Raw genomic sequence first — 72,089 nt, 5'->3', positions numbered from 1 at the left:
GGTCTAGTGTCTGGAATGAGACTGGGACATAATAAAAAGGAGTGTCCACACAGGAGCTCAAATGGGCTGGAACCTGTAGCATTCCGAGGACAGGCCTGAATTCTGAGAAGGGAAAGTGGTAAAGGTATTGTCTAGTCCTTTTTAAGTTGGTGACTGAGCTTGGTGAGGTGTGTTTTTAAAAGACCATCAGTCCATTCTGCCTTTCCTGAAGATTGAGGACAGTTAAGGATATAAAGGTTTCACTCAATACCAAGAGACTGAGAAACTGCTTGGGTGATTTGACTAGTAAAGGCTGGTCTGTTATCAGACTGTATAGAGGTGGGAAGGACAAACCGAGGAATTATGTCTGGCAGAAGGGAAGAAATGACCACGGTGGCCTTCTCAGAGCCTGTGGGAAAGGCCTCTACCCATCCAGTGAAAGTGTCTACCTAGACTAAGAGAAATTTTAGTTTTCTGACTCGGGGCATGTGAGTAAAGTCAATTTGCCAGTCCTGGGCGGGGGCAAATCCCTGAGCTTGATGTGTAGGAAAGGGAGGGGGCCTGAACAATCCCTGAGGGGTAGTAGAATAGCAGGTGGAACACTGAGAAGTGATCTCCTTGAGGACAGATTTCCATGATGGAAAGGAAATGAGAGGTTCTAAGAGATGGGCTAGCGGCTTGTAACCTACATGGAAGAGGTTATGAAATGATGACAGAATAGAATGGGCCTGTGAGGCTGGAAGGAGATATTTTCCTTGGTCTAAGAACCGTTTGCCTTGAGTGGGAAGAGATTGATAGGTGGAAGTTTCAGTGGGGGAGTAGGTGGGAGTGACCTACGTGAAGGAGGAAAACTGCCATGAGGGATAGAAGTTGGAATGCTGGCTGCTTTTTTTTGTTTTTTTGTTTTTGAGGCGGAGTCTTCACTCTGTCGCCCAGGCTGGAGTGCAGTGGCACCATCTCGGCTCACTGCAAGCTCCGCCTCCCGGGTTCGCGCCATTCTCCTGCCTCAGCCTCCCGAGTAGCTGGGACTACAGGTGCCCGCCACCGCGCCCGGCTAATTTTTTGTATTTTAGTAGAGACGGGGTTTCACCGTGTTAGCCAGGATGGTCTCGATCTCCTGACCTCGTGATCTGCCCGCCTCGGCCTCCCAAAGTGCAGGGATTACAGGCGTGAGCCACCGTGCCCGGCCAATAGCTGCTTTTTTAGCTAACTTATCAGCATAAGCATTGTCCTGAGCGATGGGATCTGATGCCTTTTGATGGTTGCTTTTTAGTTACTTTATCAGCATAAGCGTTGTCCTGAGCCATGGTTGGGGGAAGAAAATAGATTTTGCAAGTTATGAGAACTGTAGAGAGTTGAGCATAGTTTGTGATTTTTAGGGCCTCTACCAGTATTAAAGCAGTGGCAGCCGCTGCACGCAGACAGGAGGGCTAGGCTAAAACAGTAAGGTCAAGTTGTTTGGACAGAAAGGCTGCAGGACATGGTCCTGGCTCTTGTGTAAGAATTCTGACCGCACTAACCATGTCTAGGAAGGAAAGGAATTGTTGTTTTATAGAAGGGATTGGGGTTTGGGAGATTAGCCGGACAGGATCAGCAGGGAGAGTAAGTGTGTATTTATGAGAATTATGCGGAGATAGGTTACAGATGAGGAAGAAATTTGGGCTTGACTGAAGTAATGGGGACTGTCTGTGAAGCCTTGCAGCAGTACAGCATAGGTAATTTGCTGAGCCTGACGGGTGTCAGGGTCAGTCCAAGTGAAAGTGAAGAGAGGCTGGGATGAAGGGCATAAAGGAATAGTGAAGAAAGTATGTTTGAGATCCAAAACAGAATACTGGGTTGTGGAGGGAGGTATTGAGGATAGGAGAGTACATGGGTTGGGCACCACGGGGTGGATAGACAAGACAATTTGGTTGATAAGGTGCAGATCCTGAACTCACCTGTAAGCCTTGTCTGGTTTTAGGACAGGTAAAATGGGGGAATTGTAAGGGGCATTTACAGGCTTTAATCCTTTTAAAGCATGCTGCAGGATGGGATATTGGCGTTGAGTGGGGTAAGGGTGATTAGGTTTTAATGAGATGGTAAGGGGTGACTGATCAGTCACCAAGGAGAGGTATCCTATGCTTGTGGGTTAAGGTTGGGGGACAAAGGGAAGTATGTAAAGGAGGCTTTGAACTGGGGGAAGAGGCAGCAATGAGGTATGGCTGTAGCCTAGGAATAGCCAGGGAAGCAGATAATTTAGTTAAAATGTCTTGACCTAATAAGGGAGCTGGACAGGTGGGGATAATTAAAAAGGAGTGCATAAAAAAATGTTGTCCAAGTTGGCACCAGAGTGGGGAGTTTTAAGAGGTTTAGAAGCCTGGTTGTCAATACCCACAACAGTTATGGAGGCAAGGGAAACAGGCCCGTGAAAAGAAGGTAATGTGGAGTGGGTAGCCTCCATATTGATTAAGAAGGGGATGGACTTATCCTCCACTTAAGAGTTACCCAAAGTGTCTGTGACGTCCAGGAGGCTTCCAAGGCGATGGGGCAGCGTCAGTCTTCAGCTGCTAAGCTGAGAAGATCTGGGAAGGAGTCAGTCAGAGAGCCCTGGGACAGAGCTCCAGGGACTCTGGGAGTGGCTGCTGGGCGAGTTGGACAGTCCGATTTCCAGTGGGGTCCCACACAGATGGGACACGGCTTAGGAGGAATCCTGGGCTGTGGACATTCCTTGGCCCAGTGGCCAGATTTCCTGCACTTGTAGCAAGCTCCTGGGGGAGGAGGTTCTGGAGGAACCCCTGGCAGCTGCAGTTCAGGCATTTGGAGTTGTGTGCTGGAGATGTGGCTGGGGTTTGTCTCACAGCGGAGGCAAGGAATTGCAACTCAGAGATCAGTTGCTACTTGGCTGCCTCTACTTTATTATTGTACACCTTGAAGGTGACGTTCATTAAGTCCTGTTGTGTGGTTTGAGGGCCGGAATTTAATTTTTGGAGCTTTATTTAATGTCAGGAGCAGATTGGGTAATAAAATAAAATGCATATTGAGAATAAGTCGGCCTTCTGACCTTTCAGGGTCTAGGGCTGAAAAGTGCCTCAGGGTTGCTGCTAAATGGGCCATGAACTGGGTTAAGTTTTTTATATTTGATGACAAAGAGCCTAAATGCTAACTGATTTAGGAGGGGTCGGATAAAGAAAAAGGAGCATTAACCTTGACTATGCCTTTAGCTCTATCCACTTTTTTAAGAGGAAATTTCTGGGCAGGTTGGGGAGGGCTAGTCGAGGAATGAAACTCTAAGCCAGACAGGGTGTGAGGAGGTGAGGTAATAAAGGATTACAGGGTGGGAGACTGAGGAAAAATTGGGACCTAGCTTGGCCTGGCGAGGAGGGGAGAGGTCAGATGGATCTGTAGAAAAGGAAGATTAGAAAGACTCAGCGATGCTTGGGGTTGGGACTGAAGGGACAGGCGGGAGGGAAAAAAGGAAGATTTGGGACGAGTTGCATTGGGAACAGAGACTAGGGAAGGACTGATGTGTAAAAGAATGCCTGGACGTCAGGCACCTCAGATCAGTTGCCCATTTTACAACAAGAATTATTTAGATCTTGTAGCATGGAAAAATCGAAAGTGCCATTTTCTGGCTATTTGGAACTACTGTCGAGTTTGTATTGGGGTCAAGCGGCATTGTAGAAGAAAATAAGGCATTTAGGTTTTAGGTCAGGTGTGAGTTGAAGAGGTTTTAAGTTCTTGAGAACACAGGCTAAGGGAGAAGGAGGAGGAATGGAGGGTGGAAGGTTGCCCATAGTGAAGGAGGCAAGCCCAGAGAAAAGAGAGAGTAGAGACACAGAGAGAAGGAGTTCAGGGGTTCTTGCCCTCCGGAAAAGCGGGAAAGGGGTCGGGGTGCAGAAATAAGGGATTGGGGCACAAAAATAAGAGGTCGGGGTGCAAAAAGGTTGGGGCGCAAAAATAGGTCAGGGTTCTAGCCCCTCCCTCAGAAAAGCAGAGAAGGGGTAGAAACAGGGAGAGAAGGGGTCGGGGTGCTTGCCCCCCCCAGAAAAGCAGAGAAGGGGTAGAGACAGGGAGAGAAGGGGGTTGGGGTGCTTGCCCATCCCCCAGAAAAGCGGGGCTTGCCACTAAGGGTGAAGGACCAAGGCAGGCGTCCCTGCAATGATTAAACACCAAGGGAAGGCTGCCTTCTCCAGCTCGTGACCGGCACTGGCGTTTTGGGTCCACAGATAAAACATGTTTCCTTTGTCTCTACCAGAAAATGAAAGGAATTGAAATTAAGAGAAGGGAGAGATTGAAGGGTGACGCCAAGATTGAAAGAAGAAAGAGGTTGAAGGATAGTGAGAGAGGTTGGAGAAGAGAGTAAAAAAGGGGCTGCTTACCCGATTTAAAATTGGTGAGATGTTCCTTGGGCTGGTTGGTCTGAGGACCAGAGGTTGTGGGTGGATCTTTCTCATGGAGCAAAGAGCAGGAGGACAGGGGACTGATCTCCCAAGGGAAGTCCCCTGATCCAAGTCACGGCACCAAAATGTCATGCGCGTCTGTGTGAAGAGCCCATCAAACAGGCTTTGTGTGAGCAATAAAGCTTTTTAATCACCTGGGGGCAGGAAGGCTGAGTCCGAAAATAGCGAACAGAGATAAAGGTGGGGCCGTTTTATAGGATTTGGGTAGGTAAAGGAAAATTACAGTCAAAAGGGGGTTGTTCTCTGGTGGGCAGGAGTGGGGGGGTCACAAGGTGCTCAGTGGGGGAGCTTTTTGAGCCAGGAAAAGGAATTTCACAAGATAATGTCACCGCTTAAGGCAAGGACCGGCCATTTTCACTTCTTTTGTGGTGGAATGTCATCAGTTAAGGTGGGGCAGGGCATTTGCACTTCTTTTGTGATTCTTCAGTTACTTCAGGCTATCTGGGTGTATATCTGCAAGTTACAGGGGATATGGACGTGCAAGTCACAGGGGATGCGATGGCTTGGCTTGGGCTCAGAGGCCTGACACCCACCATGTGCCAAGTACTATATTAGGTTCTGAGAATGCACAAGATGGGACTCCTGCCATAGGCAGCCTCTGTTCTGATTTGGTGTGAGTTTGGGAGGAGGACATACAGACAAGCAATTCAATACATAACAAGCTGATTTTTGAGTGTGATATCTGCTTTGAGAGAACCAGGCAGCATGAGGCAATGAAATGGAGGATGATTCCCTCTTCACAGGATGAGGGAGGATTTCTTTGCAGAGATGATGTGTGAGCTGAGGTCCCAAACGTGAGAAAAATCTAGCTACAGCAGGAGGTATGGGAAGTCCATTTCCAGCAGGGAAGAGCGTGTGCAAAGGTCCTGAAGAAGGAAACCACTTGGCATTTACAGGAGCAGAAAAGAAGCCCAGATGCCTGCTGCACAATAAGTAAGAGGAAAAGAATAGAGGGTGGCAGGCAGGGTCAGATCATGCTAGGATCGGTTTGTTTAAGAGACATGGTCTCGCTCTGTCACCCAGGCTGGAGTGCAGTGGGACAATCATAGCCCACTGCAGCCTCAACCTCCTGGGTTCAATGGATCCTGTCATCTCAGCCTCCCAAGTAGCTGGGACTATAGGCATGAGCCCCACCATGCCTGGCTAATTTTTTTTATTGTCATTAGAGATGACAGTCTTGCTATGTTGCCTAGGTGGGTCTCAAACTCCTGGACTCAAGTGATCCTCCCATCCTGGCCTAAAAAAGCACTGGAATTACAGGTGTGGGCCACCACATCTGGCCAAGATTGTGGGTTTAAAAAATGCTTTAATTTTAATTTTTGTGGGTACATAGTAGGTGTATATATGCATGCGGTGCACGAGATGTTTTGACACAGGCACGTAATGTGTAATCATCACATCAGGGTGAATGGGATGCCCATCACCTCAAGCATTTGTCCTTTCTTTGTTTTACAAACAATCCAATTATGGTTTTTTTGTTTTTTTTTTTTTGAGACAAAGTTCAGCTCTGTCACCTGGGCTGGAGTGCAATCTTGGCTCACTGCAACCTCTGCCCGCTGGGTTCAAGTAATTCCCTTGCCTCAGCCTCCCGAGTAGCTGGGACTACAGGCGTGCGCCACCACGCCCCGCTAGTTTTTGTATTTTTAGTAGAGATGGGGTTTCTCCATGTTGGTCAGGCTGGTCTTGAACTCCTGACCTCAGGTGATCAGCCCCCCTCGGGCTCCCAAAGTGCTGGGATTACAGGCATAAGCCACCACGCCTGGCCTCTTTTAGCTATTTTTAAATATACAATAAATTATTGTTTACTATAGTCATGCTGTTGTACTGCCAACTACTACATCTTATTCATTCTAACCGTATTTTTGTACCCATTAATCATTGCTGTGCACCCCCTCCAGCCCACTACCCTTCCCAGCCTCTGGTAACCATCATTCTACTCTCTATCTTCATGAGTTCAATTGTTTTAATTCTTAGCACCCACAAATGACTGAGAATATGCAAAATTTGTCTTTCTGTGTCTGGTTTATTTTAGTTAACATAATGATCTCCAGTTATACCTATGTTGTTGCAAATAACAGGATTCTATTCTTTCTCATGGCTGAATAATATTCCACGGTGTATATATACCACATTTTTTCTATCCATTCACCTGTTGATGGACACTTAAATAGATTCCAAATCTTGGCTATTGTGAATAGTGTTGCAATAAATAAAGAAATGCAGATATTTCTTCAATATACTGATTTTCTTTCTTTTGGGTATATATCCAGCAGTAAGATTACTGGATCATAAAGTAGCTCTATTTTTAGTTTTTTGAGGACCCTCCAAACTGTTCTGCATAGTAGTTGTACTAATTTACATTCCCATCAAGAGGGTACCAGGGCTCCCTTTTCCCTTCATCCTCAATAGCATTTGGTATTGCCTGTCTTTTAGATATAAGCCATTTTAACTGGGGTAGGATGATAGCTCTTTGTAGTTTTGATTTGCGTTTCTCTGATGATCAACGATGTTGAGCACCTTTTTATATAGCCGTTTGCCATTTGTATGTCTTCTTTTGAGGAATATCTATTCTGATCTTTTCCCCATTTTAACATCAGATTATTATATTTTTTCCCATTTATTTTTTTTCCACCTGAGCTCCTTTTGTACTCTAGTTATTAATCCCCTGTCAGATGGATTCAGGATTGGGTTTTGACTTTTACACTCAATTCTAAATCATTAAATGCCGTCAAGTGGAGAAGTGACATAATACTCATATTGGAAGATCACTTTGTGTATCGGCTATCTATTGCTGTATAACGAACCACTCCAAGCTTAATGGTATAAAGTTGTAATGATGCTTATTTGTCTTCTCACAATATTGGAGGCTGACTAGACTCACCTGGCGGTTCTGCCTCTGTATGTCTTACGTGGTTGCCTTCAAACAGTATGCAGTTGGAATAGCCTCAAAGGTTTCCTTGCTCAAATATCTCCTGGTTAATTTGGGCTCTTAGCTAGGGCCTCAGCTGGGGCTATCCGGTGGAACACCCACACATCACCTCTGTACATGGCCTGGGCTTTCTCACAAAATGGTGAAAGGGTTCTAATTGTACCCATCCCAGGAAGCAGAGCCAAGTGGAAACAGTGTCATCTTTTATGACCTAACTTTGGCAGATCATGAGCACCACTTCCACTGTATTCTACTTATAGAAGCAGGGGACTAAATTCACATTCAAGGGAAGATAAACTAGATTTTTTTTTTTTTTTTTTTTTTTGAGACAGAGTCTTGCTCTGTCACCCAGGCTGGAGTGCAGTGGCCCAATCTCAGCTCACTGCAACTTCCACCACCCGGGTTCAAGTGATTCTGCTGCCTCAGTCTCCTGAGTAGCTGGGACTACAGGCACAAGCCACCACGGCCAGCTAACTTTTGTATGTTTAGTAGAGATGGGATTTCACCATGTTGGCCAGGATGGTCTCAATTTCCTGACCTCGTGATCCACCCACCTCAGCCTCCCAAAGTGCTGGGATTACAGGCATGAGCCACCGCACCCGGCCCGAAACCAGATTCTATCTCTTGACAACAAGTATAAAAACAATTTGCAGACAACTATTCATAACAGTGAAGAGATGGAATCAACGTATGTTTCCTTCCATCAATGAAAAAAAGAATAAAGAAAATGTGGCGGCTGGGCACAGCGGCTCACGCCTATAAGCTGTAATCCCAGCACCTTGGTAGACTGTGGTGGGCGAATCACTTGAAGTCAGGAGTTTGAGACCAGCCTGGCAAATGTGGTTAAACCCCAGTCTCTACTAAAAATACAAAAATTTGCCAGGCATGGTGGTATTCACCTGTAATCCCAGTTACTTCAGGAGGCTGAGGCAGGAGAATTGCTTGAACTTGGGAGGCAGAGGTTGCAGTGAGCTGAGATTACACCACTGCATTCCAGCCTGGGTGACAGAGTGAGACTCTGTCTCAAAAAAAAAAAAAAAAAAAAAGGTTCAACACATAGAAAATGCTTGATATAATCATCAAAGTGAATCAGAGGATAAAAGAACTACAATAAAGCAACTGAAGAAAATAATTATGGAAATTAGAGACAGTAGTCTAACACTGGGTTGTCAATGGGTGACCCTGAGTTAGACAACCTAAAAAAATGAAACAGGGCTGGGCACAGTGGCTCATGCCTATAATCCCAGTGCTTTCGGAGGCTGAGGTGGGAGGATAGCTTGAGGCCAGGAGTTTGAGACAATCCTAGGCAACATAGTAAGACCCCATCTCTACAAATGTAACAAAAATTAGCCAGGTGTGGTGGTGCACGCCTGTAGTCCCAGCTACTCGGGAGGCTGAGGCAGGAAGATCCTTTGACCCCAGGAGTTTGAGGCTGCAGTGAGGTATGATGATACCACTGTGTTCTAGAGCCTGGGTGATAGAGCAAGGCCCTGTCTTGAAAGAAAGAAGAAACACAGGAATGGAGGAAGGAGGAAGGGAGGGTGGGGGGAGTGAGGGAGGAAAGGAAGGAAGGAAGAAAGGAAGGAAGGAAGGAAAGAAGGAAGGAAGGGAGGGAGGGATGGAGAGGGGGAGGGGTTGCAGTGAGCTGAGATCGCACCACTGCACTCCAGCCTGGGCAACAGGGCAAGACTCTGTCAAAAAAAAAAAAGTCATCCAAGTATAAACATATTAAACAGAAACTATCAAACATGCACCAAATCAAAAAATACAGCAGTTGTGGGTGAAAACACAAACTGCAGATTGAAAAGACTCATAACACTTTTATTATTTTAAAAATAATTTTAATGAATGTTGAATAAAAATATATCACTTTCACATAGGCATTTACCTGAAGTTCAGAAATTCTCCCACCTTTAGTTTCTTCAGCTTCTGTTGTAGCAAGCAAAATAAAAGTTTTATATATCTAAAACACAATATAAAATGCGTAAATTTATTTTTTTTGAGAAGGAGTCTCACTCTGTTGCCAGGCTGGAGTTTTTGTATTTTTGTATTTTTAGTAGAGACAGCGTTTCACCATGTTGGCCAAAATTGTCTCGATCTCTGGACCTTGTGATCTGCCTGCCTCAGCCTCCCAAATGCTGAGGATTACAGGTGTGAGTTATTTTCAGTCCATTAATCTATCTACTTATCTAGCTACCTATTTGCACAAAAAGAGGTATGCGTTAATTATCACCTTTGCTTTTGTTTTTGTTTTGAGACAGAGTCTCTCTTTGTTGCCCAGGCTAGAGTGGAATGGTGCGATCTTGGGTCACTCACTGCAACCTCTGCCTCCCAGGCTCAAGCGATTCTCATGCCTCATCTCTTAGGTAGTTAAGATTACAGGCATCACCACACCCAGCTAATTTTTGTATTTTTAGTAGAGATGGGTTTCACCATGTTGGCCAGGTTGATCTTGAACTCCTGAATTCAAGTGCTCTCCCTTCCTCGGCTTCCCAAAGTGCTAAAATTATAGGCATGAGCTATTTTGCACCTGGCCATATCACCTAACGTTAAGAGTTATTTCTTGGTGGTTGAAAATTTCATGATTTGTTACTTGCTTCTTTGTACTTTTCTCTCTCTTCTCTCTCTCTGTCTCTCTCCCTCCCTCCCTCTTTCTGACAGGTTCTCACTCTGTTGCCCAGCCTGCAGTCTCAAACTCCTGGGTTCTAGCGATCTAGCTATCTCAGCCTCCCGAGTTGCTGGGACTACAGGTGCACATTACCATAACTGGTTTTTAATTTTTTATAGAGATGGGATCTTGCTATGTTGCTCATGCAGGTCTCATACTCCTGGCCTTGAGCAATCCTCCTGCCCTGCCTTCACAAAGTGCTGGGATTACAGGTGTGAGCTATAGCACCTGGCCTGTTTTGTACTTTCCTATAGGACTTAGATTTTACATAGTAATTACAAATAATCTTAACAAAAGCAGTAGTCATTCTAAACTTTTTAAAATTAAGCAATGATTAAGAGCTACAGAAAGTAGTACTAATTCAGTGCCTATTATACACTAGATATCTTGCATTTAGTGAATCACCTAACCCACATATCAAGGCAGGAATTATAACCTTTATTTTCCAGGAGAGAAAACTGAGGCTTACAAGCATTTGTTAATTCTAGAGTCACATTGCTGCAGTTACACTGCCCCACCCAGCAGCCCACTGCTGGCTTTATCAAATTCAACCGCCCACTTCCACCCCTACATCTGTGCGTAAGAATGTTCACATACACACACACACATTTCTGCAATATTCCATCTGACTAGGTCAGGAATTTGTCATGACAAACCAACTGCAATACCTATTTCCTGACCAAAGCTGTTATTCAGTATCCCTACGATTTGAGAAATAGTTTGATTTCATGTTGACTAGGGTCACACTGAGGTCTTAAGAGAAGTAGTAATTACAAAGCATCCTAATCTAAGTGAAAGGATGTGATGTTCAGATATATCCAGCCCTTTGAGATGCTCTGCTGGAAGGTGGTTGAGGTGCAAAGTACTATTGACTCATGGTCATCTTGGTTCATGGTCATTAATAATGATACTTTGTACTTCTTTCGTGTTTGTGCTAAGGGTGGTTTCAAAACCTGGAAGAAGTTTATCAATTTCTAGGTATTCAAATATCTTTCACAATATATATGTGTGTGTGTGTATGTGTGTGTGTGTATGTGTATTCTATGAAAATATACACGTATATTCACATATGAATATATACATGCATATTCACATATGTATACACATATATTCACATATGAATATATATACACACATACATATATAAATATTTACAGTATACAGTAAATATATACAATATATAATCAAAAAGTAAATTCTTTTTTTTTTTTTTGAGACAAAGTCTCGCTCAGTCGCCCAGGCTGGAGTGCAGTGGTGCGATCTCGGCTCACTGCAAGCTCCGCCTCCTGGGTTCACACCATTCTCCTGTCTCAGCCTCCCAAGTAGCTGGGACTACAGGTGCCCACCACCACACCCAGCTAATTTTTTGCATTTTTAGTAGAGACGGGGTTTCACTGTGTTAGCCAGGATGGTCTCGATTTCCTGACCTCGTGATCCGCCCACCTCGGCCTCCCAAAGTGCTGGGATTACAGGTGTGAGCCACCGCACCCAATTTTTTTTTTTTTGAGATGGAGTCTCACTGTGTCGCCCAGGCTGGAGTGCAGTGGCTCGATCTCAGCTCACCTCCATCTCAGCCCCCCTGGGTTCAAGCAATTCTCCTGCCTCAGTCTCCTGAGTAGCTGGGATTACAGGCGCCTGACACCACACCTGGTTAATTTTTCTATTTTTAGTAGTGACGGGATTTCACCATTTTGACCAGGCTGGTCTTGAACTCCTGACCTCATGATAGACCCATGTCATCCCTCCCAAAGTGCTGGGATTACAGGCATGAGCCACCGTGCCTGGCATAAAGTGAATTCTTAATGATCATTGAAAAGAAAATGGCAGGCCAGATGTGATGGCTCCCACCTGTAATCCCAGCACTGTGGGAGGCTGAGGTGGAAGGATTGCTTGAGCCCAGGAGTTTGAAACCAGTCTGGGAAATATCGTGAGACCCCCCTCTCTATAACAAATATAAAAATTACCTGGGCATGGCAGCTCATACCTGGGGTCCCAGCTACTCAGGAGGCTGATGTGAGAGGATCACTTAAGCCAAGAAAGCAGAGTTTGCAGTGAGCTGAGATCACACCACTGCACTCCATCCTAAATGACAAAGCAGTAACTTGCCTCAAAAAAAAAAAAAAAAAAAAAAAAAATTGGTATCCAAGAAAAATGTAAAATCTCTCTCTACAAATGTATATAGTCATAGTATGTTAATCAAAAAGTAAATTCTTAATAGTTCATGACAAGCAAATGGCAGGCCAGGCATGATGGCTCATGCTTGTAATTTCAGCACTTTGGGAGGCCCAGGCAAAAGGACTGCTTGTGTCCAAAAGTTTGGGACCAGCCTGGGCAACATAGTGAGAACCAACCTCTCAGAAAAAATAAGAAATTAACCAGGCATACTGGAATGAACCTGTAGTCTCAGCTACTCAAAATGCTGAGCTGGGAGGAGCACTTGAGGCCAAGAGGCCAAGTCTGCAGTGAGCCATAATCACATGACTACACTCCAGCCTGGGTGACAGAGCAAGACCCTAAGAAAAAAAAAAAAAAAAGAAAACTGTAAAAAATATAAAAAAAGAAGACATGAAGTGAGAAGCTACCATGTCCGGGGCAAATACAAAGGACCCAAGCAGAGGCCCATTGCCTCCTCATCCCTAGTAGACAAGAAAAACTATGGGACACTAAATAAAACAGAAATCATTGTGAAACCACACAGGCAGAATTTACTATCGATTTGTCAGAAATCCACTCTCAAGGTTAAAAGAAGAGATGGCTTTTGCTAAGGCACTCTGCTGTGAAGTGAACAAATGAGAGTCCAGGGAAGCTTTAGGCTCCTTGATGCTGTTGACCATCAAAGACTTAAAAGCTGGATGTGGAAGAGGCAACTGTGAGGCAAGAGCAAAACCAGAAGAGGCCACCATGAGGCAGAAGATGGGTCTTGAGTGGTCACTGTGAGGCAGAAGATGGGCCAGACGAGGCCATTGTGAGGCAGGAGCTGGTGTAAGAGAGACTACCATGAGACAAGACCTGGGTCTTGGGAGGTAGATTTGAGGCAGGAGATGGGCCTGGTGAGGCCACCGTGAGAAAGGAGCTGGGCCTAGAGATGCCAGTGCAAGGCAGAAGCTGGGCCAGTTGAGGCTGCCGGAAGTCAGATAGGAACATGGCCGGGGAAGGCCACCATGAGGCAAGAGCTAGGCCTGGAAAGCCCACTGTGAGGCAGGAGTAAAGCCTGGAGAGGCCATTGTCAGGCAGGAGCTGGGCCTGTTCAGGCTGCCACGAGGTTGACAATAGGTCTGGAGAGCTTGACTTGAGAAAGTTTTGGGCCTATAAAGGCCACCAGGAGCTGGGCAGTAGCTGAGTCCAAAGACGTTGTTGTGAGGCAGGAGTTGGGCCTATAGACAGAGCCGTGAGGAAGAGCTGGGCCTGGAGAGGATGGCAGGAGGCAGCAACTGGGCCTAAAGAGGAAGTTCTGGGCCTGGAGAGGCTGCCAAAAGGGAAAAACTGGGCCTGGAAAGGCCGTTGTAAGGAATGAGCTGGGCCCAAAGAGGCCACTGAAAGGCAGAAGCTGGGCTTGTCAAAGTTGCCAAAAGGCAGGAGTTTTAGACTAGCAAGGCTACAGTGAGGCAAGAGCTGGGCGTGGAGAGTCCACTGTGAGGCAGAGGTTGGGCCTGTACAGGCCTTCAGAAGGCAGGAGCTGGGCCTGGAGAGGCCGACTTCAGGTCAAGTTCTGGGCCTGAAGAGGCCACCAAAAGTCAAAAGCAGGGCCTGGGAAGGCCACTGAGAGGCATGAGCTGGGCCTGGACAGGCTGACAGGAGAAAGTTTTGCACCTGGAGAGGCCACCAAAAGGCAGGAGCTGGGCCTGGAAAAACCAACTGGAGGATGATTTGGGTCTTCAGAGGCCGCCAGGAGGCAGGAGCTGGGCCAGAAGAGGCCAACTTGAGGATGATTTGGACCTGCAGAGGTTGCTGGGAGGAAGAGCTGGGCCTGGAGAGGCTGACTGGGGGAAGTTCTGGGCCTGGAGTGGATGCCAAAAAGCAAAAGCTAGGCCTGGAAAGGCCACCGTGAGGCATGAGCGTGGCCTACAAAAGCCATTGGGTGGCAGCAGTTAGGCCTGTAGAGGCTGCGAAAAGGCAGGAATCTGGCTGCAGGAGGCCACGGTGAGGCAAGAGGTGAGCCTGGAAGGTGCACTGTGAGGTAGAGGCCAACAACAGGCAAAAGCTGGGCCTGGAGAGATGACGAGAGGAATGAGCTGGGCCTAAACAGGCCAGTATGAGAAAGGACCTTGGCCTAGAGAGGCCAGTATGAGGCAGGAACTGGGCCTGGATAGGTTGCCAGAGGCATCGATTGGGCATAAACAAGCCTCTGTGAGGGAGGAGCTAGGCCTGTTGAGGCTGCTGGGAGGCAGGCGGAAACTTGGCCCACGGAAGCCACTATGAGGCAAGAGTTGGGCCTGGAGAGGGTGCTAGGAGGCAAGAGCAGGGCCTGCAGAGGCTGTTCTCAAGCCAGAGTTGGGTCTGTACAGGCCACTGCGAGGCAGAAGCTGGGCCTAAAGAGCTTGACTTGAGGAAGTTTTGGGCCTACAAAGGCTGGCAGGAGCTGGGCAGGAGCTGAGCCATAAAAGGTGGTTGTGAGGCAGGAGTTGGGCTTGTAGATACAGCCAGGAGGAAGAGCTAGGCCTGGAGAGGACGCCGGGAGGCAGCAACTGGGCCTGGAGAGGCCGACTTGAGGAAGTTTTGGACCTGTAGATGATGTCCCGGGACAGGAGCTGGGCCTGGAGAGGCCACTGTGAGGCATGAGCTGGGCGTAGAGAGGCCAGTGTGTGGCAGGACCTGGGCCTGTCCAGGCTGCCAGGAAATAGGTGGAAACCTGGCCAGGGAAGGTTGCCATGAAACAAAAGTTGGGCCTGGAAAAACCCTCGTGAGGTATTAGCTTGGCCTGAAGAGCCACTGGGTGGCTGGAGTTGGGTGTGTAGAGGCTGCTGAAAGGCAGGGGCTTGGCTTGCGGGGGCCACGGTGAGGCAGATGCTGGGCCTGGAGAATCTGCTGTGAGGCAGATATTGGGCCTGTAGAGGCTGACAGGAGGCAGGAGCTGGGCCTGGAGAGGCTGCCAGGACACAGAAGTTGGGCCTGAAGAGGCTGCCAAGAGGCATGAGCTAGGCCTAAAGAGGCCAGTGTGAGACAAGAGATCAGCCTGGAGAGGCCACTGTGAGGCATGAACTGGGCCTAATGATGCCAGTGTGAGGCAGGAGCTGGGCCTGTTGAGGCTGCTGGGAGGCAGGCAGGAACTTGGCCGGGGACGACCTCCGTGAAGCAAGAGCTGGGCCTGGAAAGGCCATTGTTACGCAGGAGCTGGGCCTATCCAGGCCACCAGGAGGCAGAAGTTTGTGCGGCTGAGCTTGATGTGAGGAAGTTTTGGGCCTACAGAGACCTCCAGGAGCCGGGCAGGAGCTGAGCCGAAAGAAGTTGTGAGGCAGGAGGTGGGCCTGGAGATCCAGCCGGGAGGAAGAGCTGGGCCTGGAGAGGCTCACTTGTGGAAGTTCTGGGCCTAGAGAGGCTGCCAAAAGGCAACAGCTGGGCCGGAATGGCCACCGTGAGGCATGAGCTTGGCCTAGAGAGGCCACTGGGAGGCAGGAGCTAGGCCTGTAGAGGCTGCCGAAAGGCAGCAGCTTGGCCTGGGGGGCTGTGGTAAGGCAGATGCTGGGCCTGGAGAGTCTGCTGTGAGGCAGATGCTGGGCCTGGAGAGTCTGCTGTGAGGCAGAGGTTGGACCTGGAGAGGCCGATGGGAGGCAGGAGTTTGGGCTGGAATGGCAGACTTGAGAAAATTCTTGGTCTGGAGAAGCCACCGGGATGCAGGTGCTGGGCCTGGCGAGGCCACCGAGAAGCAAGAGCTGTGCCTAAAGAGGCCAGTGTTAGGCAGGAGCTATGCCTGAAGAGGGGACTTGAGGAAGTTTTGGGCCTGGACAGCCTGTTGGGCGCAGGAGCTGGGCCTAAGGATGCTGCCATGAGACATGAGCTGGGCATAATGAGGTTAGTGTGAGGCAGGACCTGGGCCTGTAGAGGCTGCCAGGAGGCAGGTAGAAACTTGTTCGGGGAAGACCTCTGTGAGGCAAAAGCTGGGCCTGGAGAGTCCGCTGGGAGGCAAGAGCTGGGCCTGGAGAGGCCATTGTCACACAGGAGCTGGGCCTGTCCAGGCCATTGGGAGGCAGAAGGTGGGTCTGGAGAACTTGACTTGAGGCAGTTTTGGGCCTACAAAGGCCACCAGGAGCTGGGCAGGAGCTGAGCCAAAAGAGGTTGTTGTGAGGCAGGAGTTGGGCCTCCAGACACAGCCAGGAGAAAGAGTTTGGCCTGTAGAGGCCACCTGGAGGCAGCAGCTGGGCCTGGAGAGGCTGACGGAAGGCAGGAGCTGGGCCTTGAGGGGCCAACTTGTGAACATTTTGGGCCTGTATAGGCCGCCCAGAGGCAGGAGCTGGGGGGACTAAAGAGGCTGTTGTACGGCAGGAGCTAGGCCTGTACAGGTCGCCAGGAGATAGAAGGTGGGTCTCAAAAGGCCACTGTAAAACAGGAGCTGAGTCTTGGAAGGTGGCTGTGAGGCAAAAGCTGGCCCTTGGGAGGCTGATGAGAGGCAGTAGCTGGGCCTGGTGAGGTCGACTTGAGAAAGTTCTGGGCCTGGAGAGGCTGTCAGGAGGCAGGAGCTGAGCCAAAAGATTCAAGCACATTACATTTATTAGGCACTTTTTTCCATTATTACATTGTAATATATAATGAAATAATTATAGAACTCACCATAATATAGAATCAGTGGGCATGTTAAGCTTGTTTTCCTGCAACAAGACGGTCCCATCTGAGCTTGACGGGAGAAAGTGACAGATCATCAGGTATTAGATTCTCACAGGGACAGTGCGACCCAGATCTCTCGCATGCACGGTTCACATAGGATGCATGCTCCTATGAGAATCTAATGCTGCTGCTGATCTGAGAGACGGCGGAGCTCAGGTGGGAATATGAGCAATGGGGAGTGGCTGTAAATACAGATGCAGCTTCCCTTACTCGACACCACTCACCTCCTGCTGTGTGGCTCCTTATAGCTCCGTGGCTCAGGGGTTGAGGACCCCTGCTGATGTACATCCAAAAGGACTGTTCCCACAACAGTCTTCATAGCGGTCAAGTGCAAGAACCACTTAGCTCCCAAGGCATGTGCCTCAGCTGGCATTTCATCACAATCAACAGTAAGTGGTAGCTTGAGTCACTGTGAGGTCACTTTCTGGAAATCACCAGCATCCCATTTTCCACTGGCAAGGAGCTCAGTATAGTCCCTTGGATAACCAAACTCATGTCCAAATCCCATCTGTGTGAGTCTATCTCCAGGGACCCTTCTTAGCGTATCACAGTCTAATCAGGAAACGTAAACCACTCAAAAATTTAAAGTATGTAAAATTTAATACAGAGAATTATTCATTTTAACAGGGGAACAACATAATGAGAGACTGGCTAGCACAAAGTAAAGAGAACTCTAGAGAATGTAGGACTAGCCCTGGTCAGGCATGGTGGCTCATGCCTGAAATTCCAGCAATTTAAGAAGCCAACACAGGAGGACTGCTTGAGGCCAGAAGCTAGAGGCTGGCCTGGACAACACAGTGAGACCCTGTCTCTATCCAGAAAAAGAATAAAATTAGCTGGGAGTGGTGGTGCACACTTGTAGTCCCAGCTCCTCAGGAAGCTGAAGCAAAAGGATAGTTTGATCCTGGGAGGTCAAGGCTGCAGTAAGTCATGATTATGACACTAGAGTCAAGCCTGGGGGACACAGCAAGACCCTGCCTCAAACAAAACCACCACCACAACAACCATTTACAGACAGAAAAGAAATAGAGCTAATAAGCTAAGAAAGATGTTGAAATGTGACAAAGTAATATGAGGTCTTTTATCTATTTAAAATAATCAAACAAAAAATAACTTATTAAATTATAATACCCTGTGCTGGCAAAGGTGCAGTGAAATGGACTCCTTCTTATACTATGAGGGGTGTTTAAATTGTACCTAAGCCTTCCAGGGTAAAGCTTGGCAATTTTTTAAAATAATAGAGACAGGGTCTCACCTTACTGCCTCCTCCAACTCTTGGCCTCAAGCAATCCTCCTGCCTTAGCCTCCCAAAGTGCTGGGATTATAGCCAGGAGGCACCCAAAACCTTGTCAATTTACATCAAGGGCAATGAGAATGTCCATTCACCATGACTCACAGTAATCTCACTTCTGGAAATACCTTGGGAGACAATTCAATCTAAACAAAAGGTCATCTGCATAAACACTGTGAAATTCTGGGAGTAATCGAAGACAGAGTGGTTAAGTGAAATAAGAAACAGTTATAAGAAATTATATTATGGTATTTATAGGCACCTAGTAAAAGGTCAGTTCATGTTAGCTGCTACTTTTTTGTTGTTTTGAGACAGAGTCTCACTCTGTCATCCAGGCAGGAGTGCAGAGGCCTGATCATGACTCACTACAGTCTCAACCTCCCTGGGCTCAAGTGATCCTCCCACAGCTGCTTCCCAAGTAGCTGAGACTACAGGAACATGCCACCACACTAGGCTAATTCATGTATTTTTCTGTAGGGATGGTGATTCCTTTGGTTTCCAAACTCTTGGCCTCAAGCCATCCTCCTACCTCAGCCTCCCAAAGTGTTGTGATTACTGGTGTGAGCCACCACACCTGTCCAGCTGCTACTTTTATTATTATTATTATTATTCCACTCAATTAAAAATAATTTTCATTAAAATTATCATTTTCAAGGCTATGGAACAATATGTGCCCTACAGCATAATTGTAAAAATATATACAGTCATCCCTCAGTATACAGAGAGGATTAGTTCCAGCTCCCCATCTCTGCATATACCAAAATCCATGCATACTCACGTTTCACATTCAGCTCTCTGGAACCCACATATAGGAAAAGTCCAAGTATTAGTTGGGCATAGTAGCAAGCATCTATAGTCTCAGCCACTTGGGAGGCTGAGGTGCGAGGATGGCTTGAGCCTGCGAGGCTGAGGTTACGGTCAGCTGTGATGGCACCACTACACTCCAGCCTGGACAATGGAGCAAGACCCTGTCTCAGAAACAAAACAAAACAAAACAAAACAAAAAACAAAAAATGGGTTAGAAATTGTAGTGAGGTCTATTGGGCAAAATTCCATATAAGCAAAGTATAAATTAATGAAGCAAATGGTGATAAATTAGTATGATTGACTTTCTGGAGTTTCTGACAATAAAGGTAAGAAAAATGCAAAACACAGAGACAGAGGGTAAAAAAAGAAATTAGGGAAGCATTCTACATGTTTAATAAAATGACACTGGCCGTGTTCATGCAGCAGCAGTATGTCATGATATGACATACCTTGGAGAGAAGTTAACAGATGAGGAAGTTGATAAAAATGATCAGAGAAGCAAATTACTGATAGTGATAGTTAAGTAAACCATGAAGAATTTCCACAACTGATGTCAGCAAAGTGGAAATATTGTACAGTGTGTGTTGAAGTTCCTGTACAACATTATTTGCCTTTTGTTTGTAAGAAATGAAGAAATGTATCTACTAAAAGTTCTTCTTGCTGTCAAAAGAATAAGTGTGAATAAGTCATTTGAACTTATTCTTCTGTTTTTCTACTTTGATCTTTCTGCCATCATCCCACAGCCTTACTATAGAAATTTCTTATTTTTTTAGAAATTTGAACAAGTGCTTGTTGTGGTGGCTCATACCTCTAGGATGGGAGGCAGAGGTGGAAGGGTCACTCGAGGCCAGGAGTTTGACACCAGCCTGGCCAACAAAGTGAGACCCCATGTCTACAAAACAATTTAAAAATTAGCCAGATATCATCATGTATACCTACAGTCCCAGCTACTCAGGAGGCTGAGGCAGGAGGAGCCTTAGCCCAGGAGTTCAAGGCTGCAGTGAGCTGTGATTGCACCACTGTACTCCAGCCTGGGTGACAGACTGAGACCCCATCTCCCAAAACAAAAAAGAAAGAAAGAAAATAATCAAGTAGCAAGTTGTATGTTGCTTACTCTGAATATTTCCTTTTTTTTTTTTTTTTTTGAGACAGAGTCTTTCTATGTCGCCCAGGCTGGAGTGCAGTGGCCGGATCTCAGCTCACTGCAAGCTCTGCCTCCCGGGTTTACGCCACTCTCCTGCCTCAGCCTCCGGAGTAGCTGGGACTACAGGCGCCCACCACCTCACCCGGCTAGTTTTTTTTGTATTTTTTTAGTAGAGACGGGGTTTCACCGTGTTAGCCAGGATGGTCTCGATCTCCTGACCTCGTGATCCGCCCGTCTCGGCCTCCCAAAGTGCTGGGATTACAGGTTTGAGCCACCGCGCCCGGCCTACTCTGAATATTTCTAACTAGAAGTTCTTAATCTTTCTGGGTCTAGCATCCCTCTACATTTTTTAACTTTGTTGAAGATCTCTAAGACTTTTTCTTTATATAAATAATTATATTAAAATTAGAAAATAAGACAAAATTTTAAAAATATTATTCATTACATATTAATAATAGAACCATTACCTGTTGATAGAAGTAATACAAGACAAAATTTTTAAAATATTTGGCGGGGCGCAGTGGCTCACTCCTGTAACCCTAGCACTTTAGGAGGCTGAGGTGGGCGGATCACAAAGTCAAGAGATCAAGATCATCCTGGCCAACATGGTGAAACCCCACCTCTACTAAAAATACAAAAATTAGCTGGGCATGGTGGCATACACCTGTAATCCCAGCTACTCGGGAGGCTGAGGCAAGAGAATCACTTCAACTCAGGAGGCGGAGGTTGTGGTGAGCTGAGATCGCACCACTGCACTCCAGCCTTCTGACAGAGTGAGACTCCGTCTCAAAAAAAAAAATAAATTTATTATTTATTACATATTAATAATAAAACCATTACATGTTGATATAATTTTTTTTGTTTGTTTTTTGAGACGGAGTCTCATTCTTTCGTCCAGGCTGGAGTGAAGTAGCGTGATCTCAGCTCACCGTAACCTCCATTCCCCAGGTTCAAGCAATTCTCCTGCCTCAGCCTCCCGAGTAGCTGGGATTACAGGTGCCCACCACGCCTGGCTAAGTTTTGGTTTTTTTTTTAGTAGAGACAGGGTTTCATCATGTTGGCCAGGCTGGTCTCGAACTCCTGACCTCAGGTGATCCACCCGCCTGGCTCTCCCAAAGTGCTGGGATTACAGGCATGAGCCACCATGTCCAACCCGATTAATACATTTTTTAAAACACTGATTAGTCTGGCAACGACACTGGGCAGGGGTCTCCTCATTCCCAGTGACACAAGCCCCACTGCATGGCTCCAGGGTTGCAAGGGCTGGAGAGCCAAAAGGCTCTGACTTGAGATTTTATTATTTTATTTGTATTTCTATTTGTGTTGTGAGACAGCTCCTGCTCTGTAACCCAGACTGGAATGCAGTTGTGCACTTATAGCTCACTGCAGCCTCGACCTCCTGGGCTCAAGCCATCTTCCTGCCTCAGCTCCCCAGTAGCTGGTACTACAGTTGAGTGCCACCATACCTGGCTATTTTTTAAATTTTTTGTAGAGTGAAGGGTCTTGCTATGTTGCCCAAGCTGGACTCAAACTCCTGATACCTCAAGAGATCTGCCCACCTCAGCCTCCTGAGTAGCTGGGACTATAAGTACACATCACCATACCTAGCTACATTTATTTTATTTTATTAAATATTGAAAAATATTTTTGGCCAGGCGCGGTGGCTCACGCCTGTAATCCTAGCACCTTGGGAGGCCGAGGTGGGCAGATCACCTGAGGTCAGCAGTTCGAGACCCAGCCTGACCAACATGGAGAAACCCCATCTCTACTAAAAATACCAAATTAGCCGGGCATGGTGGTGCATGCCTGTGATCCCAGCTACCCAGGAAGGCTGAGGCAGCAAGAGAATCGCTTGAACCCGGGAGAATCGCTTGAACCCAGGAGGCAGAGGTTGCGGTGAGCTGAGACCGTGCCACGCACTCCAGCCTGGGCAACAAGAGTGAAACTCCGTCTCAAAAAAAAATAAAAAAAGAAAAAAAAAAAGAAAAAAAAATATTTTTGTAGAGAGGAGGTCTTGCTATGTTGCCCAGGCTGGTCTTGAATTCCTTTTAAGATACTCCCATCTCTGCTTCCCAAACAACTGTGACTATAGGCATGAGCCACTGTACTGAGCCTGAAGATATTTCTTTAATCTAGCATCCCATACTTGATAGGATTGAGAAAGGCAGTCGTGTTTTTTTTTTTTTTTTTGAGACGGAGTCTGGCTCTGTCGCCCAGGCTGGAGTGCAGTGGCCGGATCTCAGCTCACTGCAAGCTCCGCCTCCCGGGTTTACGCCATTCTCCTGCCTCAGCCTCCGGAGTAGCTGGGACTACAGGCGCCCGCCACCTCGCCCGGCTAGTTTTTTGTATTTTTAGTAGAGATGGGGTTTCACCGTGTTCTCCAGGATGGTCTCGATCTCCTGACCTCGTGATCCGCCCGTCTCGGCCTCCCAAAGTGCTGGGATTACAGGCTTGAGCCACCGCGCCCGGCCTGTGTTTTTTAAAATTACTTAATAATTCAGTAAGAATCTATCTCAACCTTGACCACTGCCTTCTCTCACACTCCACATCCAGTCTGTCAGGAAATCCTGTTGTGTCTTCAACATGTATTGAAGATCTCCACCCAGCAACCCCCTGGCCTCCTCCCCTGCTTCTCTCCTCTGACCATCTCTCACCACCACTATGACCCTGGTCAGGACCACTATCATCTCTCGCCTGGATGTTGCTGCAGCTTGGCCCCCGTGCTTCTACCCAAATCTTCCCACAGTCTTTCTCAACTCAGCAGCCAGAGAATGCTTTTAAATCGGGAGAGAGATCATGTCGCCTCCCTGCTCAGAACCCTCCTGCAGTTCCCATCTCAGTCAGAGTAAAAGCCAAAGCCCCAGCAATAACCTCCCAGGGCTTACACGATCTGTACTGATCCCAGCCCAGCAACTCCCTGGCCTCCTGCCCTAATTCTCTCCCTCTCTCCTTCTGCTCCACTGACCTCCTTCCAGAGCCTCAGACACACCTCAGACACTTTATTCCGTTGTTTCTGCCTACAAGCCTCTTCCCTCAGCACCTCGGCCAGCTCCTTCCCCTCCTTCAAGTCTTGGCTTAATTTTCACCTAGGAGGCCACCCCTGACCATTTTATTTAACATTGCCATCTGTCCTCATGCCCACCATGCTAATTTCTTCCTTCCTTCTTTCTTTCCTTCCCTTCCCTCCCCTCACCTCCCTCCCTCCCCCCACCTCTCTTCCTTCCCTTTTTTTTTTTTTGTCAAGATCTCACTGTCACCAAGGCTGGAGTGCAGTAGCACAGTCACAGCTCACTGCCACCTCAAATTCCCAGGCTCAATCGATCCTCCCACCTCAGCCTCCCTAGTAGCTAGGACTACAGACAGTGCATGCCATCATGCCTAATTAATTTTTTTAGAATTTTATTTTATTTTGAGACGAAGTTTCACTCTTCTTGCCCAGGCTGAAGTGCAATGGTGCAATCCCGGCTCACTGCAACCTCCACCTCCCAGATTCAAGTAATCCTCCTGCCTCAACCTCCCAAGTAGCTGGGATTACAGGCACGTGCCATCACGCCCGGCTAAGTTTTGTATTTTTAGTAGAGATGGCGTTTCACAATGTTGGCCAGGCTGGTCTCAAACGCCTGACCTCAGGTGATCCAGCCTTCCAAAGTGCTGGGATTACAGGCATAAGCCACCATGCCTGGCCATTTTTAAAATTTTTTGTAGACACAAGGTCTCACTATGTTGCACAGGCTGGTCTTGAATTCCTGGTCTCAAGTGATCTTCCTGCCTAAAATTCCTAAAGTGCTGCGATTGCCAACATGAGCCACCATGCCTGGTTTCATGTTCATTTCTTCTTGCTGTTGCAACATAGTTTGCAGTTTCCTAAATTTAGTGGCTTAAAACACTACAAATCTACCATCTTACAATTATGGGGGCCAGAAGCCCAAACTAGGTTTATTAAGGCTAAAGTCAAGGTGTCAGCAGGGCTACATTCCTTTTGAAGGCTCTAAAGTGTACCCTTGGCTTTCCCAGCTTCTAGAAGCCATCCCCATTCCTTGGATCATGGCCCCTGACTCCATCTTCAAAGTTAGAAGTGAAGCATCTTCAAATCTCCCTCTCTGACCTCTGCTTCCATCAACCACATCTCCTGCTCCAGTTCTGACTCTCCTACCCTCATTTTTTTTTTTTTTTTTTTTTTTTTGAGACAGAGTCTCGCTCTGTCTCCCAGGCTGGAGTGCAGTGGCCGGATCTCAGCTCACTGCAAGCTCCACCTCCCGGATTTATGCCATTCTCCTGCCTCAGCCTCCCGAGTAGCTGGGAAGGCGCCCACCACCTCGCCCGGCTAGTTTTTTGTATTTTTTAGTAGAGATGGGGTTTCACCGTGTTAGCCAGGATGGTCTTGATCTCCTGACCTCGTGATCCGCCCGTCTTGGCCTCCCAAAGTGCTGGGATTACAGGCTTGAGCCACTGCGCCCGGCCCCTCTTTCTTTTATAAACACCCTTGTGATTGCTGGGCATGGTGGCTCTCACCCATAATACTAACACTCTGGGAGGTCAAGGCAGGAGGAAAACCTGAGGCCCAAAGTTTGAAACTAGCCTGAACAACATAGTGGGACCCCACCTCTAGAAAAAAATGAAAACAAATGTTAGCTGGATGTGGTGTGTGCCTGTAGTCCCAGCTACTTAAGAAGCTGAGGTGAGACGATCCCTTTAGCCCAGGAGTTTCAGATCAGCCTGGGCGACATAACTAAATTTCATCTCTACAAAAATGAGTTGGGCATGGGTGACATGCATGTATAGTCCCAGCTACTTGGGAACCTGAAGTGGGAGGATCCCTTGAGCTCAGGAGGTCAAAGCTATAGTGAGCTATGATCACATCACTGCACTCCAGCCTGGATGACACGGGGAGATTCTGTCTCAAAAAAAGAAAAGAAAAATATATTTGGTCTCTGTCCCTGGTTCCTGGTACAGAGCTTCTAAAGTTTTATAAAGACCTCAGTGATAGAGGTGATAGGAGCATCTTTTGTTTTACTATTTGGTCTTGGTCCCAGGTTTCTAACACAAGAGCCTCTAAGAACTCTGGGATCTCCAGCATGATAAGAATGCATTTGGGGATGTTGTTGAGATGAATGGGTGGCTGCAAGCTCCTAGATCTCTTCAGGAGGAGGGCTAATTGCCAGAGGAAGCAACCACATGATTAGAGGCTTGGAACTTTCAGCCTCACCCGCTTAACTCCAGGAGGCAAGTGGGGCTGGAGATCGACTTAATCACCAATGGCCAAGGATTTTATCAATCGTGCTTGATAATAAAGCCTCCATAAACACCCTGAACAACAGGATTTGCAGAGCTTCCAGGGTTGCTGAACACAGGAGATGCTGGGAGGGTAGCATCTCCACACAGAGTGCATGGGAGCTCTGTGCCCCTCCAAACTTACCTTGCCCTGGACATCTTTCTTTTCTTTTTTTTTGAGAGGGTCTGGCTCTTTTGTCCAGGCTAGAGTGCAGTGGCACAATCTCAGCTCACTACAACCTAAGCCTCCCCAGTCCCCAGCTCAAGGCATCCTCTCACCTCAGCTTCCCTGTAGCTGGAACTATAGGTGCACAACACCACACCTGGCTATTTTTTTTTTTTTTTTTGTAGAGACAGGTTTTCATCATGTTGCCCAGGGTGGTCTCAAACTCCTGAGGTTAAGTGATCTTCCCACCTCAGCCTCCCAAAGTGCTGGGATTACAGGCATAAGCCACCACATCCAGCATGTACATCTCTTTCACTGGCTGTTTCTGAGATGTATCCTTTACAATGAACCAGTAATAGGAAATGAACTGGCCCGATGCGGTGGCTCACATCTGTAATCCCAGCACTTTAAGAGGTGGGAGGATCGCTTGAGCCCAGGAATTTGTGGCCAGACTGGGCAACACAACAAGACCCCATTTCTACGGAAAATAAAAGAAATTAATTAGCCAGATTTAGTGGTGCAGACGTGTAGTCTCAGCTAATAGGGAGGCTGAGGTGGGAGGACCACTTGATCCCAGGCAGTCGAGGCTGCAGTGAGCTATGACTGCACCACTGCACAACTTTATTGCCTGGGCAATAAAATGAGACCCTGTCTCTCAGAAAAAAATAAACTGTTTTTCTGAGTTCTGTAAACTGTTCTAGCAAATTATTAAACCCAAGAAGGTGGTCATGGGAACCCCTGATTTATAACAGATTGGTCAAAAGTACAGGTGACAACCTAGGACTTGCCATTGGCATCTGAAATGAGGGTGGTCTCGTGGGACTGAGCCCCTCATCTGTGAGGTCTGTGCCAACTCCAGGTAGTGTCAGAATAAAATTGTGGGATACCCAGTTAATATCCAGAGCATTGGAGAATTTGGTGTAGAAACTCCACACACACATTCAGTCAGAAGTGTGTCAGGAGAGACAAACACGGGCTTTTCTTTCACCTGTCTACCTGCTTAACTGCATAGGAGAGGCAACATGTGGTGCTCATGAACAAAGCAAGCATTAAAGCCAGACCAGACCCGACATTTGACTCAGTCTTAATATCCAGGTGAGCTTGGGCAAATCACTCATTATCCCTAAGTCTTCATCACTTCATTCATAAAATGGGGATAACTGTGGCACCTGCCTGTGATTTTATGAGAACTAATGAAATACTATGCTTGGTGTTAGTGTGATCATTATACTTATTCCAAACTATCTGACAAGGACAGTGATGCATGATAATATCAACAGATTAGAAATTGTAATGAGGGCCGGGCGCGGTGGCTCACGCCTGTAATCCCAGCACTTTGGGAGGCCGAGGTGGGCGGATCACAAGGTCAGGAGATCGAGACCACAGTGAAACCGCGTCTCTACTAAAAATACAAAAATTAGCCGGGTGCGGTTGCGGGCGCCTGTAGTCCCAGCTACTCAGGAGGCTGAGGCAGGAAAATGGCGTGAACCCGGGAGGCGGAGCTTGCAGTGCAGCCGAGATCGCGCCACTGCGCTCCAGCCTAGGCGACAGAGCGAGACTCTGTCCCAAAAAAAAAAGAAATTGTAATGAGTTCTCTCAGGCAAAATTCCATACAAGCAAATTACTGTCTCTCCAAAGCATTCCCACCATACTTAATTCACCATTCCCTGAACAAAATGTGCCATCTTCATTGTCCAGGTCTTTACAGTGCTGGTTTCCCTGCCTGGGCAGCTCACTCCATCCCATCCCAGCCCATTCCCCATCCCTCCACCTCCCCCTTCCCTCCCCACTCTCATACAACTCTTCCTCATCTTTCAGGACCTGGTTTCAATGTCACCTTAACTGGAAGCTTCTGTCACCCTCCGGAAGAGCTTCCCATTGCACTTGATGCATGCACTGTTATTTCTGAGTCATAGTCCAAGTCTTTTTGTACCTGAATAACATGTTGCCCAGTCAGTCTCTCTTCCTGGATTCTGAAGTCTTTCACGGTAGATCCAGCTAGAAGTGACAAAAAGACATTCTTTTGAAAAAGAGGGATGACATAGACAGACATAAGTTCTTAAATGTTTTAAATGGTACGTGAAAATTTAACAAAATTCAAAGGCTTGTGGGGAACACTTAGGAGGAAACGTTACTAGGAATGTTATAAAGGGCTAATTTATATTTTATTGTACTTTATTTTATTTTTTGAGACAGAGTCTCATTCTGTCACCTAGGCTGGAGTGCAGTGGTACAATCAGGGCCCACTGCAGTCTCAACCTCCTGGTCTCAAGTAATCTCACTTAATCTTTATTTGGTTTAAGAAACTCAGTCTTGGTTGAGCATGGTGGCTTATGCCTATAATCTCAGCATTTTGGGAGGCTGAGAGGGGTATATTACTTGAGTCAAGCAGTTGGAGATCAGCCTGGGCAACATATTAAGACCCTGTCTCTACCAAAAAAACAGAGTGAATTTGTGGAAGACAATTTTTCCACAGACTGGGGGTGGAGGGAATGATTTCAGGATGATTCAAGTGTATTACATATATTGTGCACTTTATTTCTATTATTATTACATTGTAATATATAATGAAATAATTATACAACTCACTATAACATAGAATCAGCGGCATCTCTGAGCTTGTTTTCCTGCATCAAGACTGTCCATGTGCGGTGACAGGAGACAGTGACAGATCATCAGCCATTAGATTCTCATAAAGAGCGTGCAACCGAGATCCCTCACATGCAAAGTTCACAACAGGGTTCGTGCTTCTATGAGAATCTAATGCTTCTGCTGATCTGACAGGACATGGAGCTCAGGTGGTCATGTGAGTGATGGGAGGGGCTATAAATACAGATGAAGTTTCCCCTCACTCACCTGCTACTCACCTCTGGCTCTGTGGCCCTGTGGTTGGAGACCCCTGCTTGAGTGCATTCAAAGGGATCCATCCCATGCCATTCTTCAGAGTCATCTTTACTGCCATCATGGTCAAATGTAGCACCCCTAAGCTCACACGGCATATGCCTCAGGTGGCATTTCATCACAATCAACAGTAAGTGGTAGCTTGAGTCATTGTGAGGTCAGTTCCTGGAAATCACCAGCATCCCATGTCCCACTGGCAAGGAGCTCAGCACTGCTCCGTGGATAACCAAACCCATGCTCAAATCCCATCTGTGCAGGTCTATCTCCTGGTATCCTTCCTAGCATCAATTCTGTATTTGTAGGAGTCCAATTAGGAGACATAAACCACTCAAAAGTTTAAACTAGAATGGGCACGGTGGCTCAAACCTGTAATCCTAGCACTTTGGGAGGCCAAGGCAGGTGGATCGCTTTGAGCTCAGGAGTTTGAGACCAAACTGGGAAACAGGACGAAACCCTGTCTCTACAAAAAACACAAAAATTAGGCGGGTGTGGTGGTACATACCTGTAATCCCAGCTACTTGGGAGGCTGAGGCAGAAGAATTGCTTTAGCCTGGCAAGTGAAGGTTGAAGTGAGCAGAGATTGTGCCACTGTACTCCAGCCTGGGCGACAGAGTAAAATCCGGTATCAAAAAATAAAAGAAAAAATATATATGTAAATTTAATATAAAAAGTATTAAATTTTGGCTGGGCACAGTGGCTCACGCCTATAATCCCACGACTTTGGGAGGCCGAGGCAGGCAGATCACCTGAGGTCAGGAGTTAGAGACTTGACCAACATGGAGAAACCCCATCTCTACCAAAAATACAAAATTAGCTGAGTGTGGTGGAGCATGCCTGTGATTCCAGCTACTTGGGAGGCTGAGGCAGGAGAATTGCTTGAACCTCGGAGGTGGAGGTTGCGGTGAGCCGAGACTGTGCCATCGCACTCCAGCCTGGGCAACAAGAGCAAAACTGCATCTCAAAAAAAAAAAAAAAAAAGGTATTAATTTTAACAGAGGATCAGCATAATGAGGGACACTCTAGCACAAAGTAAACACAAAGTAAATATAGAACTAGCAGAGGCCAGGCATAGTGGCTCAAGCCTGTAATCCCAGCAATTTGGGAAGCCTAGGCAAGAGGATCGTTTGAGGCCAGGAGTTGGAGACCAGCCTGTGCAACATAGTGAGACCCTGTGTCTACCAAAAAAAGAAAAAAATTAGCCAGGTGTGGTCGTGGTGCACACCTGTAGTTCCAGCTACTTGGAGTCTGGGGTGGGAGGACCCCTTGAGCCTGGGAAGTCTAGGCTACAGTGAGCCAAGATCATGCCATTGCACTCCTGGGCAATAGTGAGACCCTGTCTTAGAAAGAAAAAAAAAAGAAAAGAAAGTGCTAATCCCCCTACGGGAATCTCCTCTTCTCCTGCATTCTCTGGAACCTCACTTGTCAGTTCTTCCTCCCACTTCCCCGTATCATTAACCTATCCCCCGCTTTTAGCTCCTTCTCACCATCATTTAAACTAATCAAACTTCTTATATTTTAAAAAACTTTCCCTAAACTCAGTGTTTCCCCTGCTTCAGGTCTCCAGTACACCCACTGAGCCATCTGCTTTCCCTGATGCCTTCTCTACACAGCAGCCTGGACCACATCTCTAATCCATGAATCTCATCATGTTACTCTTCCCCCAATTTACATCACTCCTCCTTGCCTCAGGGATTAAGTCCAAACTCCTTAACAGCCCCTGCTCTGCCCTGCATTCCAAGGCAGACTCACTGCTCTTGCCCCTCTCCATTTTACCTGCTGTGGAGTCCAACTGAGCCTCATCTGCCCCCTGAATGCCCACTCTCACTCCTCTGGGAGCCTCTGAAGTGGGTGATGCCCTCTGCTTAGAATACGCTTCCCCCTAAACCTCTACTCTCTTCCTGGGTAGCTTCAGCTCCTCTGTCACTTCTCTGCTTTGGCATCATCTCCTCCTGGAAGCCTTCCTTGACTCCCCAGATTCTCAGGAGTATGGGAGGTGAGGTGCTCCTCCCATATATGAATGGAGATTAGGAAGTATGTGTTATTCATGTTTAATTCACCAGTGCTTAGCTCAGTACCTGGCACAAAATAGTCACTGTGGTGGCCAAGGTAAAAACACCCCTCCCACCCTCCAGCAATAGCTCATGTCCTATGTTACACTGCACAACTACATAGGAAGGGGAATTAAGAGTGCAGATGGATGTTGCTAATCAGCTGACCTTAAAACAAGATTATCTGGCAGTATCTGGGTGAGCCCATGTAATTACAAGTGTTCCTTAAATGTGGAAAAGGGAGGCAGAAGGTTAAGAACCAGAGACGGTGGGCACAATGGCTCATGCCTGTATTACCAATACTTTGGGAGGCCAAGACAGGAAAATCCCTTGAGTCCAGGAGTTCAAGGCCAGCCCTGACAACATAGTGAGGCCTCATCTCTTTTTTTTTTTTTTTTTTTTTTTTGGTTTTGAACCTTTAATGAGAAAAAAATATATAATGTCGAGCTCAAGAACACTGTGTGTTTGGTGTCATTGGGTCAAGGGTTGGAGATACACACGGCAGAATTTGGAAACAGGGTATACATCAACAAAAACATTAGTCATAACAAGAAAAACTGGCGCCTGGCACTATCAACTCTCAGTTTCCTCTTCACTCAGCAGCATGTTGGGGATCACGCGGCTGATGGGGAACAGACTCCGGGCACTGCAGGGTGCCCTCTATCACTTCCACCTCCAGCAGCAGATGGTGCATGGTCCTCAGAAACTCTTCATTCTTCTCATATCCCTCAACCGGCCCTTTAGGCACCTGGATCAGGCGCAAATTATCGGCCGCTTCCAGGAACGCCGCCCACTCCACCTTAGGTATCATACGCGCCACGAAGTTGGGGTTGAACTCCACAGGGCAGATACGGACCTCAGTGGCCTGGAGGCGCAGGGGGAAGCCACGGGACCCCACCCCCCACACATGCGAGCTCAGCAGATTGTGGGTGAGCAGTTTCATATCGCCAAACAGCGTGAGGCCTCATCTCTACAAAAAACCCCCAAATTCCCCAAGTGTCATGGTGCTTACCTGTAGTCCCAGCTACTGGGAAGGATGAAGTGAGAGGATCACTTGAGACTGGGAGTTTGAGGCTACAATGAGCCATGATAGGACAACTGAACTCCATCCTGAGTGACAGAGCAAGGTCCTGCTTCTAAAGAAAAAAAGGACATTGGAATCAGGGTCCCCTCCATCCTAAGGTGCCTACAAGGCATCTCTCTCTGCAAACGAGTAAACGTCATCCTCCAACTCCTCACAGAGTGGAGCAGCAGGAAAACTCCCTCACCTCATTTCTGTGTGGCTTGGGAGGCCTGACAGCCCAATAACCAGCTCCTTGCTGATGAAGCAATTGGGAAATGGCTCGAGTTGAGTTAAGGAGAATTTGGATCCTTCTTTTGGTTCTCAATAGGCAGGGTAGGGGCCAGGCATGGTGGCTCATACGTGTAATCTTTGCACTTTGGGAGGCCACAATGAGAGGATCGCTTGAGGCCAGGAGCTCAAGACCAGCCTGGACAACACAGCAAGACCCGGGTGGCATGCACCTGTAGTCCCCACTACTTGGTAGAATGAGGTAGGAGGGTTGATCACTTGATCCCAGGAGTTTCAGGCTTCAGTGAGCCATAATGGCTCACCACTGCACTCCATAATGCATGTTCCATAATGGGCACCACTGCACTCCAGCCTGGGTGACAGAGCCAGACGATGTCTCAAAAAGTGACCAAAAAAAAAAAAAAAAAAAAAGAGAGAGAGAGACTATAGGCAGCCACTGCCACATCTGGCTAATTTTTAAATATTCTGTAGAGACGAGGTCTTGCTAGGTTGCCCAGGCTGGTCTAAAACTCCTGGCATCAGGCCAGGCGCAGTGGCTCATGCCTGCAATCCCAGCACTTTGGGAGGCCAAGGCAGGCAAATCACCTGAGGTCAGGAGTTCAAGATCAGCCTGGCCAACACGGCGAAACCCCATCTCTACTAAAAATACAAAAATTGGCCAGGCAGTAGTGGCATGTGCCTGTAATCCTAGGTACTCAGGAGGCTGAGGCAGGAGAATCACTTGAACCTGGGAGGCGGAGGTTGCAGTGAGCCAAGATCGTGCCACTGCATGCACTCTACCCTGAGTGACAAAGCGAGACTCTGTCTCAAAACAAACAAATACAAACAAACAAACAAAAAAACCCTCCTGGCATCAAGAGATCTTCCTGTCTTCAGCCTCCCAATGCCCTGGGTTTATATTTTTTGTTCAGTATAATTGAAGACACTTGTTCTTATATGGCTTTAAGATATAAAGAAAAAAAAAAACAGATAATAACAAAGTTGGTGAAGGCCGGGCATGGTAGCTCAGCCTGTAATTCCAGAACTTTGGGAGGCTGAGGTGGGCAGATCACTCGAGGCCAGGAGTAAGAGACCAGCCTGAGCAACATGGTAAAACTCCATCACTACAAAAACATATAAAAATTAGCCAAGCATGATGGCATGCACCTGTAATTTTCAGCTACTCAGAAGGCTGAGATGAGAAAATCACTTGTGCCTGGGAGATCAAGGTTGCAGTGAACTGTGATGGCATCACTGTGCTGCAGCCAGAGAGACAGAACAAGCCCCTGTCTAGAAAAAAACAAAAATGTCAGTGAAGATGTGGAGGAATTAGAACTCACATACATTACTGGTGGGAACATAAAATCACGTAACCACTTTGGGTATTTCTTTTCGTGTCATTTTAATTGGATTTTTTAAAAAAATCAAGACAAGGTCTCACTATCTTGCCCAGGCTGATCTTGAACTTGTGGGCTCAAGTCATCCTCCCAGCTGAGCCTCCTGAGTAGCTAGGACTACGGGTGTGAGCCATTGCACCCAACTGGTGTAGCCACTTTACAAAACAAACTGTCAGTTTCTCAAAAGGCTAAATATACAGTCATCATATAATACCACAGTTTCACTCCTAGGCATATATCCCAGAGAAATAATAATATATGTCCACACAAAAACTTGTACAACAATCTTCACAGCACCATTATTCATAATGGCTAATACACGGAAAAAACCCAAATGTCCACCAACTGATGAACAGATAAACAAAATGCAGTGTGTCTCTACCACGGAATATTATTCAGTCATAGAAGGAATGAAATATTGATACACACTATGACATAAAGGAACTTTGAAAACACTGTGCTAAGAGGGAAAAAAGCCACAAAAGATCACATATTGTACAATTCTATTTGTCCAGATTAGGAAATTCTACAGCAACAAAAAAATGAATCAATGGTTGCCTAAGGCTGGGGGCAAAGGCAGGTGGGGGGAGTAGGAGGTAGTGGCTAAGGGGTACGGATTTCTCTACAGGGTAATGAAAGGTTCTAAAAGTGACTGTGGTGATCGATGCACAGCTCTGGGAATACTCTAAAACCTACTGAACTGCAGATTTCAATAAATAAATAAATTGAAGGGTATGTGAATCATATTTTAATAAAGCTATTATTTAAAAAAATAAGTGACTGGGCACAGGTGGTCATACCTGCCTGTAATCCCAGCACTTTGGGAGGCTGAGGCAGGAGTTTGAGTCTAGTCTGAGAAACCTAGCAAGATCCCATCTCTATGATAAAAAATAAAAAAATTAGCTGGGCATGGTGGCACACATCTGTAGTCCCAGCTACTTGGAAGACTGAGGATTGCTTAAGCCCAGGAGTTTGAGGCTACAGTGAACCATGATCATGTCACTGTACTGCAGCCTGGGCGACAGAGCAAGACCCTGTCTCTAAAAAGGGAAGAAAAGAAATACAAGTTTTTTTGTTTTGTTTTGTTTTGTTTTGTTTTTTGAGATGGAGTCTCGCTCTGTTGCCCAGGGTGGAGTGCAGTGGTGCAATTTCGACTCACTGCAAGCTCCACCTCCTGGGTTCACGCCATTCTCCTGCCTCAGCCTCCCAAGTAGCTGGGACTACAAGTGCCGGCCACCATGCTCGACTCATTTTTTGTATTTTTAGTAGAGACGGGGTTTCACCGTGTTAGCCAGGATGGTCTCGATCTCCTGACCTTGTGATCCACCCGCCTTGGCCTCCCAAAGTGCTGGGATTACAGGTGTGAGCCACCGTGCCCAGCAGAAATACAAGTTTTTATCACTTTGTGAGTATAGTCAAGTTTGAGGAGAAATAGACAAGAATAAAAGAGCACTGAATAATGAGAGTAAGTGGCTGGTTAGGCCCAGTTGCTAGCTAAGTGGCTTCTGAAAAATTCATTAGTAAAGTTACAGCTCTAGGGACAGTCATGCAGTCAAAGAATGAACGCTAAATTCATTACAAATGCCGATGGTCTTTCTTTACATGCCTTCTAGTGAAAAACTCCTAAGTGCCTAAACAGCAAGTCTGCAATGATAGCAGCTGTTTATTAAAGACTACAAAAAAGAAATGGAGGCTGGGCATGGTGGCTCATGCCTGTAATCCCTGCACTTTGGGAGGCTGAGGCAGACAGATCACCTGAGGTCAGGAGTTCGAGACCAGCCTGGCCAATATGGTGAAACCCCATCTCTACTAAAAATACAAAAATTAGATGGGTGTGGTGGCGGGTGCCTTAATCTCAGCTACTCAGGAGGCTGAGGCCTGAGAATTGCTTGAACCCAGAAGGCGGAGGTTGCAGTGAGGCAAAATCGCGCCATGGCACTCCAGCCTGGGCGACAAAAGCAAGACACTGTCTTTTTATTTTTTAAAGCATCTTTTTCAAGAATGACATAGTGTTTCATGATAAAGAAGCCTTAATTTTGCATTTGTTCAAGTATTGATTTGATTTAGCAAATATGACAACAGACTTGGATAAAGTGCAAACAACACAATTTCATTTTCTCCTTAATCAAAACTGATTAGGTAGTCTAATATCAATTCTGATCTTATTAAAAACTGATAAGATAAAAAAATTAGGGAATGATGGAGCCAATAAGATGTTACAACCTGTTCCAAGGAGAATTCCAAAACCCACACATATCTGAGACCATTAAGTATGATGAAATATATTTGATTACTATATTTAAAAATAAACTGATTATATAGCCAATAACAATTGGGCAGGGGTCTCCTCATCCACAGCACACAATGAGGCTCTGCGGTTGCAAGGCCTGCATAGCCTAGAAGGGACTGCTCTGACTTAAAATTTCACTTCATTCATATTTGTATTTTGAGACAGGGTCCTGCTCTGTCACCCAGGCTGGAGTGCAGTGGTATAATCATAGATCACTGCAGCTTTGACCAACTAGGCTCAAGAGATCATCCTGCCTCAGCTGCACCAGTACCTGGGAATACAGGCAAGTATCACCATATCGGGCTTTTTTTTTATTTTTATTTTTTTTTTATTTTTATAGAGAGAGAAGTCTTGCTATGAGCTGGCCTCAAACTCCTAGCCTCAAGAGATCTGCCCACCTCAGCCTCCTGAGTAACTGGGGCCATAGGTACACACCACCATGCCCGGCTATATTTATTTTATTTTATTAAATTTCTTTTTTTCATTTTTGTAGAGAGGAGGTCTTGCTATGTTGCAAGGCTGTTCTCGAACTCATGGCCTTGAAACATATGCCCATCTCTGCCTCTCAAACTGTTGGAACTATAGGTGTGAGCCACTGCACCTGGCCTGACTTGAGATTTCTTTAATCTAGCATCCTTTACTTGGTAGGATTGGGAAAGGGAGCAGTGTTTTTTAAAATTACATAATAATTCAATTAGAACCAAACTCAACCTTGACTCCTGCCTTCTCTCACAGCTCACATCCAGTCTGTCAGGAAATCCTATTGACTGACTTCATCTTCCACCTGAATATTGCCACACTTTAGACCCCCTGCTTCTACCCAAATCCTCCCACAGTCTTTCTCAACTCAGCAGCCAGGGGGGTGCTTTTAAATCAGGAGAAAGATCACGTTGCTTCTCTGCTGAGAACTCCGCCCCACCCCACCCCCTACCCCCAGTTCCCATTTCGGTCAGAGTAAAAGCCAAAGCCCCAGCAATAGCCTCCAGGGCTTACACGATCTGTACTGATCCCAGCCCAGAAACTCCCTGGCTCCTCCCCTACTTCTCTCCCTGTATCTCTTTGCCCCTCTGGCCTCCTTCCAGAGCCTCAGACACACCAGGGAGTTTCCTCCTAATGCCTTTATCCTGTTGACTCAGCCTACAGTGCTCTTCTCTCAGCACTTTGGCCAGCTCCATCGCCTGCTTCAAACTTTTGCTCAATTTTCACTTATGAGGCCAACCCTGACCATTCTACTTAACATTGCCATCTGTCCCCATTCCCACCATGCTCCTTTCTTTCTCTTTCTTTTTCTTTTTCTTTCTCTTTCTCCTTCCTTTCCTTTCCTTTCCTTTCCTTTCCTTTCCTTCTTTCTTTCTTTTCTGACAGGGTCTTGCTCTATTGCTCAGGTTGAAGTACAGTGGTGCAATCACAGCTCACAGCAACCTCAACCCCTTAGGCTTAAACAATCCTCCAGGCTCAGTCACCCTAGGAGCTGAGACTACAGGTGCATGCCACAACACCTGGCAAATTTTTTTTTTTTTTTTTTTTTTTTTTTTTTTTTGAGACAGAGTCTTACTCTATCGCCTAGGCTGGAGTGCAATGGCGTGATCTTGGCTCACTGCAACCTCTGCCTCCCGGATTCAAGTGATTCTCTGCCTCAGCCTCCCGAGTAGCTGGGATTACAGGTGCCCACTACCACACCCGGCTAATTTTTGTATTTTTAGTAGAGACGGGGTTTCACCATCTTTGCTAGGCTGGTCTTGAACTCCTGACCTCATGATCCACCCCACCTTGGCTTCCCAAAGTGCTGGCATTACAGGCGTGAACCACCGCACCTGGGCTTTTCTTTAAAATTTTTGTAGACATGAGGTCTCACTATGTTGCCCAGGCTGGTCTTAAGCTCCTGGGCTTGAGCAATCTTCCCACCTCACCCTCCCAAAGTGCTGGGATTACAGGTATGAGCAACTGCCCCAGGCTTCATGTTCATTTCTTCTTGCGCTGCAACAAACTATCCTATGTTTAGTGGCTTAAAACCCCACAAATCTACCATCTTACAGTTCTGGGGGCCAGAAACCCAACTAGGTCTATTAAAGCTAAAGACAAGGTGTCAGAGGGGCTGCCTTTTCCAGTTTCTAGAAGCCACCCTCATTCCTTGACTCACCTTGAAGATGGCCCCTGACTCCATCTTCAAAGCCAGAAGTGCAGCATCTTCAAATCTCCCTCTCTGACCTCTTCTTCCATCACCACATCTTCTTCTCTAATTCTGACTCTCCTACCTCCTTTCTCTTATAAAGATCCTTGTGATTGGTGGGCATGCTGGCTCCCACCTGTAATCCCAACACTTTGGGAGACCAAAGATGAAGGAATGCTTGAGACCAAGAGTTCAAGATCAGCCTGGGCAACACAGCAAGACCTTATCTTTACAAAATTAAAATTAAAATCAGCTGGGCATGGTGATACATGCCTGTAGTCCCAGCTACTGGAGAGGCTAAGGTGGGAGGATTGCTTTAGCCTAGGAGGTCAAGGCTGCAGTGAGCTATGATCACATCACTGCACTCCAGCCTGGGTTGGGAGAGTGAGACTCTGCCTCAAATATAAGAAAAGAAATATATATTTGGTTTTTGCCCCAGTTCCTGGCACAAAGCTTCTAAAGCTCTTATAAAGTCCTTAGTGATAGAGGTAATAGGAGCATCTTCTGTTTTAATTTTGGTCTTAGTCCCAGGTTCCTGACACAAGGGCCTCTAAGTTCTTTCAGATCTGCAGCATGGTAAGAAAGCATGTGGGATGCTGTTGAAATGCCTGGGTGGCTGGAAGCTCCTAGACTGCTTCAGAAGGGCTGGTTGCCAGAGGAATCAACCACATTTTTTTTTTTTTTAAACAGAGTTTGGCTCTCGTAGCCCAGGCTGGAGTGTAATAGGACAATCTCGGTTCACTACAACCTCCACCTCCGGGGTTCAAGTGATTCTCCTGCCTCAGCCTCCCGAGTAGCTGGGATTACAGGCATGTGCCACCATGCCTAGCTAATTTTTGTATTTTTAGTAGAGACAGGATTTCTTCATGTTGGTCAGGCTGGTCTTAAACTCCTGACTTCAGGTGATCTGCCCACCTTGGCCTCCCAAAGTGCTGGGATTACAGGCATGAGCCACCGTGCCTGACCCCAACCACATTTTTTGAGGCTTGGAAATTTCAGCCTCACCCACTGAGCTCCAGGAGGCAAAAGGGGCTGGAGATTGACTTAACCACTAACGGCCAATGATTTTATCAATCATGCCTCCATAAAAACCCTAAACAACAGGGTTTGGAGAGCTTCCGTGTTGCTGCACACGAGGAGGTGCTGGCAGGGTAGTGTGCCCAAGAGAGGGCATGGAAGCTCTGTGCCCCTCCCCACTTGCCTTGCCCTGTGCATCTCTTTCATTGGCTGTTTCTGAGATGTACCCTTTACATTGAACCAGTAATAGAAAATAAACTGGCCAGATGTGGTGTCTCATGCCTGTAATCCCAGCACTTTCGGAGGCAGAGGTAGGGGAATCACTTGAGCCCAGGAATTTGAGAACAGCCTGGGCAATGTAACAAGACTCCATCTATACAAAAAAATAAAATACATTAGCCAGATGTGGTGGTGGGAAACTTGTAATTCCAGCTACTTGAGAGGCTGAGGCAGGAGAATCACTTGAGTCCTGGAGGTTGAGGTATCAATGAGCTATGACTGCACCACTGCACTCCAGCCTGGGCAATAGAGTGAGATCCTGTCTCTTAAAAAAAAAGAAAAGAAAAACTGTTTTTCTAAGCTCTGTGAGTTGTTCTAGCAAATAATTCAACCTAAGAAGGTCATGGGAACCCCTGATTTCTAACTGGTTGGTCAAAATACAGGTGACAACCTAGGACTTGCAACTGGCATCTGAAGTGAAGGTGGTCTCATGGGACTGAGCTCCTAATCTGTGGGGTCTGCACTAACTCCAGGTAGTGTCAGAATGGAATTGTGGGATACGCAGTTGGTATCCAGAGAGTTGGAGAATTGGTGTAGAAGCTCTGCACACACATTTGGTCAGAAGTGTGTGAGTAGAAACATGGATTTTTCTCTGACCTGTCTACCTGCTTAACTGCATAGGAGAGACAATGGATGGTGCTCATGGAAAAAGCAAGCATTAAAGTCAAACAAGACCCAATATTTGACTCAGTCTTAATATCCAGGTGAGCTTGGGCAAATCACTTATTATCCCCAAGTCTTCATCATTTTGTGTGTAAAATGGGGATAACTGTGGCACCTACCTGTGATTTTGCGAGAACTAATGAAATACTATGCTTGATGTTATTGTGATTATTATACCTACTCCAAACTATCTGACAAGGACGGTGATGCATGATAACATCAACAGATTAGAAATTGTAATGAGTTCTCTCAGGCAAAATTCCATACAAGCAAATTACTGTCTCTCCAAAGCATTCTCACCATACTTAATTCACCACTCCCTGAACAAAATGTGCCATCTTCATTGTCCAGGTCTTTACAGTGCTGGTTTCCCTGCCTGGGCAGCTCACTCCATCCCATCCCAGCCCATTCCCCATCCCTCCACCTCCCCCTTCCCTCCCCACTCTCATACAACTCTTCCTCATCTTTCAGGACCTGGCTTCAATGTCACCTTAACTAGAAGCTTCTTTCACCCTCCGGAAGAGCTTCCCATTGCACTTGATGCATGTACTATTATTTGACCATTTTTGAGTCATAGTCCAAGTCTTTTTGTACCTGAATAAGATGTTGCCCAATCAGTCTCTCTTCCTGGTCTCTGAAGTCTTTCATGGTAGATTCAGCTGGAAGTGACAAAAAAAACATTTTTTTTTTTATTTTTTAAAAAGAGGGATGACACAGACAGACATCAGTACTTAAAAGTTTTAAATCGTATGTGAAAAGCAAACAAAATTCAAGGGCTTCTAGGAAAAACGTAGGAGGGATGGTGTCACTGGGAATATGATAAAGGGTTAATTTTTATTTTATTTTGTTTTTTGAGAAAGGGTCTTGCTGTGTCACCTAGGCTGTATTGCAGTGGTACAATCACAGCTCACTGCAGCCTTAACCTCCTGGGCTTGAGCAATCTTCCCATCTAATTTTTATTTTATTTAAGAAACGCAGTCTTACTCTGTTACCAAAGCTGGAGTGCAGTGGTGTGATCATAGCTTACAAATGCAGCCTCAACCTCCTAGGGTCAAGAGATCTTCCAGTCTCAGCCTCCCCTGTAGCTGGGACTACAGGTGTGCACTACAATGTCAAGCTCATTTTTTTTTTTTTAATTTTTAGTAGAGACAAAGTGTCGTTATGTTGACCAGGCTGGTGGTAATCTCCTACCCTCAAGCAGTTCTCCCACCTCAGCCTTCCAGAGTGCTGCGATTACAGGTGTGAGCTGCCACACCTGGCTGAGGGGGTTAATTTTTAATTATATAAAGAGCTCAAAGCAAATATTAGAAGGAGCCTAAATGCCTACAGCAGTTGACTTATAAATTGTGATACATCCATATAATAAAATATTATGCAACCATGAAAAGGATTTAAAGCAATAGGTATTGGCATAGATGTCCACAAAATATGAAAATGTGAAGTGACGTCCAATTAGCCTATATATATCTTGAAGAATATGGCCCATTTTCACAATAGCAATTATTTCCTGAGATAAAATTGTGGGTCTAAAGAGTAAAGGAAATTTTTCACTTCTTTATTTAAAAGTATTTACTATTTTTATAATTTAATGAGATTAAACAAATAGATCATCAAATTAGCAAAATACACATTAACTCTATAAATAAATGGAAAAGACACAGACAGCCCAGGCATGGTGGCTCACACTTACAATACCAAGCACTTTGGGAGAGGGTAGTGGGAGGATTGTTTGAGGCCAGGAGTTCCAGACCAGCCTGGGAAACATAGCAAGACATTGTCTCCACTAAAAATAAAAAATAAAAATAGCCAGACACGGTGGCATGTGCCTATAGTCCCAGCTACTGAGGTGGAAGGATCACTTGAGTCCAGGAGGTCAAGGCTGTGGTGAGTTGAGACTCTGCCTGGGCCACTACACTCAAGCCTGGAAGACACAGTGCGACTTAGTCTCAAAAAAAAAAAAAAAAAAAAGACAATAAAGAAATAAAGCTAATAAGCTAACAAAAGAAAAGATATTAAAATGTGACAAACAGGACGGGCACGGTGGCTCATGCCTGTAATCCCAGCACTTTGGGAGGCTGAGGTGGGTGGATCATGAGTTCAGGAGTTCAAGACCAGCCTGATGAGTATGGTGAAACCCCTTCTCTACTAAAAATGCAAAAATTAGTCAGGCATGGTGGCAGGCACCTGTAATCCCAGCTATTCAGGAGGCTGAGGCAGGAGAATTGCTTGAACCTGGGAGGCGGAGGTTGCAGTGAGCCAAGATCACGCCACTGCACTCCAGCCTGGTGACAGAGCAAGACTCTGTCTCAAAAAAAAAAAAAAAAAAAAGTGACAAATGAAAATAATATGAGGTCTTTTATTTATTAAAAATAATTAAACAGAAAATAACTTGTTAAATTATAATACCCTGTGCTGGCAAAGGTGCAGTGAAATGCGCATTTTCTTATCCTATTAGTGATGTTTAAATTGTATATAAGCCTTCCAGGGTAAAGCTTAGCAATTTTTTAAAAATAATACAGACAGTGACTCACTATACTGCCTCCTCCAACTCCTGGCCTCAAGCAATCCTCCCACCTCAACCTCCCAAAGTGCTGGGATTATAGGCCGACAGCCACCATGACTGAAAGCTCAGCAATTTGCATCAAGTGTAATAAGAATGCTCATGCCCTGTGACTCACAGTAATCTCACTTCTGGAAATACCATCTTTGGATATAATTCAACCTAAACAAAAGCTCATATGCACAAACACAGTGAAAATCTCGGAGTATTTTTTTTTTCTCTTTTTAAAAAAAATACGGAATGCTTCACAAATTTGCAATGTCATTCTTGCACAGAGGCCACGCCAATCTCTGTATTGTTCCAACTTTAGTATATGTGCTACTGAAGCAAGCATGAGTAATTTAAGATAGGGTGGTTACATGGAATAAGGAAGAGTTATGGGGAATTTAAAAAACTATGGTATTTATAGGCACCTAGTAACAGCTCGGTAAATATTAGCTGCTACTTTTATTATTATTATTTTTTTTACTTTTATTATTTTTATGGTAATTTCACTCAATTAAAAATTGTCACTAAAAATTACCATTGTGATGGAACATAATGTATCCTACAGTATAATTGTAAAAAACAGATATAATTTGTCCCTTGGTATATGGGGGAGATTGGTTCCAGCTCCTCCATTTCTGTGTATACCAAATTCCACAGATACTCAAGTTTTCGAGTCAGTCCTGAGGTATCGAGATATATATATATATAAAAGAATATATGTGTGTGTGTGTGTAAATGTGTGTATATATATATATGAGAAAATTAGCGAGGTGTGGTGACAAGCACTTGTAGTCCCAGCTACTTGTGAGGCTGAGTCAGGAGGATTGCTTGAGCCCAGGAGATTGAGGCTGCAGTGAGCCATAATTGCACCACTGCACTCCAGTCTGGGCAACAGAGTGAGACAGAAGGTTGGCTGTTTAATAGAATTTTTCTGTTGACTTGAAGATATGGTCAGGACTGTGGCATATGAAAATTCTTCATAAGATAATTATCTAATCCAATTAATCCTGGAATTGGGAACAGAAAATGTTTTGGTGACTATTCCTTCACTTGCTGTTATATAAACTATTGCCAGTGGGTACTTAACAACCAAAAGTGTCATCTCTGAGCTACTCACAGTGAAAGGTGATGTCTGGGGCCCAGGTGTGTTGAGGGTTATGGGTGCTGTGTGGGACTTACTTGTCCATCCGTTTTCTATATTCCAGCACTGGGAAACTTGGGTTTATCCATCTTGATAAGAGGTCACTTAAATTCCACTTGGTAAGAACCACAAATGGAAGAAAGGCCATGAAATCACAGGCTAGCCCTTGTTCTCAAGGTAATCTTCAGCTTAGCTGGTTCTGTAAAAGAGGAATCACATTGTTGAAAAATCACCGCAGGTCAGCTGAGGTGGTCCATACCTATAATCCCAGCCCATCAGGAGACTAAGGCAGGAGGATCCCGTGAGGCCAGGAGTTCAAGGCCAGCCTGGGCAACACAGTGAAATCTCTACAAAAAATTAGAAAATGAGCTGGGTGTGGTGGCACTTTCCTATAGTCCCAGCTTCTCTGGAGGCTGAAGTGGGAGGATGAAAGTGGAAGCTGCAGAAGTGGAAGCTGCAGTGAGCTCTGAACTCACCACTGCACTCCAGGCTGGGTGACAGAGTGAGACCCTGTCTCAACATATACATACATACATACACACACACACACACACACACATGCACACAGCCACATGCAGACACACACACACCCCCTCATCTCAGTCTGTCCAGACTTGACTAAAGAAAAGGGTCTTCTGGTTACAGAAGAGGTATGCTCTTTTGTGGGACAGGGAGGGACGAGCAACCTTGTTCACGGTCTTTTCCTCATCCTCTGCTTAGTTTTCCAAGAACCCGCACAGTGGAAACAGAGTCCCTGGGAAAAGGACCAAAATCTTTGGACTACCAAGGGACAAATACACCTCCTCTGTCAATTAATAAATAGAACACCTGCCTTAAAAGCCAGGGAGGGCCGGGCGCGGTGGCTCAAGCCTGTAATCCCAGCACTTAGGGAGGCCGAGACGGGCGGATCACGAGGTCAGGAGATCGAGACCATCCTGGCTAACACGGTGAAACCCCGTCTCTACTAAAAATACAAAAAACTAGCCGGGCGAGGTGGCGGGCGCCTGTAGTCCCAGCTACTTGGGAGGCTGAGGCAGGAGAATGGCATGAACCTGGGAGGCGGAGCTTGCAGTGAGCTGAGATCCGGCCACTGCACTCCAGCCCGGGCTACAGAGCAAGACTCTGTCTCAAAAAAAAAAAGAAAAAAAAAAAAAAAAAGCCAGGGAGTTCTGCTAGAATGAATCACTCCCTACGACCCTGACCCATGCAGGGAACATGAAAAACTGGAGTTTGGCTGGGCACAGTGGCTCACACCTGTAATCCCAGCACTTTGGGAAGCCGAGGCGGTGGACCACCTGAGGTCAGGAGTTCGAGACAAGCCTGGCCAACATGGTGAAACCCTGTCTCTACTAAAAACACAAAAATTAGCCGGGTGTGGTAGTGGATGTGTGTAATCCCAGCTACTTAGGAGGCAGAGGCAGGAAAATCACTTGAACCCAGGAGGCAGAGGTTGCAGTGAGCCGAGATTGCACCACTGCACTCCAGCATAGGTGACAGAGCAAGACTCTGTCTTAAAACAAAAAAACAAAAAGCGACTGGAGTTTGGAGGCCTGTAATATTTTAAGCCACATTCCAGATTGTAGAGACCTTACCAAAGTACAGCCTTTCCACAAAGCACTGCCGAACACCAGCTGGCTGTCTCCATGGGGCACCGCCATATCTCTGGCTCTTGTTTCCCCAGGAGACGCTCTATTCTAGCCTTCTCTTACATTTTGTATTCCACACATTTCCTAGCGTAAGGCCTCAAAACATAGCAGGCTGCAGAGTCACTGCTGATCTACTGCATATCCGACTTCAGATTCCAGCAGGGCACTTTGTGTTTGAGAAATTAAAGAGGACAGAATGGACCCAGACTGACACTGGTCAGCTTAGCGGTCCAAAGATGTAAGCCGCTCAGATGGACTACAGTGCCTCTGATTTTCTGAGTCTGCCCTGCTCCTAGGGCTCTTTGGATGCAATTAATTTATCCTTGTTGAAGAAATGGTTTGCTAGAATATAAAAAAATTGGCCAGGCACGGTGGCTCACGCCTCTAATCCCAGCACTTTGGGGGGCCGAGGCGGGTGGGTAACGAGGTCAGGAGTTCAAGACCAGCCTGGCCAACATGGAGAAACCCCGTCTCTACTAAAAATACAAAAATGAGCCTGGTGTGGAGGCACGGGCCCGTAGTCCCAGCTACTCAGGAGGCTGAGGCAGGAGAATTGCTTGAACCTGGGAGGTGGAGGTTGCAGTGAGCCGAGATGGCGCCACTGTACTCCAGCCTGGGTGATAGAGCAAAACTCCATCTCAAAAAAAAAAAAGAAAAAGAAAAGAGAATATAAAAAATTTAAAGAAGAAAAAACGTTAAAATAAAATTTTCTCCTGAAGAGCACTCAAAAGCACACTCCCACCAATGCTGGATCTATTTAGCTCTCTCTTGCTTTATTTTTCTGAGATAGGGTTTCACTCTATCACCCAGGCTGGAATGCAGTGGCAAGATCACGGCTCACTGCAGCTTTCAATTCCTGGACTCAAACTATCCTCCCACTTCAGCCTCCTGAATAGCTGGGATTATAGGTGCATGCCACCATGCCTGGCTAATTTTTAAATTTTTTTAGAGAGGGGGTCTCACTATGTGGCCCAGGCTGGTCTTGAACTCCTGGGTTAAACTAATCCTCCCACCTTGGCCTCCCAAAATGCTAGGATTATAGGTTTTAGCCACTGTGCCCAGTCTATTTATCTTTCTATGACTCATATATTAAATCTTCCTCCTTAAATTGCCTCCTACCCACCCATCTACAGGAAGAGCAAACACAGGTCTCAGTGAGTCAGGCAACCCACAAGAGGGAAGGAGGCCCGAGTAACGTGGGAGACTGGGGGAAACTGTAGCAGACTGCAAGGTACTCAATTCAACAATTCTTCAACACTGTGATGGTCAAACCAAACACAGAAACAGGAAGTCCAGTTCAGTCACCAGCAGGCAACGTGGGATATTTCATCTACATGCTATAGGGCAAACTGCTTAGGATGAACGACCTGGTCTCCACCAACCTGCTCTTCAAGTCCAGTCGCTCTACACTCTACTGACATGACCCACATTCACAGGTCTCCTGACACCTTTTCTTGTTCACTTTTTTTTCCCCAACAAACAATGCTGCTTTTTTTATTTTTATTTTTATTTTTTACTTCTTTTGAGACAGAGTCCTCCTCTGTCACACAGGCTGAAGTACAGTGGGGTGATTATGGCTCACTGCAGCTTCCATCTTCTGGGCTCAAGTGATCTTCCCACCTCAGCCTCCCAAGCAGTTGGGATTACAGGCATGTACCACCACACCCGGCTAAGTATATTATTTTTTCTTCTTTTTTCTTTCTTTGCTTTTTTTTTTTGTTGTTGTTGAGATGAAGTCTCACCTTGTCACCCAGGCTGGAGTGCAGTGGGGTGATCTGGCTTTACTGCAACCTCCAAACTCCCAGGTTCAAGCAATTCTCCTGCCTCAGCCTCCCAGGTAACTGGGATTACAGGTGTGTGCCACCATGCCTGGCTAATTTTTGTATTTTTAATAGAGACGGGTTTTCACCATGTTGGCCAGGCTGGTCTTGAGCTCCTGACCTCAGGTAATCTGCCCACTTCAGTTTCCCAAAGTGCTGGGATTACAGGCATGAGCCACTGCACCCAACCAGTGTATTATTTTTTTCTAGGGACAGGGTCTCACTATGTTGCCCAGGTTGGCCTTCAACTCCTGGGTACAAGCATTCCCCTGGCCCCCTCCTCCCAAAGTGCTGGAATTACAGGCTTGGGCCAACACATCAGGCTCTAACAAATATTTCTTGAGCACCTACTGCATACCAGGCACTATAATAGGTGCCCAGGAAACAGCAGTGAACAAGGTATAAGAGTTTCTGCTCTCTACAGAGCTTACAGGGTAGCAGGAAATTGATAGAGTATGAATGTTTGTCTCCTCCAAATCTCATATTGAAAATAAATCCCTAATGTTGGAGGTGGTGCCTGGTGGGAGGTGTGTGGGTCATGGGGGCAGATCCCTCATGAATGGCTTGGTGCCCTCCCCATGGTAATGAGTGAGTTCTCTCTCTACTAGTCCATGTGACAGCCGATTGTTTAAAGAGCCTGGCACCTCCTCCCCTCTCCCTTGCTCCATCTTCTCACCAAGTGATGTGCCAGCTCTTCCTTCACCTTCTACCAGGAGTGGAAGACTCCTGAGGTCCTCACCAGCAGATGCTGGAACTATGCTTTTTTTTTTCTGAGACAGGATCTCACTCTGACACTCAGGCTAGAGAGCAGTGGTGTAATTATGGCTCACTGCAACCCTGACCTCCTGGGCTAAAGAGATCTTTTCACCTTGGCCTCCCAAGTAGCTGGGACCACAGGCATGCATCAGTGCACCATCATGCCTGGATGATTTGCTTTTTATTTTTAGTAGAGACAACGTCTCACCATGTTTCCCAGGCTGGTTTCAAACTTCTGGGCTCAAGCAATCCTCCTGCCTCAGTGTCCCAAAGTGCTGGGATTACAGGTGCGGGCCACTGTGCCCAGCCTGGCACCATGCTACTTGTATAGTCTGCAGAACTGTGAGCCAAATAAACTGTTTCTCTTTATAAACTACCCAGCCTCAGGTGTTTCCTTATAGCAATGCAAAATGGACTAATATAGGAATCATATGCCAGCACTTACCAGACTGTGATGAGCACAATGACAGAAGTACAGAGTGGGACTGAAACGTTCCCCAGGGGCTTCTTGTTGCATCATAGAGGATGGGGTGAGACATCTTGGTTGAGGCTAAAGATGAGTAAAGATGAGAGTGAAAGAGTGATAACGGGGGTAGGGAGAGGGTTTCCTGAAGAAGGACCAGTAAAGTCCTCCAAGGAAACTGTGAGGTCACTTCCTGGAAATCACCAGTATACCATTTCCCATTGGCAAGGAGCTTAGCACAGTCCCTTGGATAACCAAACCTATGCCCAAATCCCATCTATGTGAGTCTATCTCCCAGGACCCTTCTTAGCATATTAGAGTTCAATCAGGAGACATAAACCACTCAAAAGTTTAAAGTGGTAAAATTTAATACAGAGAATTATCATTATAATAGGGCAAAGCATAGTAAGAGATTGGCTACCAAAAAGTAAAAAGAACTCTAGAGAATATAGGACTATCAGAGGCCAGGCATGGTGGCTCATGCTTCTTTTTTTTTTTTTTTTTTTTTTGAGGCGGAGTCTTGCTCTGTCGCCCAGGCTGGAGTGCAGTGGCACTATCTCGGCTCACTGCAAGCTCCGCCTCCTGGGTTCACGCCATTCTTCTGCCTCAGCCTCCCGAGTAGCAGGGACTACAGGCGCCTGCCACCACGCCCGGCTAATTTTTTTTTTTTGTATTTTTAGTAGAGATGGGGTTTCACCGTGTTAGCCAGGATGGGCTCGATCTCCTGACCTCGTGATCCACCCATCTCGGCCTCCCAAAGTGCTGGGATTACAGGCTTGAGCCACCGCGCTCGGCCGGTGGCTCATGCTTCTAATTCCAGCAATATGAAAAGCCAAGGCAGGAGGATGCTTCAGGCCAGGAGTTTGAGACTAGCCTGGGAAACACAGCGAGACCCTGTCTCTACCAAAGAAAAAAAAAAAATAGCCAGGTGTGGTGGTGCACACCTGTAGTCCTAGCTACTTGGGAGGCTGAGGTGGGAGGATTGCTTGAGCCAGGGAGGTCATGGCTGCAGTGAACCCTGAAGTCATGGCTGCAGTGAGCCATGATTTTGTCACTGCACTTTAGCCTGGGCAACAGAGGGAGACCCTGTCTCAAAAAAAAAAAAAAAAAAAAAAAAAAAGTATAGGACCAGCTGATACAATGAGCAGTAACTGCCCCTACTGTCCCTACACTGAGATAGAGTGACCAAGGAGATAGACTCCTCACTAGGGCTGAGATCCAGCCACCCTTGGAGAGGGCACAGTCATGGGTAATTCAATGGCAGAATTGCTGCATTACCACGTGGTGGAAGATGCTAGCAATCTGCACTCTGGAATTTGCTGAAAATCCGCCCTCTATGATGCTAGATTAAGATATTAATGAACAGCTGTCTCACTACAAAACCACCCAGGCAGGTGCAGAGAAACTGCTGGTCACTGGGTGCTGCTGAGCACCATGCAGGGCAGGAGCCCAGTGCTGCAGACGCTCAGTGCCTGTGGAGATTGATACACCACAATCAGAAAGAACAGCCTCTTACAAAGTCCCTCTAGCACAACATACTGACAACATTTAATAATGCACCAGCTGACAGAGGAAGCATATAAGGAATCCATGTCTATGTTTGCAGAGCAGGCAGTGAAGGGTGAATTTGGAACTGGTGGGCAGTCATTGGATGGATAGTTGGTACATGACACATTTCAATCTACCAAAGAAAAAAGGAAGAGAGAAAAGAGATACAGGACCAGGCATGGTGGCTCACTCCTATAATCTCAGCAGTTTGGGAGGCCAAGGCAAGTGGATCACTTGGGTCCAGGAGTTCGAAACCAGCCTGGGTGACATAGTGAAACCCTGTCTCTACTAAAAATAAAAAAGTTAGCTGAGTGTGGTGGCTTGTGACTGTAGTCTCAACTGCTCAAGAGGCTGAGGCAAAAGGATCGCAAGTGTCTGAGAGTTCGAGGCTGCAGTGAGCTGTGATCACACCACTGCACTTCTGCCTGGGTGGCACAGCAAGATCCTGTCTCAAAAAAAGAAATGTTGGTGAAAATGTGAAGAAATTGGAACCCACATACATTATTGGTGGGAACATAAAATGGTTTAACCACTTTGTTTGGGTATTTCTTTCTTGTCATTTTAATTTGATTTTTAAAAAATCAAGATAGGATCCCACTATCTTGCCCAGGCTGGTCTCTTTTAACTTGTAGGCTCAAGAGATCCTCCCATCTCAACCTCTCATGTAGCTGGGATTACAGGTGTGAGTCACTGCACCTGACTGGTGTAACCACTTTGGAAAACAGTTTCTCAAAAGGCTAAATGTACAGTATCATAGAATGCAACAATTTCTCTCCTAGGTATATATCCCAGAGAAATAAAAATATATGTCCACACAAAAACTTGTACATGAATCTTCATAGCAGCATTATTCACAGTGGCCAATACATGGAAACAACCCAAATGTTCATCAGCTGATGAATAAACAAAATGTGGTGTGTCTCTACCATGGAATATTATTCAACCATAGAAGGAATGAAATATTGACACATGCTATGACAGGAAGGAACTCTGAAAACATTGCGCTAAGAGGGAAAAAAAAGCCAGCCACAAACGATCACATATTGCACAATCCTATTTATATAGAAGGTCCAAGTCGGATGTGGTGGCTCACGCCTCTAATCCCAACACTTTGGGAGGCTGAGGAAGGCAGATCATGAGGTCAGGAGTTTGAGACTATCCTGACCAACATGGTGAAAGCCCATTTCTACTAAAACTACAATAATTAGCCAGGCATGGTGGTGGGTGCCCATAATCCCAGCTACTCAGGAGACTGAGGCAGAAGCATTGCTTGAACCCAGGAGGCAGAGATTGCAGTGAGTTGAGATCGCACCACTGCACTCCAGCCTAAGTGACAGAGCAAGACTCCATCTCAAAAAAAAAGAAAAAAAAAATTCCAGATTAGGCAAATCCATAATGACAGAAAATAGATCAGTGGTTGCCCATGGGAACACAGGGGCATGGGGGGAGGAGAATATAGTGGCTAAGAAGTGTAGATTTCTCTACAGGGTAATGAAAGCTTCTAAAATGGATTGTGATGATAGATGCACAGCTCTGTGAATATTCTAAAAATCACTGAATTGCATACTTTGATAAATGAATTACATGGTATATGAACTACATTTCAATAAAGTTGTTATTTAAAAAAAGGAAATAGGGGGCTGAGCACAGGTGGCTCATGCCTGCCTATAATCCCAGGAATTTGGGAGGCTGAGACAGGAGGATCACTTGAGGCTAAGAGTTTGAGACCATCCTGGGAAACATAGCACTATCCTATCTCTACAACAAAAAATAAAAAATTTAGCTTTGCATGGTGGTGTACGTCTGTAGTCCTAGCTACTCGGGTGGCGGAGGCGGGAGTATTGCTTGAGTCCAGGAGTCTGAAGCTACAGTGAGCCATGATCATACTACTGCATTGCAGGCTGAGTGACAGAGCAAGACCCTGTCTCTAAAAAGGAAAGAAAATAAATGCAAGTTTTTATCACTTTGTGAGAGTAACCAAGTTTGAGGGGAAACAGGTAAGAACAAAAGAGCACTGAATGGTGAGAGTGGGAGGCTGGTTAGGCTCATTGCTAGCTAAGGGACTTCTGAAAAATTCATTAGTAAAATCACAGCTCTGGGGGTCAGGCAGTCAAATGATGAATGTTAAATCCATTACAAATACCCATCGTCTTTCTTTACACTCCTTCTAGTGAAAGATTCCTAAATGCCTAATAGCAAGTGTTCTGAAATGACATCTCAAATTTTAAGAGAAATAACATCTCAAATTTTAAAAATCATGAGTCAAATATGATTTTCCTCCTCCCATTTTACAGGTGTGCAACCTAAAAGCAGAGAATTTAAGTAACTTTCCTAAGTGGCACGGCATAGATTTAAATCCTATCACTTTGGCCTCAGAGTTTGTGCTTTATTTTCTTTTATTATTTTAAAATTCATCATTTTTAAAACCAAGAGGCTTATGCAAAATTCTGCTAGGATTCAAAAAAAGCCTCTTGCTTTTCCTGACCATGGGTGCAGGCAGGGCTCACGCTGCATTTTCTTTACTTATAATTGGATAGAGACATGATGGATGGAGACATGATGACAGGATCTCTCCTGGTCATCGTGCACCAGAAAGGAGAGTGGAGAGAAGCACAGGGAAGCCAGTCTTACCATGTTTCAGCAACTGAACCAATGTCAGCCTCAGCCTACCTGCACAATTACTTCTATGTGAAAAAAACAGGCATCTCCCTATTTGGAAAACCACAGCTGGCTGCAGTAGCAAACAATCCTCAAGTTATTCCTGGTAACGTTATTTCTACAGTCCCAATCCTTTTAACTCATTACATTAGCTCTTCATTTCTCTATTGTTCCTAACATCTAGTTCATAACCAAGAGTTTATGTTATTAAATAAGCTTTGGGTTAACAGGATCAATGAAGGAAGAGTTTAAAGATACCAAAAAAAGCTCATAGAAGTACCTGCCAAATGTGCCAACTGACTACTATGAACTAATTTACTTTTGAGAAATACGCTGTTTCTTATATGCTACTGACAGCGCCTGTAAAAATGGTGCACATTAACTGGCTGTTTTATTTTCTCCCCAATCTTAATATCTAATATCCACAGACCAAGATCAGAGCACCAGCATATACAATGCCACTTTATACTAGAGTTAGGAGGGGGGGCCAAGAGTAGAACTCAGAGTCACTTTGCTAGCTGCTGTCCTCTGTCCAGAATATTTTAAAGGAGACTGTATTCCCCCAGGGCTCACTGACCTGGCACTCTCTCCTTGTGGAGGCTCACACCACTGTCTTGTGCAGCCCTCACTGCTTTTGCGGAATGTGTCACTATGCTATAAAACACCTTCTCCTCCACCTCTCAACCTAAGCATGTGTTACTGGGTTTCGGGACAGCTTGTCTTCTCACTGTCCCACTTTTCCTTCTGACCATCTTGGTCTTTGTGGTGGCCTCTCATCTCACCATCCTGGTGAAGCTTTGGGATCATTACTTCTTCAGTTGCTTCCCTCACCAATATATCAAATGAAGACAGTATGGACTAATTGCTTTAGAGTACAACTACTGTGACCCTAGAACCAGCTGGTCCCAGGACTTCTTCTGACTCTAAAGTTTTTGAGATACCAGATATAGTTGGAATAAAATATACGACCATGCTCCCTAGAAGGTGAGATTATCATCGTTTCCTGGACCTCTTAATCTGCACTTTTGTTCATGCTATTCCTTCTATCAGGAGTAGCTTTGTCTCTGCCTGATGACATTCTCCTCTTCCATCAAGGCCTAACTTAAATGTAATTTTCTTCATAAAGTTCCTGTCACCTTGGAATTAACCCCCCTTTTACATAGTATCATTGTTCACCTTATTCAAATCTTCATAAATTGAGGCTCAGGTCTGTGTGGTCACGGAGTGTGTCTTTTTACCAAAAGGAACACCTCGGCCAGGCACGGTGGCTCATGCCTGTAATCCCAGCACTTTGGGAGGCCAAGGCAGGCAGATCACCTGAGGTCAGGAATTCGAGACCAGCCTGACCAACATGGAGAAATCCTGTCTCTACCAAAAATACAAAATTAGCTGGGTGTGGTGGCAGGCACCTGTAATCCTAGCTACTCAGGAGGCTGAGGCAAAAGAATCGCTTGAACCCAGGAGGCAGAGGTTGCTGTGAGCCAAGATAGTGCCACTGCACTCCACTCTGGACAAGAGTGAAACTCTGTCTCAAATAAATAAATAAATGAATAAAACACCTCATGCACTTTACAAGGAGCTCCTTCAGGAAAGGATGACACCTCGTGTAGAGGAGAGATCTCTGATACTCTGATCTTTTCCAAAAGGAGGAAAGTAAAGGTTTGAATATATTTTTAGTTCTTTGCATTTCTGAACAGAAATACTCTATTACTAAGTTGCTCAAAGATGCCTATAAGCTTTCATAGAAAACATCTAATTCACAACCAAGACTTTATGTTATTAAGTAAGCTTTCCTTTAACAGGATCAATGAATGAAGAGTTTAAATACTCGCTGTAGTCCCCATTTAGTCATCTGGTATACTCTGTGTGAGGTATACTCTCAGTCATCTGGTATCCTCTCTCTGAGTATGCCAGATGATTAAATGGAAATTACTGCACCACTAAACACCAGTACTGCAACTCTTACTTAAAAATTCAACACTTAGGACATAAAGAATGATCCTAGGCCAGGCTCGGTGACTCAAGCCTGTAATCCTAGCACTTTGGGAGGCTGAGGTGGGCAGATTGCCTGAGCTCAGGAGTTTGAGACCAGCTTGGGCAACATGGTGAAACCCGTCTCTACCAAAATACAAAAAATTAGCTGGGCATGGTGGCGTACACCTGTAGTCCCATCCACTCAGGAGGCTGAGGCAGGATAATTGCTTGAACCTGGGAGGCGGAGGTTGCAGTAAGCCGAGATTGCACTACTGCACTCCAGCCTGTGTGACAGAGTGAAGCTCTGTCTCAAAAAAAAAAAAAAAAAAGATCCTAATGCAGTTATTTCCTTTTAAATTTATGAGGAGATGGAAGAAATACCCATATTTGATGGTTGGTTGGGAACTGTCTTTGGTATTGTATGAAGTATTTTAATACTGTGAACATGAAAATATGAGAACCCTGCAGACCCTGTCGGCACAGACAGAAGGAAGTACATTAGAGGGTGTTGCAGGAAATACTTTCATTCCAAGCACTGCTGTTTAAAAACAAAGAGGACAAAAGATGAAGAAACATTCCACGTGACCCTCTGCACCCTTATTTGTTGCAATAAAGGAAAAGCATTTTAGGAATTTTTTTGAGTCCAGTTTATGATGTGACCCATGTTAGTTATTTTCTGTTAATGATTTTCAAAATCTCAGTTAAAAACATTCAGAAGTTTAGCTTTATCACAGGCAGCTGTTCACATGTAAAACTAGTTTGGTTACCTTCATCTGTATAAACATGTAGCTAGTGAACTGACATAACTATTAAACTGGAGAATCAACAGAAACTTGCCAAGGACTGACCCTTACCTTCCACAGTGACCTCAATGTTAGGAAGCTTTTCATTACTCTCAGGGCTTCATGGTCTTTTCAGAAACTGCGAAGCTGTTAAATAAGCACAGAATTACTTTAGTATATTGTAGGAAAAAATACAGAAGGAGATGCTTTATAAGAGCAGAGTATTAAAATTTATTCAGTTTGGCTCTTTTCAAAGGAAACTACAGAATTAAACTTGTAGTGTAATCCTCCACAGGGAGCTCAACAAAGCCATGGAAACATGAATGAAGTGGGATTGCAAATGTGACACTTCCAATAAATTTTTTTTTAAAAAAAGAAAGAAAAAGAAGTCCATTAAATAAAATACATTAAAAAGCCAAGAAACTAACTGCAAGTCCCCCAAAGAGAGTGGTCAATGATTCCGTGTGATTTAAGGAATGCTGAGAAAGAATGTCTTAATGCAGTGAAATATAATACGCAATACAGGTAATCTCTTACCTTTAGTGTTTATTAGCCATTCCAGGAGGCAAGTAGGAAATAACTAGTTCAGGTCTAGAAAGAAAACCAAGAAATGTTATGGTAGCCAGTACATGGTGGCCTCACAGCTAGTAAAACAGTCATGATATGACCAGTGTTTTTCCCTAAAGGCGTTCGCAGAGTCATCCTGTAATGTAACAATAATTCCTATCATTGTGGACAAAAACCCTGACTTTTCCTTCCCATGACTGGCAAGTAATTATATGAAGAATAAATTACTTCTTTCATGAAAAAGAAAATTAACACTAGTGTACTTCTTCAGCCACTAAAATTCTACAGAAATGTAGCTATAATAAGAAACTCAATCATCACATCAGGCCAGGTGTGGTGTCTCACAGCTATAATCCCAGCACTTTGGGAGGCCGAGGCGGGTGGGTCCCCCGAGGTCAGGAGTTCGAGACCAGCCTGACCAACTTGGTGAAACCTTGTCTCTACTAAAAACAGAAAAATTACCCGTCTCTACTAAAACACAAAAATTAACCAGGCATGGTGGTGCATGCCTGTAATCCCAGCTACTTGGGAGGCTGAGGCAAGATAATCGCTTGCACCCAGGAGGAAAAGTTTGCAGTGAGTTGAGATCACGCCATTGCACACCAGCCTGGGCAACAAGAATGAAACTCTGTCTCAAAAAAACAAAAAAGAAAAGAAAAGAAACTCAATCATCAATATTTAGTTGCTCACAAGATTGACCCAGGAATAACAGAGCAGATAAAACCCAGCAAATTAAACTTCATTCAAGTACTTAGGCATACTGTGAACCACCGCAGTGCCTCTGAACACCATGAAGGCAGTGGTCACTAATCTCGCACTGATGAAGACAGCTGAGTACAGGATGGGGGACTGCAGGGGCAATGGACAGTGCCAGCACTGCAGCTCAGAGCCAGGCTTTTCCATAAAGGACTTACAGCCACGCCTGTCACCTCTAGCTAGAAAAACATTTTAGTAGAAATGTCAGTTTATTGTTTTAATTCCAGAAATGACTACAGTGGCAAATAGAACCTACTTTTTTATTATTGTTGTTGTTGTTGAGGCAGAGTCTCACTCCAGACTTAAGAGTCTGGAGTACAGTGCTGTGATCTCAGCTCACCGCAGCCTCTGCCTCCCAGCTTCAAGCGATTCTCCTGCTTCAGCCTCCCAAGTAGCTGCGATTACAGGCACCAGCCACCATGCCTGGCTTATTTTTTGCATTTTTAGTAGAGATGTTGGCCAGGCTGGTCTCAAACTCCTGACCTCAGGTGATTCGCCTGGCTTGGCCTCCCACAGTGCTGGGATTACAGGCGTGAGCCACCATACCTGGCCTGGAACTTACTTTTTTAACAACAAACTTGATTTTATTACCTCCATGGACGATCCTTTCAAGTCATGGAATTCCAAACCAGGAGGGCTTTGAAAGGAAATCCTGTCTGGCAAGGCTTCTACATACAGGAACTCGGGGTTTGATTCAAACACAGGATATGGTACTTTTACTGCCTCAGTGAGTCCAAGAGCTTCAACTGAAAGTGCAAGAGAAAATAATTTGTAGAAGATAAAATTTGACACAGACATTCTTTTATTTGTATCTGCATTCTCAAATACATTATGAACAAGTTCCCTACAATCGAGCAATATTCACTTCATATTGAAGGCATTTTGCTTAGGATATTGGGCAAATCTGAAGAACAAGCCTAAAAGTACTTTTAGGAGGAACATTTTAACACTTTCATTTTTTTTTCTTTTTTTTTTTCTTTGAGGTGGAATCTTGCTGTCTTGCCCAGGCTAGAGTGCAGTGGTGCAATCTCAGCTCACTGCAATCTCCATCTCCCGGGTTCAAGCGATTCTCCTGCCTCAGCCTCCCAAGTAGCTGGGATTACAGTCACAGGTCACCACACCCAGTATTTTCAGTAGAGATGGCGTTTCACCATGTTAGCCAGGATGGTCTTGATCTCCTGACCTCAAGTGATCCACCCACCTCAGCCTCCCAAAGTGCTGGGATTACAGGCATGAGCCATCATGCCCAGCCCATTTTAATACTTTCAATCAAAACGAGAGTTATGTTATTAGTCAAAATGACCTCTGTGTTCTAAGCAGAAATGACCGAAGTCCATACCATACAGCAGTGGCCCCTGGCAGCCTTTGCATTCTCAAGAGGCAGGGTAGCTGTTCAAAGACAGGTGGTGTCTATGATGCAACTAAGTAGTACTCACTAAGTTCAAGTGATCAGACGCAGAATAGCCAGTATTCCTGATAAAGGACAGGAAACGTCAGCACCAGGTATTGAGACAATGGACAGGAATGCCCCGGGAATGCTGTGCATGCTCCTCACTCCTTACTTCCTTCTCCATGACAGACACCCCCAATCAACTGAAACACACTTTCTTGCTGAGTCTGTTCAGAATCGTTCAAGACAGCACTCCAGGAAACCGCTGTCAACAAATCTAAGAATTTTTCACACGTGTGTTAGCCAGATTAGAAGTACAGACAGCGGAATGACACTTATCCCAGCGCCTCCCTTCCTCTCCCATTCTGACACATGAGAAAGCTGAATCCAAGAAAAATGAAGTTGTCTGCTTGATTTCAATAGCAAGTGTAGTAGTAGAAATAAACCAAAGTCCAGTTGCTGGGACCTTCCTTTTTTAGGTCCTAAACTTCTATAACTCATTCAGATATGACCCTTCATTGATATGTTATTAAATTAAAGACATACTGTAGGGGAAGGACTATGACTCCCTTCATGTCCATACGAAAGAGCAAGACTCTTGTCTCCAAAAAATAAAAAGTACAAAAATATTTCAATTAAAAAAAAAGTGTGACAGTTTTTGGCAATGTTTAAATAGAAAATAAGAGTATCAATTTCAAATAAGCTGATACTTTCTGAACATGTAATAACCAGGGTCACAGAATCACAGAGGCCAGTGAGAAGATTGAAAAGTACCCCTGTGAGCCCCAGTGACACAAACACCACCAGGAACATTTCCTGTTCCTGTCCCTCCAACTCATCCACAGCAACATAATGTCAGCAAGTGGCACGATCTGCCTCCCCTACCTCCAGGCAGCCACAGGGAAAGTAGAGAACAAAGGGACCATTCCCTGTGTCACTGATAAGTGAGGCTCAATGGGAAACACGAAGCACGAGGGGCACCCAAAGATAGGTGACAAGTTCAGTGTCTCCCCTTTGTCTTCCTGCTTCATGTATTATCTGCATCTTCTGCTCTTTTCATGATAAGGAAGGAAGCAGCAATAGCGTGTCTACTGTGGAAATGTGGGACTACTCATCGGGCATCATGGAACTTAATGTAGAAGTTTATACAGCCCTGGGAAGCTTTCAGAACCTGGTCTCCTAAGGCTCCTGGTTTTCTAAGGCTCTTGACCAGGCAGTAGACGGTGAACCCCCAGGAATTCACACAGGTTTTCTAGGGTCTTCACACTGCTAAGCGCAGTAATAGCAACTCTTTCATTTCCTTTTTAAACAATTGTTTTACCAATTATCCCTTTAAAATTGGGCAGTTCAGGCTGGGCATGGTGGCTCACACCTATAATCCCAGCACCTTGGGAGGCTGAGGCGGGCAGATCACTTGAGGTCAGGAGTTTGAGACCAGCCTGGACGACAATGTAAAACCCCGTCTCTACTAAAAAATACAAAAATTAGCTGGGTGGGGTGGTGGACACCTGTAATCCCAGCTGCTCGGGAGGCTGAGGCATGAGAATCTCTTGAACCCAGGAGGCAGAGGTTGCAGTGAGCAGAGATTGTACCGTTGTACTCCAGCCTGGGTGATAGAGCAAGACTCCATCTAAAAAAAAAAAAAAATTGGGCAGTTTAGAGCCTCTGATATAGCGAGTGTGCACAATTATTTGTGGTGATGAGCTACTGAACATCATTAACGAGGCTATGGTGGTTTTTAAAAATTGTGATTGGCCAGGTGAGGTGGCCCACGCCTGTAATCCCAGCACTTTGGGAGACTGAGGCAGATGGATCACCTGAGGTCGAGAGTTCGAGACCAGTCTGACCAACACGGAGAAACCCTGTCTCTAGTAAAAATACAAAATTAGCTGGGTGTGGTGGCGCGTGCCTCTAATCCCAGCTACTCAGGAGGCTAAGGCAGGAGAATCACTTGAACCCAGAAGGCAGAGGTTGTGGTGAGCCAAGATCGCACCACTGCACTCCAGCCTAAGCAACAAGAGCGAAACTCCATCTCAAAAAAAAAAAAAAAAAAAAAAAAAGAAAAGAAAAGAAAAGAAAAGAAAAATCAATACCCAGCAGATTGTCAAGCACGCATAATGTGATCAGGTGCCAAGGAATGTCCATAAGGATAGAACTGCAGTCAAGTCTCCTGAATTTCCTTCCTTGGGCCCCTTCCCTGGGCCCACCCCCTACCCATATAACCACATCCTCACTCTTCTTCCCTAAACACAAATTGAGGGACACTCAAATCCCCTCCTCCATCTCCAACACATGGGGAGTACTTATGTTAGCCTTGTAAATAAGAAACACTTAACATCCTAGTTATTTTTCTAGTCTGCCTTTTTTTAACCACTCACCTGGCAGAAACTTATTCTCCTGGTCAGTAGCTATTTGTAAAACTGGTCTGCCTCCCTATTTTCGCACCAAAGATACTAATTCTTTAGTAGAAAGGGGAGTATTCTAAATCAGACAATTAGCAAATCACCTAGAATTCCCATCCTCTCCACAGAGGCACACAAACAAGAGAATTAACCCTATTTGTCTATAATAAACAGGATGTTCTACCCACTACTGAGCCCCAGAGCTTGTTACTAGATGACTAATCCCCAGCAGTAATGGCTACAATGGCCCAGTTCCCTATTTTATTACTGTGTGCAGAAATTTGAAAGGCACCCCTCTCCCACCCCCATCTTCCTTTACATACTTTTGCATATCAATCCATTAAGAATCTGAGTGTAATTTATCTTATTCGCTCTTATCTTGTTAAATTGCTCTACAGCTGCCATGGAAGTAATTGCAGTGATCAGCAATTCAGACTTCTTGAGCAAAGGGCCTTAAGTAGGTTTCATTATTAAACCTTCCAAAGGTTTTATTATTGAAATAAACCCGAGATAGAGCAGTATGCCTCCATAGGGCAGTCATACTAATGATTAAGTTACGAGGGATGTCAGACTCATCATCAATGTTGTGCTTGTGAGTACAAGTAACTGGGAATTTATCAACCAATAAAACCAACTGGCATTCTAAGAATGAAGAATAATTATCTCATTTTAAGTAGCATATACAGTGCTGTGCAACCTTTTAAAAAGCTGCCTTTGGCCAGGTGTGGTGGCTCACACCTGTAATCCCAGCACTTTGGGAGCCCAAGGCAGGCGGATGACCTGAGGTCAGGAGATAGAGACCATCCTGATTAACATGGCGAAACTCCGTTTCTACTAAAAATACAAAAAATTAGCCAGGTGTGATGGCACATGACTGTAATCCTAGCTACTCGGGAGGCCGAGGCAGGAGAATCACTTGAACCCAGGATGCGGAGGTTGCGGTGAGACGAGATCGCACCATTGCACTCCAGCCTGGGCAACAAAAGCAGAACTCCGTCTAAAAACAAAAACAAAAACAAAAAAACCTCCCTTTGGCCAGGTACAGTGGCTCAGGCCTGTAATCCCAGCATTTTGGGAGGCCGAGGTAGGTGGATCATATTTACCTTCTAAATATCTCTCAAAACCTCACTTCCCCTTCATATTCACTGGCACCTCCTATTCAGCATCTCATCACTCATTCAACAATATTTAATGAGTACAAAGCATAGCTAGGTGTTTTTAAATAGAATAAAAACAGTGTGATCTTTGTTTTCTGGTGGCTCAACATCTAGTTATTTCTTTTTTCTTTTTTTTTTTTCCAAGACAGAGTCTTGTTCTGTCGCCCAGGCTGGAGTACAGCGGCATGATCTCAGCTCACTGTAACTTCCACCTCCTGGATTCAAGCAATTATCCTGCCTTAGTCTCCCAAGGAGCTGGGAATACAGGTATGCACCACCACGCCCAGCTATTTTTTCTATTTTTAGTAAAGACGAGATTTCATCATGTTGGCCAGGCTGGTCTCCAACTCCTGACCTCGTGATCCACCCACCTCAGCCTCCCGAAATGCTAGGATTACAGGCATGAGCCACCGCGCCCAGCCAACAACAAGTTATTTCTTATCTGAACTATTAGGTATACTCTTGTCTCTTACCATTCATTCTCAGAGTAGTACCCAGTCTGGGAATGGTAAGAGACAAGAGTATACCTGCGTACACCATGCCAATAGTACCCAGAGTTCTCCTCTTCAAAACATAGATCATTTTGTTCAGGGGTCAGTAAACTTTTTCTATAAAAACCAGACAGTAAATATTTTAGGTTTCTGGGTCATATGTCCTCTGTTGAAACTACTCAACTCTGCTCTTGTAACATTAAAAACAGCCATGGACAATATGTAAACCCATGGGTGACACTGTGTTCCAATATGGTTTATTCACAAAAGAAGGCACCGGGCCAGATTTGACCCATGGGCCGTAGAGTTTGCCGATCCCTGATTTAATCACAGTGCTTCTTACTCCATTGGAATTATCCAGATTCCTTTCCATAGCCTAGAAGGTGTTCCATCCTCATCTGAATATTACTTCCTCCTTCAGACTCCACTACGCTCCAGCCACCCTGACCATCTCTGTGGTGCTTAAACACCGTGCCAAGTCCGCACATCTCAGGTCCCTGCACTCGATGTCCTACCCATCAGGACCACTCTTGCCCAGATCTTCTTTGAGCTGCCTCAGCTCAAATGTCACCTCCTCAGAGAGGTCTTCACTGCCCACCCCAATAGGTCAGTGCCCATCCCAATGCCCAAATATTCTAACTCCCACAGCTCCATTTATTTTCTTCAAATTACTTATCACCATCTGAAAACATATCATTTGTTGCATGTATATAGTCTTCTTTCCCACCACCACACCACCACTAGAACAGAAGATCCCCGAGAACAGAGACTGTCTTACTTATTCTCCCCTAAGTTCCCAGCACCTAGATCTGTGCCTGGCACCTGGCAGGGGCTCAGAAAATATCTGTTATCGGCCGGGCACAGCGGCTCATGCCTATAATCCCAGCACTTTGGGAAGCTGAGGTGGGTAGATCACCTGAGGTCAGGAGTTCAAGACAAGCCTGGCCAACATGGTGAAACCCCATCTCTACTTAAAAAACACAAAAATTAGCCAGGTGTGGTGGTACACACCTGTAATCCCAGCAACTCGGAAGGCTGAGGAAGGAGAATAGCTTGAATCCAGGAGGCAAGAGGTTGTGGTGAGCCGAGATCACACCATTGCACTCCAGCCTGGGCAACAAGTGTAAAACTCCATCTCAAAAAAAAAAAAAAGAAAGAAAAAGAAAAGAATATGAACAGTTGGGGAGATCAAAACTTCTGGCCCAAAGGGCCTGCAGCTGGTCTGACCATCAAACAATCTGAGTTTAAATGGAGACACATTGGACTGCCACATGCAATAAAGGAACTGAAGCAGCAAATGGTCTTGATTTGGGTTTCCTTTCTACCCTACATGGCTCCAGCAAATGGAGGAGTGAGTGTGCCTGCAGTGCTCCTGACACATCTAGTGTAGTTCATATTCACAGTGGTCAACCTTTGGGATTCTCCACACATCACAGGGTCACCGTCCATCTAGGCTAACCTAGAATGTCCAGATAAAAGCTCCTGTTTAGAGACTGGAGAGAAAGTTATCAAACCTGAAAGCCCATGAACTGTCTCAGGGAGGGGAGAACACATGTAGAAAAGACTACAGAGTCTGACGTCAGAAGCCTAATTTCAGATTGACCTGTACAGCTTTATGATTGTGAGTAATTAACTTACTTTCTCTAGGCTCTGTTATTCTCACATCAATAATGAGAAAAGCAGACCAAATAGTTTCCCAGATCTCTTCCAATTTTAACACCTTCTGACTTTATGATTAAAGAGTGATACTAATAAGGCTAAAACTGTGTCTTAACCCCAATAGGAGCCTGCTGGGATTATGCTAAGCAAAACTATTCCACACAGACAGAGCCATTCTGACCACATCCCCCCCTACACCAGCTAACATACAGATAGGCACCACTGGTATGAGAAGTCCCTCCTACAGAGGACATTGACTGATTCAATAATAAGTTGATTTAGTCATTCAACCAACAAATATTTACTGAGCACTTTCTAGGTATTTAGGGATACAACAGAACAAAACAGACAAAATCCCTTCCCTTATGGAGCTTACGTTTTAGTGAAGAAGAGTGGGAGAGTCAGACATCAAACAGGAAATGAGTTGAGGATATATTTCACGCAGAGCACCCTGGAGCCGCTTTTGATAAGGTGATTTTTGAGCCTCAATCCAAAGCAGTGAGACAATGAGCCATGCAGATGCCAGAGGAAGAATGTTCCAGGCAGAGGGAACAGCAAGGCCCAGAGATAGGACAGGGTCAAGCATGCCTGGCATGTTAAAGGAAACACCATAAGCTCAGTGTTTATACAGAGAAGTAAGAGCAGGAGAGTAGCAGGAAGCACAGAGAGACAGGTAGTAGGGGGGCAGATCATGTAGAAACAGAAAGCCACACAGAGTTTGAACAGAGGGGTAAACATGATCTGAATTCCACTGTAAAAGGACTGTTCCAGCTGTTGTATTGAGAGTACAGGTGTGGTTCACACCTGTAATCCCAATGCTTTGGGAGGCCAAGGCAGGCAGATCACTCGAGGCCAGGAGTTCAAGACCAGCCTGGCCAACATGGCGAAACCCTGTCTCTACTAAAAATACAAAAAAATTAGCCAGGCATAGCGGTTGGCGCCTGTAATCCCAGCTACTAGGGTGGCTGAGGCAGGGGAATCGCTTGAACCTGGGAGATGGAGGTTACGGTAAGCAGAGATCACAGCATTGCACTCCAGCCTTGGCGAGAGAGTAAGACTCCGTCTCAAAAAACAAACAAACAAACAAACAAACAAACAGAATAGACTGAAGGAGGCAAGCATGGAAACAAGGAAACCAGTTAGGAGACTACTGAGATAATCCAGGTGAGAGATGATGGCAGATGGCCCAGGGTGGCAGCAGTGAGGAATGGTGAGGGACAGACTCTGGGATATATTCTGAAGTTGAATCAACAGGATACTGGAGGACAGGATGATCTTGGAAAATCTTGGGGACTACTGCAGAATCGAATGACGCTAAATGGCATTAAATTCCAACATCCACTGTGAAATCCTGGGATCAGGGATTTGTTCATCTCTGACACCTAGTGTCCCACCCAGTACTTGGCACATAATGAAGATATAAAAAGTCTTCAATTCTTGAATAAATGTGGAATGAATATATTACAAAGCCAAAAAACCTGCAGTTTGATAGGTCATTAGGAGACCAAAAACATCTGGTACTAGATATATTTTACCAACAGAGTCTCGCTCTGTCGCCCCGGCTGGCAATGGTGTGATGTCAGCTCACTGCAACCTCTGCCTCCCAGGCTCAAGCAATTCTCATGCCTCAGCCTCCCCAGTAGCTGGGACTACAGGCACCCACTACCATGCCCGGCTTTTTTTTTTTTTTTTTTTTGTATAGTAGAGATGGGTTTTCACCATGTTGCCAAGGGTGGTCTCAAACTCCTGAGCTCAGGCAATCCACCCATACCCATCTTGGCCTCCCAAAGTGCTAGGATTACAGGTATGAGCCACTGCACTCAGCCTAAATCTATTTCTTTTTATAAAAAATTCCCTTTAATATGGCCGGACACGGTGGCTCATGCCTGTAATCCTAGCACTTTGGGAAGCCCAGGAGGGCAGATCATGAGGTCAAGAGATCGAGACCATCCCGGCTAATACGGTGAAACTCCATCTCTACTTAAAATAAAAAAACAAATAAAAATAAAAAATTTCCCTTTATAACTCATTTCACAGTAGTAACGAAGCAACTTCACATTATACAGGTAAGAATCTGAACAACTTGGCCATTTCCCTGAGAGGCCAGATGTAGTCACCAAACCTCAGCAATTCCCATCTAAAATACAGGCATAAGTGTTACACAAGTAAATAGTAAATCACGGGCCAGACACAGTGGCTCATGCCTGTAATCCCAGCACTTTGGGAGGCTGAGGTGGGTGGATCACGAGGTCAGGAGATCAAGACCAGCCTGGCCAACATGGTGAAACCCCGTCTCTATTAAAAATACAAAAATCAGCTAGGTGTGGTGGCAGGTGCCTATAATCCTCCAGCTACTCTGGAGGCTGAGGCAGAGAAATGCTTGAACCTGGGAGGTGGAGGTTGCAGTAAGCTGAGACTGTGCCACTGCACTCCAGCCAGGGCAACAGAGGGAGACTCCATCTCAAAATTAAAATAAAACAAAACAAAATAAAATAAAATATAAAAATAAAGACATAAAAGATGTCACTTACATGAACAGGTGTTCAGGGCTCGTGTGGAGGAGCTGTGGATGAGGACGAAAGTCGACTTGGAAACAATAGAGTCCAACTGGAGTTACTGGATGAGGAAAGGAGAGAAAGAGAGAGAAAAGGAAAAGGGTAAGGGGAGTGGAAGATTCGCCTCAGTGTGAAGGTCATCTATGATTGTTGACAAAGGCAGTGGAAAATGTTGGAGGAGGTCTGAAAATATTGCTAAAGGTTGGTGGTTTCAGAAAATCTTGTAACATTTCCTTTACTTTAAAACTTAGCATCTCAAGGGTTTTTAGTATGAGTTTTTTTTTCCGCCCCCCACCCCCCATGGATTTCAGAGTAGTTGAACCATTCAGCCACAGAAAATAACTCTGGTATGAACCACATTTGAATATTACCAATAAAGACATGGGACTCTCCTCCTCTGAGGTCGAGTGCGTCTATTCACTTGCTGCTCAGCCTCCTCTTCTGCCCATCTTCACCTCCTTTTCTGGCATCTGCTCCTCCCCAGGAGGAGATTCACACCCTCCTCACAGAGCCAGCTGCCACCTCCCACTCTTCGAGGCTCCATCACGTGCCTGGCTCCACCACCTTCTCATGTGTGACATCTACCTTTCCCCAAGCTGAGAACACAGTGCACCCATGGTGTGTTTAAGGAGACAGTTCTGATGGCCACAAAATTATTTTGTTATGTGGTCTGTGATTTGAATTGCCCTGTCCAAAGACTAATGCATGCTTCATGGTCAGGCCAAGTAAGGTTATGTTGGAATGAGAAACTACCAAGCACCTTTAATTCCTTCCAAGATCTTTTATGAGTGGGACAAAGTCAAGAGCTGTTAGTGATGGCGAGAGTAGAGATTCTCCTTCTGGTGACAGCTGCTGCACTCTGGTGATGATGGCAGGTCCAGCACTGCTCCAGCACCCAATCCTTGCAGTGTCTTCTACGGCGCTTGCACATTCTTTATATAATACAGGCTTTGCTGTCTCAGTTTCTGCAATCACTGTCACAACTGCCCCTAACAAAAGCAGTGACTGCATTCCTCACAACCTTGAATTTGAGCTTTGCCTTGAGAAATGAAGGTTTCTACAGGTTTCATCATGTTCACACTAATCCAAACTGAAGATTTAGCTCCAGGAATATTTATCTTTCTCTATTACTTCCTTTAGCAAAAAATGTGTTAACTTCCAATCTTCAATTCTTCACCAATGCTTTGATGCTTTGGCTAAATCAAAAGCATGCTGAGGGCAGGGCACAGTGGTTCACACCTGTAATTTCAGCACTTTGGGAGGCTGAGGCAGGCTGATCACAAGGTCAGGAGTTCAAGACCAGCCTGGCCAACATGGTGAAACCCCATCTCTTCTAAAAATACAAAAATTAGACAGCACAGTGGCATGCACCTGTAATCCCAGGTACTCCGGAGGCTGAGGAAGGAGAACTGCTTGAGCCTGGCTGCAGTGAGCCAAGATTGCACCACTGCACTCCAGCCTGGGTGACAGAGTGAGACTCTGTATCAAAAAAAGGAAGAAAGCAAAAAAGCTTCAGGGGGGTTCCAAGATGGCCGAATAGGAACAGCTCCAGTATACAGTTCCCAGTGTGAGTGACACAGAAGACGTGTGATTTCTGCATTTCCAAATGAGGTACCAGGTTCATCTCACTGGGGCTTGTTGGACAGTGGGTGCAGGACAGTGGGTGCAGCCCACCGAGCATGAGCCAAAACAGGGTAAGGCATCACCTCAACTGGAAAGTACAAGGGGTCAGGGAATCCCCTTTCCTAGCCAAGGGAAGCTGTGACAGACGGCACCTGGAAAATCGGGTCACTCCCACCCTAATACTGTGCTTTTCCAACGGTCTCAGCAAATGGCACACCAGGAGATTATATCCCGTGCCTGACTCGGAGAGTCCCACACCACAGAGCCTCGCTCATTGCTGGCACAGCAGTCCGAGATCAAACTGCAAGGTGGCAGCAAGGCTGGGGGAGGGGCACCCACCATTGCTGAGGCTTGAGTAGGTAAACAAAGTGGCCAGGAAGCTCAAATGGGGTGGAGCCCACTGTGGCTCAAGGAGGCCTGCCTGCCTCTGTAGACTCCACCTCTGGGGGCAAGGCATAGCCAAACAAAAGGCAGCAGAAACCTCTGCAGAGTTAAATGTCCCTGTCTGACAGCTTTGAAGAGCGTAGTGGTTCTCCCAGCATGAAGTTTGAGATCTGAGAATGGACAGACTGCCTCCTCAAGTGGGTCCCTGATCCCCGAGTTGCCTAACTGGGAGGCACCCCCCAGCAGGGGCAGACTGACACCTCACACAGTAGGCTACCTCTCTGAGACGAAGCTTCCAGAAGAACGATCAGGCAGCAACATTTGCTGTTCAGCAATATTTGCTGTTCTGCAGCCTCCGCTGCTGATACCCAGGCAAACAGGGTCTGGAATGGACCTCCAGCAAACTCCAACAGACCTGCAGCTGAGGGTCCTGACTGTTACAAGGAAAACTAACAAACAGAAAGGACATCCACACCAAAATCCCATCTGTACATCATCATCATCAAAGACCAAAGGTAGATAAAACGACAAAGATGGGGAAAAAACACAGCAGAAAAGCTGAAAATTCTAAAAATCAGAGCACCTCTCTCCCTCCAAAGGAATGCAGCTCCTTACCAGCAATGGAACAAAGCTGGATAGAGAATGACTTTGACTAGTTGAGAGAAGAAGGCTTCAGACAATCAAACTTCTCTGAGCTAAAGAAAGAAGTTCAAATCCATCACAAAGAAGCTAAAAACCTCGAAAAAAGATTAGACGAATGGCTAACTAGAATAGGCAGTGTAGAGAAGTCCTTAAATGACCTGATGGAGCTGAAAACCATGGCACAAGAACTACATGACGAATGCACAAGCTTCAGTAGCCAATTCAATCAACTGGAAGAAAGGGTATCAGTGATTGAAGATCAAATGAATGAAATGAAGCAAGAAGAGAAGTTGAGAGAAAAAAGAGTAAAAAGAAACGAACAAAGCCTCAAAGAAATATGGGACTACGTGAAAAGACCAAATCTACGTCTGATAGTGTACCTGAAAGTGACGGGGAGAATGGAACCAAGTTGGAAAACACTCTGCAGGATATTATCCAGGAGAATGTCCCCAACCTAGTAAGGCAGGCCAACATTCAAATTCAGGAAATACAGAGAACACCACAAGGATACTCCTCGAGAAGAGCAACTCCAAGGCACATAATTGTCAGATTCACCAAAGCTGAAATAAAGGAAAAAATGTTAAGGGCAGCCAGAGAGAAAGGTCGGGTTACCCACAAAGGGAAGCCCATCAGAATAACAGCAGATCTCTTGGCATAAACTCTACAAGCCAAGCCAAAAGAGAGTGGGGGCCAATATTCAACATTCTTAAAGAAAAGAATTTTCAACCCGGAATTTCATATCCAGCCAAACTAAGCTTCATGAGTGAAGGAGAAATAAAATCCTTTACAGACAAGCAAATGCTGAGAGATCTTGTCACCACGAGGCTTGCCCTACAAGAGCTCCTGAAGGAAGCACTAAACGTGGAAAGGAATAACCAGTACCAGCCACTGCAAAAACATGCCAAATTGTAAAGACCATCAATGCTAGGAAGAAACTGCATCAACTAACGAGCAAAATAACCATCTAACATCATAATGACAGGATCAAATTCACACATAACAATATTAACCTTAAATGTAAATGGGCTAAATGCTCCAAATAAAAGACACAGACTGGAAAATTGGATAAAGAGTCAAGACCCATCAATGTGCTGTATTCAGGAGACTCATCTCACGTGCAGAGACACACATAGGCTCAAAATAAAGGGATGGAGGAAGATCTACCAAGCAAATGGAAAACAAAAAAAGGCAGGGGTTGCAATCCTAGTCCCTGATAAAACAGACTTTAAAACAACAAAGATCAAAAGAGACAAAGAAGGCCATTACATAATGATGAAGGGATCAATTCAACAAGAACAACTAACTATCCTAAATATATATGCACCCAACATAGGAGCACCCAGATTCATAAAGCAAGTCCTTAGAGACCTATAAAGAGACTTAGACTCCCACACAATAATAATGGGAGACTTTAACACCCCACTGTCAACATTAGACAGATCAATGAGATAGAAAGTTAACAAGGATATCTAGGAATTAAACTCAGCTGTGCACCAAGTGGACCTAATAGGCATCTACAGAACTCTCCACCCCAAATCAACAGAATATACATTCTTCTCAGCACCACACTGCACTTATTCCAAAATTGACCACATAGTTGGAAGTAAAGCACTCCTCAGCAAATGTACAAGAACAGAAATTATAACAAACTGTCTCTTAGACCACACTGCAATCAAACTAGGACTCAGGATTAAGAAACTCCCTCAAAACCACTCAACTACATGGAAACTGAACAACCTGCTCCTGAATGACTACTGGGTACATAATGAAATGAAGGCAGAAATAAAGATGTTCTTTGAAACCAATGAGAACAAAGACACAACATACCAGAATCTCTGGGACACATTTAAAGCAGTGTGTAGAGGGAAATTTATAGCACTAAATGCCCACAAGAGAAAGCAGGAAAGATCTAAAATTGACACCCTAACATCACAATTGAAAGAACTACAGAAGCAAGAGCGAACACATTCAAAAGCTAGCAGAAGGCAAGGAATAACTAAGATCAGAGCAGAACTGAAAGAGAGAGACACACAAAAAATCCTTCAAAAAAATCAATGAATCCAGGAACTGGTTTTTTTGAAAAGATCAACAACACTGATAGACCGCTAGGAAGACTAATAAAGAAAAGAGAGAAGAATCGAATACACGCAATAAAAAATGATAAAGGGGATATCACCACCGATCCCACAGAAATACAAACTATCATCAGAGAATACTACAAACACCTCTGTGCAAATAAACTAGAAAATCTAGAAGAAATGGATAAATTCCTAGATATATACACTCTCCCAAGACTAAACCAGGAAGAAGTTGAATCCCTGAATAGACCAATAACAGGCTCTGAAATTGAGGCAATAATTAATAGCCTACCAACCAAAAAAAGTCCAGGACCAGACAGATTCATAGCCAAATTCTAGCAGAGGTACAAGGAGGAGCTGGTACCATTCCTTCTGAAACTATTCCAATCAATAGAAAAAGAGGGAATCCTCCCTAACTCATTTTATGAGGCCAGCATTATCCTGATAGCAAAGCCTGGCAGAGACATGACAAAAAAAGAGAATTTCAGACCAATATCTCTCATGAACATCGATGCAAAAATCCTCAATAAAATACTGGCAAACCAAATCCAGCAGCACATCAAAAAGCTTATCCACCATGATCAAGTGGGCTTCATCACTGGGATGCAAGGCTGGTTCAACATATGCAAATCAATAAACGTAATCCAGCATATAAACAGAACCAAAGACAAAAACAAAAACCACGATTATCTCAATAGATGCAGAAAAGTCCTGTGACAAAATTCAACAGCCCTTCATGCTAAAAACGCTCAATAAATTAGGTATTGATGGGATGAATCTCAAAACAATAAGAGCTATTTATGACAAACCCACAGCCAATATCATACTGAATGGGCAAAAACTGGAAGCTTTCCCCTTGAAAACTGGCACAAGACAGGGATGCCCTCTCACATCATCCTATTCAACATGGTGTTGGAAGTTCTGGCCAGGGCAATCAGGCAGGAGAAAGAAATAAAGGGTAGTCAATTAGGAAAAGAAGAAGTCAAATTGTCCCTGTTTGCAGATGACATGACTGTGTATTTAGAAAACCCCATTGTCTCAGCCCAAAATCTCCTTAAGCTGATAAGCAACTTCAGCAAAGTCTCAGGATACAAAATCGATGTGCAAAAATCACAAGCATTCTCATACACCAATAACAGACAAACAGAGAGCCAAATCATGAGTGAACTCCCATTCACAACTGCTTCAAAGAGAATAAAATATCTAGGAACCCAACTTACAAGGGATGTGAAGGATCTCTTCAAGGAGAACTACAAACCACTACTCAATGAAATAAAAGAGCACACAAACAAATGGAAGAACATTCCATGCTCATGGATAAGAAGAATCAATATCATGAAAATGGCCATACTGCCCAAGGTAATTTATAGATTCAATGCCATCCCCATCAAGCTACCAATGACTTTCTTCACACTATTGGAAAAAACTACTTTAAAGTTCACATGGAACCAAAAAAGAGCCTGCATTACCAAGACAATCC

The 72,089-nt window shown here is 45.3% G+C and overlaps 2 long non-coding RNA genes and 3 pseudogenes across 2 annotated transcripts in view; all 5 read right to left on the bottom strand.

The window, feature by feature from the left end:
- The window catches only part of LOC140710592 (uncharacterized), an 18,343-nt gene extending 12,742 nt beyond the window's left edge, over positions 1 to 5,601 (bottom strand). Inside the window, exon 1 of the long non-coding RNA XR_012091663.1 lies at positions 4,338 to 5,601. This is a non-coding gene — a long non-coding RNA (uncharacterized lncRNA). The remainder of the gene's footprint in view (positions 1 to 4,337) is intronic.
- A 9,067-nt stretch (positions 5,602 to 14,668) lies between these two features.
- LOC140710586 (uncharacterized) lies at positions 14,669 to 15,329 on the bottom strand (annotated as a pseudogene).
- Positions 15,330 to 16,586: 1,257 nt separating this feature from the next.
- LOC103246565 (uncharacterized) lies at positions 16,587 to 28,905 on the bottom strand. Its single transcript, XR_012091671.1, has 3 exons — positions 28,381 to 28,905; positions 27,447 to 27,511; positions 16,587 to 19,093 (listed from the first exon to the last, which is right to left on the bottom strand). It is a non-coding gene; the product is annotated as an uncharacterized lncRNA (long non-coding RNA).
- A 1,942-nt stretch (positions 28,906 to 30,847) lies between these two features.
- On the bottom strand, positions 30,848 to 31,433 carry LOC103246566 (multifunctional methyltransferase subunit TRM112-like protein pseudogene; annotated as a pseudogene).
- Positions 31,434 to 42,358: 10,925 nt separating this feature from the next.
- On the bottom strand, positions 42,359 to 42,459 carry LOC119621400 (U6 spliceosomal RNA; annotated as a pseudogene).
- Positions 42,460 to 72,089: the final 29,630 nt, after the last annotated feature.

The sequence above is a fragment of the Chlorocebus sabaeus genome, chromosome 28 (genome assembly GCF_047675955.1).
Source record: "Chlorocebus sabaeus isolate Y175 chromosome 28, mChlSab1.0.hap1, whole genome shotgun sequence".
In the NCBI taxonomy this organism is placed as follows: domain Eukaryota; kingdom Metazoa; phylum Chordata; class Mammalia; order Primates; family Cercopithecidae; genus Chlorocebus; species Chlorocebus sabaeus.
This window is presented reverse-complemented; position numbering and strand designations above follow the sequence as displayed.